The 72089-nt window shown below is 43.8% G+C and overlaps 3 protein-coding genes across 3 annotated transcripts; 2 read left to right on the top strand and 1 right to left on the bottom strand.

Annotated features, from left to right (window-relative positions):
• Positions 1-20816: 20816 nt before the first annotated feature.
• EIF3F (eukaryotic translation initiation factor 3 subunit F) lies at positions 20817-28241 on the bottom strand. The gene is made up of 8 exons (XM_029209224.1): positions 27821-28241; positions 24536-24606; positions 24216-24295; positions 23644-23781; positions 22221-22312; positions 21663-21799; positions 21421-21534; positions 20817-21048 (listed from the first exon to the last, which is right to left on the bottom strand). The coding sequence occupies exons 1-8, from the start codon at positions 28200-28202 to the stop codon at positions 20971-20973; spliced, it is 1092 nt and encodes a 363-aa protein (XP_029065057.1). The 5' UTR covers positions 28203-28241; the 3' UTR covers positions 20817-20970.
• Positions 28242-28375: 134 nt separating this feature from the next.
• NLRP10 (NLR family pyrin domain containing 10) lies at positions 28376-32929 on the top strand. Its single transcript, XM_029209379.1, is given in 12 exon segments — positions 28376-28386; positions 30784-30848; positions 30851-30925; positions 30928-31047; positions 31050-31261; positions 31264-31436; positions 31438-31534; positions 31536-31725; positions 31728-31939; positions 31941-32249; positions 32251-32315; positions 32782-32929. Coding segments are annotated over 12 exon segments (1677 nt in total).
• A 3866-nt stretch (positions 32930-36795) lies between these two features.
• Positions 36796-47966, top strand: LOC114887575 (olfactory receptor 10A3). Its single transcript, XM_029209378.1, is given in 3 exon segments — positions 36796-36918; positions 47068-47325; positions 47328-47966. Coding segments are annotated over 3 exon segments (1020 nt in total).
• Positions 47967-72089: the final 24123 nt, after the last annotated feature.

The raw sequence follows: 72089 nt of genomic DNA, 5'->3' as shown, positions 1-72089 counted from the left end.
CTTGCTGGTCCCTATAGCTCTGAAATTTGCCACGCACTCAGACCTGCCCCAAAGCATCATTAACCAGATTTGCCAAGGGCCGGGTGCTCAGCAGAATGCTGTATGCAGCAAGCAGCCACTGTTACCCCCTTTGGGGTTTACAGACTGACCTGCATGGTCTGCCCCCCAAACAGAACTACTGCTTCTGAGCCACATCTTGATGGTAAGACTCTTGGCCCATAACCTCAGAAGTGGTGGATTGGGACTCCAAAATCAACTTGTTGCAACTCTGTGAAGGCTTATTTCACTGTTTGGGTAGGGGTGATGGCTGAACTTCCCTATCTGGAGAACGTGCGGAGTTTGTGGGGCCTCCCACAAATGCTGCAGAACCAGAAGCCACTGCTTCTGACCCATATGTTATAAGACAAGCCTCCAAAGATGTCTTTTCTCCAAAGGACTGATGGAAGGGCAAGAGGACCTCAGAAGGGACTCCCACAATAAGAGAGGATCCGCTCCAGTGGGAGCGGGCATCAGATGCTCCAGTGGGCATCACCCACTCCAACCCATGTGAACTCAGAGTCAGCAGCCACAGAGACCTCCTGAGACTGACACTGGGCACTGATTACCAGGCCCCTGTAGCCTGCCTTGGGGAAGCCCCTGGAGGTGGTAATGATAAACACAGATTCTACCCCCCAGGGAACCAGGTTGTTGACAAAAGACAAGAGTTCTATAGCTGTAAGAGCCAATAGCAGGTGTACTGGACTCCCAGACCTCCATTTCCCAATCCTGACACCCAAATAAGAAGTACAAATAAGAAGCCCAAAGCCAGGTGTCCTGAACCAGGGCTGAAAGTTGTAGGGAAGCTACATCCCAGACATCCTGGAGGAACCCTTGGGCTAGGCAGATGGAAGAGCCTAACAAAGCAGCAGAGAAAGGGCCCTTGACCCTTACCAATGCCAGGAGCTGTGTGTCAGCATTCTGTGGGAGGGAGCTGTGCAGCAGTCTTAAGCACGGTCACAAAATCTTTGACATTCCTCTCATTGAGAAGTAAAATCTACGTTACCTTGCCTTGATTCTGGGTGCTATGTGACTTCTGAGGTTATGTAATAAAAGGCCTTTCAGTGTTCCCTTGTTCATTGGAGACCTGAGCCACCGTGTAAGAAGTTTGACTTCCACGTGGCTGCCATGTTGTCAGGAAGCCTAAGCTATGAGCAAAAGTCACATGTAGATGCTTCTGTTGACAGTCTCAGCTGACCTAGCCTTCAAGTCACCACAACTAGGCACCAGACACACGAGTGAAGAAGCCTTCAGCAGATTACATCCTCTAGCCCTTCAGGTCATCCCCTGCTTGAGTCTTCCCAGCTGAGGCCCCAGACATCATGGAGGAGAGACAAGTCATCCTTGCCATGCCCTCACCTGACCCACAGAACCTGTGAGCATTATGAAATGGTTGTTGTTTTTATACCACAGATAACCAGGCAGGCAGAATTCATCTCAGAGGAGCTGGTGCTTTTTCCTTGAAAGCTGATTAATGGGCCTTTTGGTTATGAGAGGAAGGGTCTCAACTAGTCTGCACAGAAGAGTTGCAACAAGGCTACTCAATTGCCCTGCATAGTAAAGCATTAGGAATGTAGGTGTTGTTGTATGGTAGTTAAATAATGGGTGGGCGGGATAAGTCTGGACAGAGAGAATACAGGAGAAAGGCTTAGGTAGGAAGAGAGGGTGAGTGGCAGAAGGCTAGAGTCTAAGAGGGAACGTAGCTGATGAGAAATTCCTAGGCAGGGATGACCAAGGCACCTGAAGAACAAAGATGTCTAACGTGCTATTTTAAGTTGGTTCCTGCTCTGTGGTGCTGCGTTGTTATCTCCAAGCCTTGAGTGGAAGTCTGATTATGTGTGCACCGTCGCCTTGTTGAAATGATGCTTGGACAATGCAAAAGACAGCACACCATCCTCACGCGAGACAAAGTGGAGCAGAAGGACAGCAAGCCAAGCAGTTAGCTGGAGATTAAGAATTAAGTTAGGAGCAGTGATGCAAAGGCAAAGGAGACCAGGAGAACACACCCCTTCCTGGAAATCTTTGGGCATATTAGGGAGGGCATACTAGACTTCCCCAAATCAAAGGAGATAGATTGGAAATAGTCTATTTGCATTTTAAAGAAAAGTGTAACCTTCAAATGCTGGAGGGCTTGGGACTCTCTGTGAAGAAGTGCCTGGACAAGTGGTCCTGGAACTAGGGTCCTGGCTACCCTCCAGTAAGGTGGAATCCCTCAGCCATGCAAGGCCAAACTGTCCAGCGCATTTCTGGGAGAGCAAACAAGCAGCAGAGAAATCCAAAAGAGGACCCAGGACCAAGGGTCCACCATGGCAAAATGAGGAGATAACAACACAGCACCACAGAGCAGGGACCTAGGAGTCTATGTCCCCAGAGAACAAACCTGGAAGGAAAAATTCTCTGGTGTAACAGAGATGGAAAGCTATGAAGGGCAGCCACTCCCTATCCTAAAACAAGTTCCATGCTCTCCAAAGTAAAACTCTGGAAGAAAGTCCTGTTGGCTAGAACCAGGTGCACCCTCCACTGCGCCCTGAAGTTTCATCCTCTCCCTTCAGTTTCTGTTCCCATTGCTACCCCCATGTCACCCTAAGAGGCAATGCTCCTCTTTTAACTATCTGGCCCTGGTGGACACAGTCCCCATGTTATCAGATCTAGAACAGGTTAGATCTTTAATGACATCACTAATTTTAGAGGAACAACTACGGGAAAGTAAGCAGAGCCATCACATGAAATGCATAAATGCAGGGTCCCTGTGCCATTCCTCTGGCCATCTGTAGATACCTATATTCCGATTCCAAAAGGTAGACTCTCTTACGAGACTTCTTTCCTAGTCATCCTGACGCCATCATGCCCAAGGTCAAGAGGTGAAGATGTCCATTTCAGAGAGCTGGGCCTCATCTCCAGGTGACTGGCATTTTGAATGATCTTGCTGATATGATGGGCCATCCCCACTCTCACACTCACAGAGTGGTGGCTTCACCTTCACAGGCCCAGCTGAACAACCTCCACATGACAACCTCCCCCACCAACCACCAGCCCCTTCCTCTCCATCCCAAATGGGCACAATGGCAGGAACATCTTCACAAGAGCACCCCGTCAACCCTACTCTGAGTCCTCAGGGCTTTCTGTAAATGAAAGAAAGGGTTGGGGATAGAGATCTAAGAAGTCCACACAAATTGATAGGTAATTTTTCTTAGCATCCCCAACTCCACTGTCTAAGGAAGGAACAGGCCTTTACATCTCCCCAGGTAAGTAATCCCACACTTGAGAGCTCTGGTTCTCATTGAATGCAGGAGAAGCCTGCTGTGGGCTTCTTGGAAGCCTGAGCAAGGGGCCAGGCAGGGCTGGCTGTGAAAAGATAGGGTCAGTGTCAATGTTCAACTCTGAAGCTCCAAAACAAGTAAACAAACCAACAACAGCAACAACAAAAATGCCCTTTAAATTTCTGGTAACGATTCTAAGAGCAACTGCAAGAGGTGAGTATGCAATGAAAAGGTGTGTGGAGTGTCAGGAGTAAACAAACCAACAACAGCAAACAACAAAAATGCTCTTTAAATTTCTGGTAACGATTCTAAGAGCAACTGCAAGAGGTGAGTATGCAATGGAAAGGTGTGTGGAGTGTCAGGAGTTCAGGGTCTGGTATTCAAAAGAAAAGGCTTGGGAAAAATATCTGTCTATATACTTTGTTGTTCTTGTTGTGCTTTTTGGTTTTTGTTTTAGTCTCACTAGAAAAAGCAGTGACAGAAACTATGTATAAACCCCAATTTGGCTCCAGCTTCGTTGGAGGCCAGGACACCAAATGCCATATCAGGCAACCCTGAACTTGTGAATGATCAGCAGTCATGTGACTCCGGGTGTTCCCGTCGCCTCTAACTTGCGTACAACCTCCAGAGTGCGAAGGAGGCCCCTTGTTTGGATTTATTATTAACATCTGAATATTCACTTTCAAACGTAGACAAACATTCTAGGCAGGACTTGGAGGAAAAAATCAGTTCATGTGCTTTATAGGTTAAAATTCTGCCAGGTATATTTATAATCGCCTGACTCAATGTTGCAATATTTATAATTGTGTGTGCTCTTACATTAATGCATCAATGATTGAGAATTTTCAAAAGTTACATCTGAAAATAGATGGGCAGTTAGTTTGAGTATTAAGAGCGAGTTAGCTAGATAACTTTAGAAAGAACATTACATTCTTTCTGAGCCACAAATATTTATAGTGACGTAAATAATCCGAGGCGGAATAATAGAGAGAGCTGGGGACACAGAAACCCAGTGAAATTCGTGGAAAGCCTAGTGCATAGGAAACAGATACCCTGCTCCCAGCATTCATTGCCAGAGGTGGGAACATCAACAATGGCTGATTCAAGACTAATGGTCTTGAAGCCTCCTGGAGTTTCTTTTCCTTAATATGGTGCCAGAAAATGCCATGGAAAGTTCTGGGCTTCCTGTAAGGGAAATGAAGGGCTAACAGGGCTGGTAGACCCAAATGGGCTTAAATGTTTGGGTACGGGGGATGCAGAGTACATGGGACAGACGACCAGAGAGGTTACAATGGGATGGCAAACATGAACGAAGTCGGCAGGCGTGGCAACAAGAACCAGATGAGACAAGTTAGTTCTTACAGAGATGATCATGGATCAGACACCTTCCTTGCCCTAGAAGATAGGATGATACAGAAACCCCTCTCTCTCAGGAGTTTAGGAAAGAAAGGCGATGGAGAATAACAGGGATCCCCAAGACCACCCCCAGGTTTGACGACTTGCTAAGAGAACTCACAGGGTTCATTATACAGTTGTTACTCATTGCTATCATTTATTATAGGGAAAGGATACTATGTCAGTTTCCAAAAGACCACCCTTAGGCTCAATGATTCACTACGACTTGGCAGGGCTCAGGGAAGCTCTTATCCTCCTAGTTATGGTCTATTACAGCTAGAGGATTCAGATTAAAATCAGCCAAGAGAAATCACGTGCAAGCTTTGGGGCAAAGTGCAAGCTTTGGGGCAAAGCAAGAGAAATCACGTGCAAGCTTCCAGGTGACTCCTCCCTGTGGAGTCACATGAGAACACATGTGATTCTCCCAGCAACAATGTTGCCAACGAGGGAATCGCACCCAAGCCGTGGTGTCCAAGGTTTATGATGGAGGGTTAAGTCATATTGATGTGCCATTCCTGTATGACTGACCTCAGCTACCATGACAATTTCCCTGCCTCCCCAGAGCAGAAAGAGTTTACTACATAAATCATTTTCTTAGGATAAACTTATCTGGTCAAACTGGTGCAGCATGGCCCAAAGCCTCTTATCAGCCAGAATATTCTAAGGGGCCAGAGGTTATCTCCCAGAAGCCAGGCTAAGGACCAGTCCTGAAGACAAACCTTTCTTTGGAATGTGTAAGGTTTGAGCAACCCAGGCCTGCTAAGTTAGTCCTTTCCTGCCCAGATGCAAAACAAAATCAGCAGAGAAAAAAGACACATGGGATGAAGCCTGGAGGAAACCAGGCATGAGCTTCCCCAGGGTCCTCTCCCAGTGGAGTCACACAGGACAGGCTAAATGCCCCAGCAAGTTGTGGCATCTGTGAAATGCTGTCTACCGGAGAAGCTCACTGAAGACTCAATGCCCAGGGGCTTTATTGGGGGGCTGGTTGCTTAGGCACCCTTTGCCTAGCACATTCCAAAAGTTGGAATCCCCAAAGAAGGCATAAACCATATTTTTTATAAGCAGATTAGGCACAGTGAGCCATTCTTATCAGGAAATGGGGGGAACCCTCCTGAAATTCAAATTCCCAGATGCTAGCCAAGGGCCAAGCGTGCAAGCAGAAATTCTCAGACCTGCTACGTTTACTCTTTTCTGTGTAGGAGGAGAATCCTGAATTGACTATTCACCGAAGCAAGATAGAGCAACTTCCAGAAAAGCCTGACCCTGAATTGGCAAGATTACATTTTGCCATTGGTAGAAATGAGTATTAAAGGGCTGTTTGTAAGAGGAAAAGAGAAGGAAAGTTGTATTTTTGCTTACCTGAGCTTTATTACTATGGCATTTGTATTCAGTTACAAATTGTATTAAAAAGCTATGATAAAGTAGAGAATGCTCTGAGAATGTAAGTGCAGAAAGGTGGGATTCGGGGAATTGGTCTAGTCTGATGGGATGCAAAAAGGCTTTCCTGAGGAAGTAACATTTGAGCTGGGATCTGAATGATTAACATAAGTTAATTAGGTAACGTTGGGGATGAGAACATTTCGGGCACAGAGCCCAGCGTGAGTAAAGGCCCTGAAGTGGAAAGAAATATTGTAAGTTTAAGAAAAAGAAAGGGGCGTCTCTGGTGGTGCAGTGGTTGGGAGTCCACCTGCCGATGCAGGGGACACAGGCTCGTGCCCCTGTCCGGGAGGATCCCACGAGCCTGTGCTCCGCAACGGGAGAGGCCACAACAGTGAGAGGCCTGCGTACCGCAAAAAAAAAAAAAAAAAAAAAAAGAAAGGGTAACACTGGACCTGGAATCCATGGCCCAAGGTTGGTGGTGGAGGGAAATACAGCTGATGTAGAGGTCTGGAGGCAAGTGATGCAGACCCTTGAAAGCCACGAAGATTCTGGTCTCTATCCTAGCCCAGAAGTCTAGGATGGGAAGTCATTGAAGGATTTTAAGCAAGGTGGCAACTTGCTCTGATTTGCCAGACCTTGGGGTGGGCACTGAGAATGTGACATGGACTCCTCCCTTGACAGAAGCTTTGTCACTGGCCTCTGGCCTCTCCCTTGGGTTCAGACCAGCCAACTAGTTTGCCTTATTGGCCCTGGACATTGAGACGACTTGCCCCCATTACAACTCACATCGACAAAGTAATATCATACCTTTAAAGCAGCCCCTCTCGCAGTTTGCAGAAGGCTTCTCTGGATACTGCCTTCAGAGCTGGGCGACGGGTTAACAGATACTTGGTCCTGTCAAAAACATTCATGAGAGATTTGGTCCACACCAAATGGTCCTTGATATTTTGTCATATTTGGTGCTGTCCAAAATGTCCATGGAGACTTTCGGTCCACGCCAAAAGGTCCTTGATATTTGGTCCTGTCCAAAACCATTTGGCAGGGATCACATATGCTCATGGATGTTTTTGACAGGACCAAATGTTCTGCAAAGGGGCTAAGAGTCCCAGCTTGAGTTAGACCTCAACTTAGCCTGCAAAAGGGCTGAGAGTCCCAGCTTGAGTTAGATGTTGCTTGTAACTCAGCAACATCAATGACATTGGCTGCTCCTGCTAAAAAGATTCCATTGACTGAATTTCAGATTTAAATGTGATTTCCAGTGATATTGGAATGGGCCCAAGGGGCAGTGCAGTGGAGGTGGGAACCTGTGCATTCCCCTGAAGAAACGCTGATATGCAAAGATCCCTTTGTGCATCACTGCCTTGGAGTGCAGGTGGGGTTGTAGGACAGGCGCTCTTGGCTCAGAAGTGGCCAATGGAGGCACCACTAGTAGCTTTGGTCAGCCCAGGGCACTGTGCCTGGTCCCACCACAGTTGAAGGTGCTGGCTTCTGGGCCAAGACCTTAGCAAACTCTACTTACCTGGGCAGAGAACCCCAGAATCCTAGCCCCCTTCAGCACTGGTGGTATCAACCACCTCTACTGTTAAAAGTGTGTATCACTTAATCCTCTCCCTTTGGTAACACATGCTTTAGATTGCAGAACTTCAGAAAGTACCTTCTGGCCTGGGCGTAGGAACCCTGAGCTCAAACCTTGCCTTTGCTTCCAAATCCCCCTGAGGCCTTGTGTAGGTTTCTTCCTCCCCAGATGTGAGTGATACCTGGGTTGCTATGACAATAAGTGCTCTTGGAGTCAAGCCCTCTGCAGCAAATGCTGGTGGTGCTTTGTGCCCCCTCCCCAGACCCACCTGATTTCAGTACAGCTGTGGTGGAGAGTTCCTGTGCATATTACCAGCATCCCACCTAAAGAACCTGCCACAGTGTTTCTGCTTTTCTGGCTCAGGAATTTCTCTGAAGGAAACACAGTGCATGGACAGCCACAGGTGCTGCCTGGAAGTATAAGAGAGTTATCCCAAGGCAAACACCCAGCTAATGGAGAACTGGTGGTTGGCCTTACTACATGGCTCTTCATGGAGTCCTTGCAAGAGTACACCTTGGTTGCTACAGAGGTAACTAGCTCAATAAGGCACTCTCTCTCTTTTTTTTTCTCATTTTCTTGCATCACTCTTTCCACTCTCTCACTCTTGCTTCCTGGCTCAGCCTTCCAAAGATCTGGCCTTTACGTACATAATAGCTTTGTACTGTGTCAAATTAGCTAAGCTGGAACTATGTTTTCCAGAACATCCCTCCCTGTCTGGTTCTGTGTTACAATGGCCCCAAGAAACAGTTTGTGTGAGACTTGGAGGCAGACGAGAAGCAGCAGCCTGTGTGCATATGTGTGCGTGTATGTGCACATGGGCATGCACACACATGCTCTGAAGGTCTGTGCAGGGCCAGGCACTGTGGCAGCTCCACAAGCTGTCGTTGATTGGTATTGATGGCACGGGGCAGCGTCCAAGCTGGTGGCTCCTCCAGCTCTTGCCAAATCTCCCCTTCAGCTTCTTCAAGACTCCACCAGCTCCTGTGATTCCGTCAGCTCTAATGCATATAGTAAACTCCTTACTCCTTATCACTCACAGTTGTTCTGTGTCTCTGATTGACCCCTGACTGAATCAAATGCTATGGGGGAAGTGGTTCCAGGATGGGGTCTCTGAATTGGTTTTGGATTACTCAGAATTGGATCTGATTAGATTTTAAATTATTAACAACCCTATTTCCATAGGCAAAGGGGACAATGGTAAAGCATAGCATGCAAGAGCGAAACAGTTACTCAAATTATAATCTAAAGACATTGGTAATCAAATGCCTATAGAAGGCAAGGCTTTGGATGACCAAGTAGTTGCTGCCATAGAACATTTTAGTGAAAATAAAGAGTATAATGGGGTTGATCATTTGCTTCTATGCGCAGATGGAGAACCTGGGAAAAAATGATAAGGTCAGTGTTTTAAATTCCTAGTTCAAGGTCTTCTTCCTGGTAAGAGACATAAAATCTTCTCTAGTTGCCCTGAAAGAAACTGTTACTTTGGGTTTCCCTGGTGGCGCAGTGGTTGAGAGTCCGCCTGCCGATGCAGGGGACACAGGTTCGTGCCCCGGTCCGGGAAGATCCCACATGCCGCAGAGCGGCTAGGCCCGTGAACCATGACCGCTGAGCCTGCGCGTCCAGAGCCTGTGCTCCGCAACAGGAGGGGCCACAACAGTGAGAGGCCCGCATACCGCAAAAACAAAAACAACAAAAAAAAGAAACTGTTATTTTTTTGTAGCTTCAGGGCCAAGATTCCTGAAAACCAAACCCAAATCCAGAGACTAATCCCCTGGGTGGTTGAGAGTATAATGCAAATTATATTCTCAACCACTCAGAGTCTCGTTAAAGAGATGGGGGTTGGGGAGGACCTGAAAACTGGGATGAGGACACGTGAGCAGATTTTGATGAAGGTGGGGGCCTTGAACCCCTAAATTATGCTGAGGCTCCGTTGCTGGTAGAAAGAGCTCTCCCTCTCCTGATATGAATATGTTTGTGTATATATTAAGCGATATTTTTCCTTCACTTCTCCCATTCCCTTACCATCTAATACGAGACGTGTAAATAGTAATCTAATTTCAGGATTTAAGTTACATGATATCAAAAAGGGCATGTGACTCAGCTAGAAGGGATATCACTCAAAGATAGACAAAGGTCTCTGTCCTCTTTTGGAGAATGGGTTCTCCTCTGCTTGAACGCTGTCTGATACACAGTTGTAGGCCCATGGAGAGCAAATGTGGAAGCAGAACTTGAGGCTGTTGGGCTAGGACTGGGGTGGGGAGAATTTACTGACCTGGGAGCACTCTCCCGTTTTTCGGGATTGAATGCTCAGGCAAGGGCAACGGGAGCTGGTCTGACACATTTGCTGCGATCACTCCCTAAAGCTTGGATATGGTGATGGCCCTGCAGTGAGGTGTGTAGAGGACAACATTGGTGCTTTGCTCCCATCCTTTTGGGTCCCTTTTTCCTATTCCTCTGTGTGTCCTGCCCACCTTTCACTTTCACCGACAGCTTTTATGTACTCTTGCTTCTAAAATCTAACTCCTGCACCTCTTCCTCAGAGGACTGCCTTCATATTATGAAGCTACACAAAGAGCCATAGGTACCTAGGAATTTACTTCCACCCTGGGTGGCCCTTGCCTAACACCTTTTAGGTGCAGGGGTATGAAAGTGCAGCATCCTTGCCTTGGGCACGTGCAACACGGAGGTGTAACTTGTATTCCAGAGCCTCCCTGTGGTCTCTGAGATCACATTCTTGCTTTACTTCCGTGTCCTCCTGCACCCACTCCTTTCCCTGTCTCCTGCAGAGGCATCTCAGCAGCGTGCTGGAGCTGACCAGAACCAGGAGCCAATTGTTAGCATCTCTTCTCAACTCCACGTTCAGAAACGTCCTGTTGGTAGCTTTAAATTGGCCATGGTGGGAGCATTCACCACAGAGTGTTCATGGAAATGGGCAAACGCTACAAATCAAGGCTTTCTTTCCAAAGAGCCAGTTGTTAATCATTTACCATCACACCACTAGGGCACTTCCTTAACAAATCACTTGTACATAAGTATTCACTTCAGAGTCTGGCTCTGGAGAACCCACCCTGAGAAAGGAACTACGTTGGCAGTTACTGAGTGTCGGGGGGCTCAGGGAGGTAGGTATGTTGGAATGGATTTATTACATGAGACCAGAGAACCTACTACCTCTTTTTAGTTCTAAAAGCAAGAAAGGCATCTTCAGCAGGTTCAAGCTGAGGTCCCAGCTGCCCTGACTCTCGAGTTCTATGACCTGAAAGTCCAACATTGCCAGAGGCCTCTGTGTTAGATGGGAACACTGTGTGGATGGAGTCTGTGGGAAGTTCCAAAAGGAGACCTTTCAGGTTTGAGAGCTAAGCCACGCCTTCTGCAGCACAGAGCTACTCATTTGAAAAAGCAGCTCATGGTGTGCCACCAGGCCCAAGTACAGCCTGCAAAGACCTGAAAATGGGACATCAAGACACTGTACGACTAGAAATGCCCACTGCAGTCTGGGCCACCAGTCATAAGTTGGCCCAGTCATGAACTGGGCGATTATGTTCACTAGTTCACCAGTCTTGAAAGGATGATTCATTGTATGATGACAATGGTACTTTTAGGTCAGGCTCAGAGGGCACAAGTAAGCTGCATGGAAAGGTGGCTTAGATTCCACGTCATATACCCCTGTTGCACCAACCTGCTCCCTCAGCTCACGTTCACGCATGTGGGGGGTTCCCGACCACGACAGCTGTAGGAGGAAAAGATCTGAACCTGGCATATGGACGGGTTGGCTTGACACAATGGGACAAACCAAAACTGAATTGCAGCCATACCGCACACCCACTTGGGACAAGTGCTAAAGGTGAGTGGGTGGTGACGGAAACCCTCCTCGTGGGCAGTACACTTGGCCATCAACTTTGCACGTAGGGAGGCGTGGCCTGAGGTGAGAATATACACGGACTTCTGAGCAGTGGAGAATAACTCAACTGGTTGGTCAGAGGCCTGGATGAAGGAAGTCTGGGGGAAAGGCGAGTGGATGGACTCATAGTAGAGGCGTCAGGTTGGGCAGATCTTTGTCTCCAGTCACTGCTCATCAGAAAGCACCTGCTGCTGGAGAGGAGGCCCTCAGCAACCAGGTACACAGAATGATGTGTTTGGTGGATACCAGTTGGTTTCTATCCTCAGCCAAGGAAGTGCTTGGGCCCACGAACAGAGGGGGAAGGTGGCAGAGATGGAAGCTCTGCATAGGCCCAATGACAGGGATTCCTCTCACCAAGGCTGATTTATGGATACCTACTGCTGCTACTGAACGCTCATCGCAGAGGCTGGATCCTCACTATGGTGTCATTCCTTGAGGAGACTACCCCAGCACTTGGCAAGTTGACTGCATCAGACTTCTTCTCCTTACTGGAACTCAAAGCTTTTCTGAATATGGATTTATCTTCCATGCTGTAGCATTTCTCCAGTGACTTATAGAATGTCTCATTATCAACCTGGGATCCTGTAGAGTGAAATCTCAGCTGAAGGGTGTGTATTATGGTAAAGCACTGTGACAATGGTTCTGTAAAACAAGGGGTCTTACCATATACTTCATTACCCGGAAGCAGAGGGTAGAAAGTGGGAATGCCCTTTTAAAGGCTCAGCCAAGGAGCCAGCTTTAGGATGACACCCTGTGGATTAGGACACTGTCCTCCAGGATGCAGTATATGCATTAAACTACCAGCCGATATATAGCGCTATGTCCCCGGTAGTTAGAATACACAGGGCCAAGAAGCCAAGGGGTCATCATCACCCCGGGGACCTCCTTGCAGAAACTGTTTGCCATTTCTGCGACTGGCTCTGTTATATTAGAGGACCTGACCCTGTGGGGGACATCTTCCACTGGTTAACATGGGAAGCTTTCCATTTTGGGCTCCTCGTGCCAGTGGACCATGAGGCAAAAAGAGAGTTATCATATTGGAGAGAGCAATCATCCCTGACTGTCCAGAAGAGATAAGGATACTCTGCATAATGGGGTCAGGGAGGATTCACCTGACACCTGGGTGCTGGAGTGGCTCTTGGTGCTTTCAGGCCTGGTGATGACAGTGACTAGGCAATCACAGCCAACAAAGCCTGATGACGGCAAAGAAGCCAAGGGCTCAGACCCTCAGGACACGCAATCCAGACCAGCGTTGGTTGCTGGGTTTTGGGAAGGAGATGATGAATATTAATAGTGGCTTAGGAGCAACCACAGCGGGGGAACTATATTCCACTGACTCTCCTGTTGAAAGTTTTTTTTTTTTTTTAAACACAGCTTGCAACTGACCACTGCCTTTAAGAGTCAACGACAGAGTGGACTTATTGTGGGTCATGAGCAGATCTGAGTGATACAAAGGGTGTAACTTCACAGACACTTTTTGTTCCCTGTGCCATAGCCCATAACCTCCCCGACTTCAGCACAGCTGTGGTGGACAGCTCCTCGCACAGCGTTCACAGCCCACTGCAAGCTCTCCGTATCAGCTGGCGAAGTGCGCTCAGCCCACCTGTAGATGCAGCCTGTAAGTATGAGGAAGTTAACCTCCTAAGAAATTCTTCAACCAACAGGAGAACTGGTTAAATGTCCCAGCCTTCAAGTCTTTCAGCGGGAGAATTCTCAGGGGTACTTTACACAGCTCCTTAGTAGATTCTCAGTGGAATGGAAACGACCAGCTTAATACCATAGATTGTATGGCAGGCTTTCCTCCCTTCCTTGTCTCCATTCACTTCTGCTTCTTGGAGCATATTATGGGCTGATTGTGTCCCTCCCAAAAGATATGTTGAAATCCTAAGCCGTGGTATCTGGAAACGTGACCTTATTTGGCAATAGGATTCTGAAGATGTAAACAAATTAAGATGAGGTCAGTAGGGCGAGCCCTAATCCAATATGACTGGTGTCCTTACAAGAGGGATGTCTGGAAACAGACCACAAGGAGAATGCCAGATGACAACAGGGGCAGAGACTGAAGTGCTGCAGCTGCAAACCAAGGAACAGCTGGGGCTACCAGAAGCTGGGAAAGGCAAGGAAGGATCCTCCTCCAGAGGCTTCAGAGGGAGCATGACCCACAAACCCCTTGATTTCAGACTTCCAGCCTCCAGAACTGTGAGAGAATAAGTTTCTGTTGTCATGAGACACCAAGTTTGTGGTACTTTTTTATAACAACCCTAGGAATCTAATACAGATTGCCTTCCCCAACAACTACCTTCCCCACGAGTCCTTGTCACATGTTTTACTTTCAGGGGACCCAAACTATGTATGTCCCCTCTCCAGCTGCATTTTGGGGTTTCTCAGCTACCCCTTACCTCGATCCATCTCTTGCATCCCGATCAGCCAAGTAGTCTTACCTGGGACTGTTTGGATGTGATCCTGCCTTGTACCATTCTCTTTCTTCCAAGCTCCAGAGTTTGGTGAGGGTCCCTCACTCACCTGCCCAAAACTCTAGTAACATACAGAGACGCCAGGCTCTTTCATAGGGTGCCCAGGACTATATATGAGCTTTGGTACCACTCCTTCCCTGGCTGGAAGGCCCCAGAAACTTCATTTTGGTGGTCAGGGCCTGGGTTTCTCCTGGAAAGTGGAAGCTCCAGGACTTTTGTATAGAAGGGCTTGTAGATTACAATCTGATTGGAAGGAGAGTGGGCCCTAGAAGATTTACTTAAAACTGTGTTTCCAAACCATGTTTTGAAAAGAAGTATGCTTATTTGGAGTGATACTGGGGTGGGCATAGAGTAAGATACTTGGGTGTCATCACTCTATGGCTCAAAGGTGACCAAGAGAAGAATCTCCAGCAGCTTTGGTCACTTACTGTGTACCCATCTAGCCTCTCCAAAGCAGAAGGTGCTTTTTCTTTACCAGGCCCTTGGAAAACTACTCAGAAAAAGGAATGTGAACTGGCAACCAACAGACTTTAAGGAGCGCAAGGGCGCCCTCTGGTGGCCATGACTCAGAAAGCCTCAGACATAGAGCAGTGCTCTCAGGGAACAAAGTGGCAGAGGGACCAACATAGTGGGACATGGAGACCATTATAAGACTGATGGCCATCATCATGAGACAGAGACATAAACACAGGACTGGCAACCCGAATAAGGTAGAAGATAGACCAGGAAGGATCAGACAGACCATCATGGAACAAACGGACTTAATCACAGCCTAGATCATCACCAAATGCAACTGTTTTCCCTTCTGGGAGACGTCACTGGGGAAAAGGGGGACATCTGAAATTTCGCTAACCCTGTTAGAGCTTGCACTACTCAAAGTGCATGTATTCCTAGACATTACAGTAAGTGTAAAGGCAACTCAGTTCCGGCAGTTGGGCCCTGTTTGAACATTCCTGGAAATGCTGACCATGGCTAGCACGTGGGAGAAATGCTAATTTCATCTACGCTTGGAACCTGATGTCACAGTCATACGCTGTGCCAAGCAAACTTGCAGTAAGAAAGGGCTCCTTGATTCTTCAAAGAGGCCTGAGTGAGACCTGCTGTGGAGTAGAGCCTGGCCATTGCTGGAAATTCTGTGGGTGCTGGAAGGTGAAATGGTCTCTCTGCCTAGAACGAGCTGAGCAGAAACAAGCAAGACGCCAATCCCCTGCTGAAGCCCTTGCCTCAGACTCCCTGCTTCAGCGGGTAGGACGGCTCAGTTTACCTGTTCCATCCTTCTTGACCAGAGCAAGAATCCAGTTAAGACCCCACACCTGCTTCCTTCAAGAGTCCACCAGTGGCTGTGGGCCATGTTCTTCACAGAATCCAGAGCTTCCTGCTCTTGCCAGAGACCTCTCCGTATCGGCCTCCCAGCAGTCTCCTGGCCCACCAGGGACAAAGCTCTAAAGTAATTCTCTCTCTTGGGACTCCAGCAGAGCCCAAGGCCTCTCTTGCGGCCAAGGAGCCCACAGGCTCAAGAGAGCAGATAGGCTGGAGTTAGGAACAGGGAACCGTGTCCAGATTTCCACGTCCCTAGACTCTCCCGTGCTCTCCAAGGCTACTTTGATTGAGTTCATTTTTACTGGGACTCTGGTTTGGGCTGATGGAGGAGAGTTTTATGGTGATTATGGACCCATGGAGGGCAGAGGGGGATCATATTGTCTCTTGTCCCCTCAGTTTCCCACTCCCTCCCTCCACAGTGGAGAGAGGGCAAGAGGAAGCTGTGATTTACTCTCACAAAGGTGTTCTTCACATGCAGAGGTTGGATGGCACTGTGTGGGCTTCCCAGGTGACAATGTGTGACACAAAGTAGGGGACACAGATGATCCCAAAGAAATGGAAAGCCAGACATTCATGTCTGCACACAGCTGTTCACCATGAAATGATGTTAGCACAAGACCGGAAACAACCCACAAGTCCAACACGAAAAAATTGTTTAGAGCTTGTCCACGTAATAGAAATTTATGAAACTATTCAAAATAAGGTTTTTGAAGGCTTAATGGCATGGATAATGAGTATTATACTGTTTATTTAAAAAATTATTTTATAAAATTTAGTTGAAATTTCGAAATACATAATCAACCCCAGGTTCAGAGAACTTGTAAGACACGCCAGACAACTTCTGGGGAGGATCTGAGGAAGCAGGTGACCCCACAGAGAAGGCAGGGCAACAGAAACTCTGTCGTGGCTGTTATCACAACTCAATTTTTACCTCTAGGTTGCTGTATCCTTGGAAACACAACTCCCTATAGACAGGCCATTGTAAAATTGAGTAATATTTTGATCTTCACCCCACTTTCTTCAAAGCTCTTCCTGTTTTGTGTCCAGTCAATTCCCAACGTCTTTCAAGACTGAATTCCCTCTCTAGCTCTCAGGCAGATTTAAGCATGCCCTCTACTGTGCCTCCCCAAGATTTGTTCCTATTTCTTTTACAGCAATTATTCCATTTTGTCACAGTTATTTATTTTTGTGCATCTCCACTCCAAGACTGAAACCCATAGGGGGCAGAGAGCACAGTTCATCTACTTCTGTATCCCCAGCGTCCTACACTAGGTCTGGCGTACACTAAGTACTTGTAGGATAAATGAGTTAAACAAATGACCTGTCTGGCGTGCTCCTTCCCTCCAGCCCCTCTCCAAAGGATCCCGGTGCCCCTGATGAACATACTATGCCCAGAGTGTCTCGTGCTAATTATTCTACAAGCCATCCATTCATTTATTCACATCACATACATTTACTGAGAACCTAATCTGTATATGGGTTGTTCTGGGATCTAACAGCCAAAAGAACAGACAGTCCTTGCTCTTAGAGAGCTTGTGTTCTTACAGAGGATAAACAGACAAGTCCAAAATGGTGAGACAGATGCTAAGTAGGAGGAAGTTGTGGGATCGTGGTACAGGAGCACCTTCCAAGAGGAGGCAGCATCTACACTAACCCTGAAGGAATAGTAGTACTAAGCCAGCTAAGGGGCTGTATTCTAGGCAGAGGGCAGAGCAAAGGCAGCCCAGGCTGTGAGTGTACGGGGCAGAGCTGGAGAGGCAGGCGAGGCCACGATGAGCCTACAGGTTGTGGTAGATGTCTGACTTCATCCTGGCAATAAGACACCCCTGGACTTCACCTGAGGTGTGTGCTGGTCGGATTTACAAGAGCAGTGCGACTGCTGTGAGAATGGATGGAAGAGGGGGAATAGGGAACCTGTTTTCCTCTACTCCACGCTGACTACTCACATCAAACACTTCTGTGACCAGATATGCAGCTGATTTCCTCACACCAAGCAATGCCGACACTAGCTGAGTGTCCTCTGGTCTAACTCAGTTCTGACATCATCTACCTGGAGACAGCGCCAGATCCTAAGGCTAAAGACTCAGTCCCACAAGACTGCTCCCCGCCCCCCGCCCCCCCATTAAGATGCCAGTCACAAGTCCAGGTTGGCACCAGTGCTTCTCATCCACCGGCTATAAACGCGAGGCTCCCACAACGCCCTCCTCGGGTTTAATTAATTTGCCAGAGCAGCTCACAGAACTCAGGAGAAGTCTACTTACCATTTCTGCTTTGTTACAGGGTAACAAAGGGTATGACTGAACAGCAGGTGAAGAGGCACACAGGGTCCCAGGCACAAGAGCAACTGTCCCTGTGGAGTTTGGGGTACGCTGTCTTCCTGGCACGTGTCTTGCTCCTGGACACATTCTCGTTCACCAACCCAGCTCTCCAAACTTTGTCCTTTTGGGCTTTTAATGGAGGCCCCATCACACGGGCGCAATTGATTAAACCTGTGGTCACTGTGATCCAACCTTCAGCCCCTCTCCCCACCCTGGGCTGAAAGTTCCAATCTCCAATCACATTGTCGTTTCACATGGCAACCAGCCCCCATCCTGCGGTTATCTAGGAGCTTTCCAAAAATCACGTCATTAACATAAACTCAGGTATGGTTGAAAGAGGCTGGTTAGGAATAACAAGAGTCTCTTTACACCTTTGTCTGTCTTATCACTTACGAAATTCCAAAGAGTTTAAGAGCTGCATGCCAGGAACCTAGGAACGTGGATGAAAATATGTATTTCTTATTATATCACAGAGGACAAGAGTGATGGCAGAGTTGTGATAAATTGGTTGAGGCATGATGGGGGGAGGGGGAATCAAGGGTTCATCCAAGGTTTCTGGCTTTGACAACTGGGGACATGGTTGCATCATCACCTGAGAAAGTGATTTGTGGGTGAGGAAGAGACAATCAATTCAATGTGAAAAGTGCTGAATTTAAGATGCTTCTGAGACATCCAGGTGAGAGATATGATGTTCATTTAACTAGTCTGGAATCAGGAAACCAGTTCTGAATTTGGGCCGGAACCTGGGGATCTTTAACGCACAGGCAGTAATCGGTCCCAGGCTTCCCTGAGCTCCTCCAGGCAGAGGACCCAGGCCGGAACCCTGGGGTATGGAACGGTTATGGGGGGGGGGATGTCAGAGGAGGAGGAACCAGTTAGTTACCAGATGTCGTGCCCAGACACACCCTGCAGTGTTCTCAGCACAGGCACAACCACATACAAAGAGAACGTGTGAACACACGTATCACAGGAAAGACAAACTTGTGCACATAGAAGCAAAGGCTGGGGGAAAAAGCCAGCATCCTTTTAGGCGCAGAGGAGTGTCTCTGACTTATGAACACCTCCATAGACGGGAGTGGGCAACGATGAAGTGACACTGGTGACACTGAGCCTTTGCACACCCTATTTTCTGTGCATAGAATGCCTTATTTTCCTCTCTCTTCTTTTTCGGTCTCTTTTTCATTCTTCAAGTCCAGCTTAGATTTCACTCCCTAACTGGAAGCTTTCCACGACCTACAACACCTTGTGATTCCCAAGGTTACGGTCTTTGCTGTCTGCCCCTCCCATAGGTTCTAAGCAGGCATGACCTACAACACCTTGTGATTCCCAAGGTGACGGTCTCCTTGCTGTCTGTCCCTCCCATAGGTTCTAAGCAGGCATGACCTACAACACCTTGTGATTCCCAAGGTGACGGTCTCCTTGCTGTCTGTCCCTCCGATAGGTTCTAAGCACCAGGACCTTTTGCTTAGCACACTGGTTAGCATTTGGTTAAATATTAACACAAGCAAACAGGTAACTTGAATTCTTCAGCCTTTCCTCAAAAGATCTGGTGCGGTCCCACAGTTTACCAAATAAGCCACAGTTATTTATTTGCATTTAAAACTTCATTTGGTAAGCTACCCCTGTAACCTTAACTCTGGACACGCCTCTGCGCCCTCAGCTCCCACCACGCTCGAGCAGCCAGGGTTTCCATACACCACTGCCCTTTCAATCACCTTTACCAGAAAGCAGGCAGCATCCTAGACTCGTCCCATCCCTCACCATCCAGGTGTCAACCAGACTCCAAGTCCCCCTGAATCCAAGTCTCCGTCACCATCCCCACTGCCCCTGCCTTAGTCTGGGCGCTCATCACCTCTCACCAATCACGGCGACTCTCTGTCTCCCTGCCTTCTGTTTCTCTCCCTTTCCCTCCTTCCTCTATACCAGGGCTTTCCCCCACGACTTCCAGGATAAAAATCCAACCTCCACAGGCTGACGGCCTTACGGTCTGGCTCCTGCATACGTCTCCTTGGATTCTGAACAGGTTCAGCTTTTTAACATCTATTTCCTCTGTCCCGATCACCCTTTCCTGATTTCCTGGTTTAAAACCAAAAAACACCAGCTCGGATATCACGTCCTAGGTAGACTCTCTCTGACAGAGCTGGTCCATCCTTATATATTCGTTATGTTGCATTTTTGCTTTATTAATTTCATCGGGCCGCTAAACTGTGAAGCAGAGGGTGGCACATGAAAAAAAATCCAGACCTGGATTCATATCCTGTTTCATCACTTACTAATTGTGTCGCCTCAAGCAACGTACTCAACTCCTCTGAACCCTAGCTCCTTTTGCAATATAAAGATAATTAAAACTGCCCCCAAACACAGTAAGAGCTCAAAAAATGTTAGACCCAGCACTGACTTTCTGTTTTTCAACTGCTTATTCACTTTTCTGTTTTCCCTACCAAAATGGAGGGAAACAACCTACAGATCTTAATCCTACCTCCCTGGACCACATGGCAAACAGCTCTGTCCTATGATTCAGGCGCTTTAAAACACTGACCACACCCTTTACTCTTTCAGTTCAGGTTAAGTACCCAAGTCTCTCAATTATTCTCCCTCCGTGGATTCTCATCTTCATTTCCTGTGGAAACCACATGACCCATCAAGAAATGGTTCACAGTACTGTCAGTGGACACCTTTCCCGGTTGAAAATCAAAGGAAAAAATTTGGTAAAGCACAGTTATCCTCACCACAGAGAAGGCTCTTTCCACCAGCGCACACTCATGGGTCTCAGGGCAGAGGTCTGTATCCACTCCTTCCCTTCTCTCCCACCCCTCTCCCTTCACTAGCACACCTCCAGGTACTTCAAACTGCACAAAGCAACTCTTTATACTGCCATCCATTTAAGATGCTATGGAAGAAAAGTGGTAAAAATCATTTTTTGGGGAGACAGTTTGCTCTGAACGTAGGCAAAAGAGCGGGGAGCAAGTGTCCCTGTACCACCTGGTCTCAGGTCAGAAGCAGCTAAAGCAGCTCGGGCTGTGGGTGCGACTACTGAAGACGAGTGAGGCCACACACACAACCAATTTCCACCAGGGTACTCACTTCCTGGTTTCCGTGTGAGCTCCAGAACTGTCTTCTCCCTTCCACCCAGAGGTAAACTCACATAATATGGAATTCATTTACAAAAGGTAGGCTATGTTTATTTACAGTCACAAGCAGTTGTCTGACTCAGTGTGACTCAAACCACAGAGAAACCATTTCTCCTTCACTCCACTCTGAGTCCCAGGGTTGGCTGGGGCCCAGCCTGGTAGGAGGGCTGCTTGCGGACCATTCACAGGTTCACAAGTTTCTCATTGAGGGCAATTTGTGACTGCGTGAGATTGGCCAGGTAGGTCACCATCAGCAGGTCCTGGAATAGAAGGAATCCAGGATGAGTGAGGGGCTGGGTAAAGAGTGAGCAGAGAGGCTGGTCTTGGCCAGCTGTACGATGGACACTGGGTGAGGGCAGTCCTGGGGAAACAAGAGCTGGGAGAGGCTGAGCAAGAGTGGAGGTGGAAGGCAGGAAAGAAATGCCCGAGAACACTTTCTCATCTCCACTGATACACCTGAGCCACAGGAAGCAAGGAAACAGCAGGAGGGGCATCTCTGAGCACCTGTGCTCTCTTCCCCCGAGCCTGGACTCCTCTATCCCCTCCAGGTCACCTTTCCCAACCCCCTCCACAGGTGTACGGCTGAGGTGGGGGAAGGCACAGGCTCCCAGAAGCCCAGGGACGGCACTCACATTGATGTTGCTGTTGAGCATGGTCTCGAAGTCCTCAGGAACTATTTTGGGTACTTGGTTAACCAGACTCATCAAGAAGCGGCCCACGGTATTGTCAGCTGACACCTTTCCAGACTGAGCACCAAAGAGTCAACGAGGAACAGTTAATTCTCACCACCGAGACCGTCACTTCACCAGCACATCCCCAGCCATCTCAGAGTGGAGATCATGCCCTCCTCCTTCCTTTTCCCTCCGCTGCTCACCAGCACGTCCTCCGCATACTGCAACACTGTGCTGAGGGCATCCTGGATGCGGGCCGATGCCCCTCCCACTTGCTGCAAGTCACTGGAGAGGCCGATTACCCGGTTGGGGCTAAAACAGGTCTTCATGATCAGGTCAACTGTGGGAGTGGGTTGGGGGTAGCAGTGACACAGAGAATTCAGTCATCCCAACAGGAAAGAGATCTCTAACCACCTCCCTTTGGACTGAGTCAGCCTCCCCAAACCCCCCTGCCCTGCCCTTATTAGCTTTTCTTTCTCCGGAAAGAGTTCAACTCCTACACCCAGTATGCTAATCACTGGTGCTGGTCTCATATGAATGGCCGTGTAGCCTCTGGTGCTGATGACTTCCCACCTCTAACAATTTCACAAATAATTCCTTGAGTCCCATTTCTATAGAAGAATGACTTCTAGTCATCACAAACCTTACAACAACCATTCCTCTTAACACACTCAAGGCCCTCCATCCTTGTTACAGAACAGAGACACCCTCCCCTGAAAAATGCCCAAGACCTAGAAAGCGGGTATGGGCAAGTCACTCACCTCCAATGCGTTCAGTGTCATAATATGCGTATTTCACTGTCAGAGGGGTGAACATCACCCCCATGGTCCTCCCAGGAACACCCATTAAAGTGCTGGGGAGAGAAAAGCCAAGGTTAACAGATGGACCTGGGAGGGGCTTTCATGTCTAGTTCAGGCTGGGAAAGCAGTCATGCCAAGAGTATGGCTTCCACGGTTCTGAAGGCAGAAAGCTGGGCCACTTGAAGCCCAGAGGGCTAAAGGGAACAAGTCACTTTCTTCCCTTAGCTCATTCCACACACCAAACCCTTGGCCTGAGAGAAGGGACTCAGCTTTGGGACTGGGCCTGGACCCTTTATAGAGAATTACTTCACACACTGAAATCTCAGTGTTGAGGACAGGACACTGGATTTCCCTGTGGAACTAGCTGCCTAGACATCCTTCCTCACAGAAAGAAGTGACAGGACAGGTCTTCTCTGGGACCGAGTCCCTCAACAGTACTGAAAAAAAAAGAGTTGACTCCGGCCCATCAAGGTCAGACTGGGCGCTGTAAGTAATCTTAGCAAAGGTGACTGCCTTTACTGTGTCGACTATACCTTCACTGCATCTTGAGGAGTCTGAAATACCTGGAAAGGCTAAGGAATCAGGCAACAGCTAGAGGTTCGTGGTAACCAACTGGCCCATGAGGACTTGACAGCCACCATCTTTGTCCTACCACATAATAGGTAACTGGTCACCTCAGTGTCAGACACAAAAATGGCACAAAGTTAAAGTAAGAGATGTGCTAACAAAGGGCTTCATTCTAAGCAGAAAATATAATCCTTCCAAGGCCTACAGCCGCCCCTTCTTCGGCATGCCTCTAGAGCCTTTCCCGATATCTCCCATCAACCAGCATTCTAGCTGCTTAATGTGCCAACAGGGTAATGTTACTGTCATCCAAACTGTACTCTATCCCCGGTTAATAGACATGTTCCAAACAAGGACAGCCATTCTTTAATCTGTACCGCCCTGTGTCCTATGCACAGTTTTAGTGATAATGACAAACTGAAGGGCAACTCAGAAAATCAGTGAATGTGGAGAAGAAATCATGGCCAGAACACTGTGTGAGGATCGGCTGTAGGAGGTGTGTAACAGTTAACTTCTAGAAAAGATGACAGGAAAAACGAGCTTGCTCAAATACCTAAAGGGCTGCCCTTTGAAGTTGGTTATGAGCAATGAGCACAAATCTGGGTAGGCAAGGATCAGTGAGTGGAAATTTCAGGGACAGAGTTTGTTTCAGAATAAAATCTCTCCAGTGATAACTCCTGAAAGTGAGGAAGGGGCTTCCTTAGGCAGCGAGCTGCACACTGAAGGATGACACCTGCGGCGGGTGGAGGCGGGGGTGGCACCCAGGCACAGTATGAACGAGGTAGCTTTTCATGCCCTTGTTGCCCAAGACTCTGGTCACCTGACGTAGGCCTTAATGCTCATGCGGCCGTTCTGTAGGCTCGTGTCCACTGTGAGGTGAATGGGGTTGGGGGCTTCCCGGCTGTAGTACTCATGGATCAGCACGGAGTGCTCTGTGATGTCATGGCCCGTAGCATACCTGGAAAATGGAACACAGTTGTGGACTCATGTCTACGTGCGACATCAATACCAAACAGGATGGTGGCATGGGTGTCTCTAGGCACCCAACACCCCTAGTCGGGGTGTAGTTATACCCCCAGGGACAACACATGCCAAAAAAATACACACACTGAAAATTGTATCACATCAAATAAGGGCTGCCTTAGAGCTCTTGAAAATTCTAAGTCACCAGCAAGGCAAAAAAGACTTGCTCAGTAAAAGCTGCAGTCCAAAATAAGTATTCTTGGCCTCACAGGATCAGAACCGCCAGCAAAACACACTGAACTCATAGCTCCTTGAGATAATACACTTTCAATACTCTGTCTCCAAAAGAGGGTGTACGATACCTAGTCAGGTGACAAAAGATGTTGGCACTCAACCACTGAGACTTTCCATCCCCTCGTCCCAACTTACCAGCCCAGGATGAGCTCATTTGGAGAGACTTTCTTGTGCAATTCATACATGTTCTTAGCAAATTCCATGTCAACAGCCACCTGAGAAGGAAGGCAGGAACGGAAGCTAAGAAGCCAAGAGTCCACAGCAAATGGATAAACAGGACAAGAGGCCACTCCCAACAGACAGAAGAGGCCTGGGAAATGTGTACAAATGGAACGAAGCTCTTTAACTGCAGCTCTAGTTATGAGCACAACACACTGTGGCGCAGGAGGGGCCTCACAAAGAGTCCAGCAAATGAGTAGCTACAGACCGCACGGGGGTCTCAAATTCCCACTCACCTCATCTTCTGACTCATTGTGCGGCACTGAAAAGCAGTTGGTGACTTCCACTGAGTGCTTGTCAACGGTTCCTGTGAGAGAGTATTGTCCATGTGTTATAAAACCTTGGGCTCCCAACTGTCCCAAATGCTTTCAAGAGGTCTCCTCAAAGTCAGGGAAACAAAAACCCAAACTGGGCTCAGAAGCTCCAAGTTCAGCCACGAGCACCAATGGAACCAGGATCTTCCAGAGAAGTGAAACTCTGGGGCAATCTCCAACTCTCTTCCTTAACTGTCAGCAAACAGGGTCTGTTCTTACTTCGCAAGGTCTCCTTTTGCCTGTCTGTCACTTCCTGCTACCAGCCCTACTCCAGATCTTCACTCTGTGACCTTCATTTTTCAGCCTCCAGACTTTCTCCTTAATATAATTTCATCTGCAGAGCTCCCTGGAAGATTCTAATCATGTCTACAGAGACCACTCATATAGTAGCCTATCCTGAGAGCTCAATCTTAGGGAGCTTCCCCTGTACCTCCCTTCAGCCATGGTCCCACAGTCATAACCTTAACCCTACCATCAACCAGAAACCTTCTCCCTGTGAACCTTAAACATCATACCACAAACTTTTATTCTTCTAGTTCTGATGATACTTTTACTCCAGCTACATTTGTTTCTTGTCCTCACTAAAACTGCTGGCCCCTTGACCTCTCCATTTTTTTTCTCATCTACTGGCCTGCCCACCCAGGCTTCAAGTGCTTCCCTCTCCACCACAGACCACAAATGTTGCCTATACCCATCAGCGTCTGTTTAATTCCACTTCACTATGGTTTCTGCCCCCTTAGCTGAAACTATGCCCCCAAACCAAATGGATAAATGCTTCTTTTTTTTAATTTAAGTAGTTGATTTACAATGTTACATGTGTACAGAAAAGTGATTCAGTTATGTATGTATACACATACACACACACATATACATTCTTTTTCAGATCCTTTTCCATTTTGTTATTACAAGATATTGAGGACTTCCCTGCTGGCACAGTGGTTAAGAATCTGCCTGCCAATGCAGGGGACATGGGTTCGAGCCCTGGTCCAGGAAGATCCCACATGCCGTGGAGCAACTAAGCCCGTGTGCCACAACTAGTGAGCCTGCGCTCTAAAGCCCAAGAGACACAGCTACTGAAGCCCTCGCGTCTAGAGCCGGTGCTCCGTAACAAGAGAAGCCACTGCAATGAGAAGCCCACACACCGCAACGAAGAGTAGCCCCCGCTCGCCACAACTAGAGAAAGCCCGCGCGCAGCAACGAAGACCCGATGCAGCCATAAATAAACAAACAAATAATAAATTAAAAAAATATATATTGAGTACAGTTCCCTGTGCTATACAGCAAGCCCTTGTTCTTCATTTTATATACAGGAGTGTGGATACATACTCTTTATCCTATTTGACCTCTTGTCAACAGACTTGACCACTTCGAGCATCTGAAATAATTAAGTCTTCTATATCTGCATGCCACCATAACACCCTTGTGCTAGAGCATTTATCACATTATATTCTAATTATTTGCCTATGGGAGTATATCTTCATCTTGAATTTAAGGTTAAGAGTAGATAGAGCTTGTTTGATCAAACTTTGAATTCTAAGTACCTGATTGTTTTATGGTACATAAAAGGCACCACTGATTTCATTTTAACCAAATGGAATGTCTCGTGAATTGATTTCTAACTGAAAATGTCTAAGTTCCTAGCAAGCAGAATCTATGCTTCATTCTTCAGTAAGCAATGCCTCTGTAACACCTAGCCTTGTACCATGACTCCATTCTGAAAGAGGATCTGAAAAATCTAGACTACAGTTGTTCTAACTAGGGTCACTAATATTTGGGGGCACTGAGCACAAACCTAGGGTGGAAAATTGTTTATTTCGTTAAACAGCTCTAGTGAGTTTGGAAAATTTGACAGTGCAGCTGAAAGAGCAAGCTAGTATTTATCGAGTACCAAGTCAGTGACGCAAGAACCATTTACTACAGAAGCTCAAAGCAGGGCAGTCACAGAATGATGGCATACTTTGGAAGGTTAAGAACAGGGGTGAGGGTGGGGATATGGGATGAAGGACTGACAGTGAAAACTCTTCCTGGGAACCTGGAAGATGAGTGAAACTTAAAGGATAAAATAAGGGAGAAGAGGCAAAGAGAATACAAAGGCTTGATCTGAGCCAACTATGGCAATGCTTGAAAGATAATGGATCAACTGAAGTTTCTGTAAAATGCTACACCCTCAAAGATAAAGAGGGAGACAATGTGTGTCTGTGTCAGGAGGGTGCCTGATGTGGTGGAAGATGGCAACCAACAGCTGTTTTGTACCTAGTCTGTGCCAGCACAGTTAGACGCCTTCTGTGATAACTTAGTGCTCACAGACTAAATCTAAAGGAGGCCCTGAAGGAAAGACTTAGCTAATATGTGCTGGAGCCTGCCGACAACTGTCATCCTCTTCGCAACACACCAATTGTCTCCTACGATGGAAACTATTACACGTTCAAGGGTAAGAAAAAGAAACATGTGACTAAATTGGATTCACAGAAGTGTCCAAATTCTGTGACCAAGATGCAGTGCAAATTAAACGGATGGGACCAGCAGTCCCCAGAGGAAGGGATATATTGTCAGAAATCCCTCTTTACGGCTTCTCAGTTTTACTGTAACATGAAATATCCATTTCCCAAATTTGGAACATGGGCAGGGAAAAGGTTATTTCTCCATGTGCACGTTAATACAAATAATAGATGATACAACTGTCTGTGTCCAAATGGAGAATCGGAGACTGCACTGGGGGAACGGGGTCCATATCTCACTGGGGACTAATATTAGGGAGACTGAGAAACAGAGGCTCAGGCTTAGACGTTTAGGAAAGCAGAACACTACTGAAACCCTAAATGGGTTCCTGCCAAACCGGTCTACTTGGTGAGAGGGATATCTTTTTACAGGTGTCCCCACTCCAATGCCAAGTGGTTAGGAAAAACTTCTCTTAACACCTGGAAAATAAAGACATTTACCAGTAGATAAGGGGGGAAAACGTGGTCACTGGGCTTAGGGAGTCAAAGGTTTTTGACGTCCTAGTCAGAGTTTGAATTCATTTTTCGTAGACTGGAACTAGTTATACTTGACGTGAAATGCTACTGGGAAGACTAAAGATAAAATGTAAATCACTTGGCACACACTATTTATTCAATAAATAACTACAATGGGGGTGGGAAGTGAGGGGAACAAGATAAACGGGAGGTGGGAAGTAGAAGAGAACGTCAATTTTCTCTGATCACTCACCCAGCAGGGTCCCGATGACTCGGGCAGCGCCCTCGTTGCGTCGCTCGTAGCTGTCCACGATGGAGGCCAAAATGACCGGGTGCAGCCGGACCACGCGACCGCCAGGGAAGGGGCCTGGGAGAGCCGGACCAGGCAGCGACTGTGCCGGGGCCTGCGCTGGGGCTGGCGCTGAGGCCGGGGTCTGGCCCGGAGCCGCGGTCGTAGCCGCTGCTGCCGCCGGGTCTGAGGATGAGGCTGGAGCCGCCGTTGCAGCTGGAACCGGCGCTGGAGCCGGCGCCGAGACTGAGGCTGGGGCTGGAGCCGGGGCCGGGTCTGAGGCCGCAGCCGGGGTTTCGGTTGGGGTGGCGGGAGGCGTGCTCGGCGGTACCGCCGGTGTGGCCATCTTGTCGAGAAGGAAGGAGCCAGGCGCGGAAGGGAGTGAGTTGACAAAGATTAGGAGCACTATACGCTGAACCTGCACCACGTGAACTAGATCTTTGTGCTTATTGGTTTCTGATGATGCTACTCACGGCTACAATTTTCTGCACTGAGTTTGTGCTCTTTGATTTCGGTCCGATGCGCACTCAGTGAGAAACGAGCTAAGTAGTTCCGAGTAAACTTGGAACCTCACTGAGAGGAGAGAAACAGCTGCCACCAGATGGAGCCAGAGAGCGGCGCAAGGGTCTCAATTGGTACTTCAATGGGATAATCGACATCAAGGTACCTTTTAAAGGACTTTGTTCTTGACAGCATCCTAAGGTGTCAACGCAGTGAGTCATTCATTCAACAATTTGCATATGTGCCAGATGCTCTTTTGGAGCTTTGGGATATATCAGTGAACAAAACAAAGATCACTGTCCTTGAAAGTATACATTCTACTGGAGAGAGACAAATAAGTACATTATAGAATGTATTAGGTGATAAGTGCTATGAAAAAGGAAAAATTAGCTGAAAATAAGGAGGAAATCAGGAGTCGTGAGGAGTTAGAGCAGGTCAAAATGGGAATGTGAGATTTGAGTGGATTTAAAGGAGACGAGGGGTATGACCATTATTGGGGGGAAGAGCCTCCAGGTAGAGGGAACAGAGTGCAAAGGCCTTAAGGCAGGAGCAGGCCTGGTGTGTTTGAGGCTATTTCATGGCTGGAGTGTTAGGATCAAGGCGGGGAGTAGCAGGACATGGACCTCTCCATAGGGCTTGGGGAGCAGATCATTAAGGACTTCCCAGGCCATGTAAGGACTTTGAGTATTAGTCTGAGTCAGATGGAGTTTTGAGCCGGGAGGGTCATGCTCTGTCTTAGTTTTAAAAGAATCACACTGGCTGCTTTGAGAAGAATAGAAAGGGGGAGTAGTTACTGGGCAGAGTGAGGTGAGAGAGAAAGAGCAGAGAGACACGTTAGATTACCAGGTAATCTAAATGAGAAATGAGGGTGGCTGGGACCAGGACAGCAGCAGTGGAAGCGATGAGAAGTAGGGAAATGATGGACATATTTTGAGGGTAGAGGCAATAGGACTTTCTGAGAAATTTTATGTGAGGTGTGAGAGGAGTCAAGGATGACTCCAATTTTTTGTGTTGAGCGACTAGTATGAAGAGGCTGTTGTCAATTGAGATGGTGAAACCTACAAGTGGAGCAGGTTTTGGGGAAAAGATCCCAAGCTCACTTTGGGATGTGTCACCCTTGAGATGTCGATTAGACATGCAAGCAGAAGTGTGGAGTGATCTGGTGGAGATACTTGTCTGTACTATGGGAGAGGATTAAATGAGGTGATGCTCTGTAAAGTTCTTAGCATATGCCAGAAGTACATTAGTTATTAGTATTACAAGGTTGCTATGCTCATTACTACGTGTGGAAGGAGCTCCGACCCTAACTTCCGGTGTAACTTTGGGCAATCTATAGGTTTGTTTGTTTGTTTTCCCTGAGCCTCAGTTTCCTTCTTGGTGTGGTGAGGATGATAACATCTGTCCGTCAGGAACTTGTCCATTCCCTTGGCTGGGTCAAGTGCTAGCATCCAGCCAGCAAGGTGGATGGGTGAAGTTGGATTACGTAGCCCTGACTCTCATGCCCAAGAGCTGCTTTCTTCTTGGATCTACCTTTTCTAGTTAGAATTCACATGATCCTGCTCCCCTGTCAGTACTCTGGGTGGGCACGCATTCTTTCTTTTCATTCCTCCAAACTCAGGTAAACAGCGTATCCAGAAAGGATTGAAAAGCGAGCCTTGAATTTGATGACTTGGATCTTTAGCAACCCTGGTAGAGCAGTGCCAGTGGGACTGCGGGGAGGGGGTGGGCATGGAAACCAGAATTTGGGAGTGAGAGAATGATCAGGTTGACTCATGGTAGTGAGTACTGGCTACTCTCTCAAGGAAACTGCCTGGGAAGGAAAGGAGACATTTAAGGCAGTAGCAAGGGGAACAGTAGGATTGAGATGGGGACAATTTAGGCTGACTCAGAGTCAGGAGCTGGTTCATCTTTAGCACCTGGCTTGATCTTTACCAGGAAAAGGTTCCTGTGACTTCGCCGTTCTCCAGTTTCCCTTTCCTTTCTCCTCTCTCTCTGTCCTCACCATCTCACATGGGGACACTTCACATGAACACTCAGACATTCACACACGCGGTGACTTTTGCATGTATACGTATTCTTACAAACACACATGCCATTGCACACTGACACGCCTTCCCCACACAAAAATACACAAGCGTCCATAGCACACTCCCGTGAGCACATGGGGAAATAAGCATTCACTCACACCCCACGGACACCACCACCCCCACAGAACATACCCTCACACACTTGTACAGATGGGCACGTGCACATCACACATGCATACACACCCTCATACACACGAGCAGCGGTCCCTCCCCATGCCCCTAGAAGTATAACTTTCAGAGAGATACAAGTTCTGGGGCACAGAAGATGAAACCAAAGGGCAGAGGCCGAGGTCTGTCTCTTTTTATTCCCATCTCACCCCTAACACCTCACTTGAATAGTGCAGATTATGGAGAAATGTACCGAGACGATGTGCACGGCCTAGAGGAGCGGCAAGAAGGGGGCATCAGGGCGGCTACAACCAGCTGCTCCTGGTGGCCACGCCCAGCTCAGGGAGCCCAGCGTCATCTGCCTGTCTGCCCCAGCCCACTGTGACTCTGTTACAGTGGAGGTTCTATTAGATCCAGGGGGAAAGTCCTCCCAGGTCCCACCCATAGTGGTGCTACAGGGGTCGGCTGGCATGGGAAAGACAACACTGGCCAGAAAATAGTGCTGGACTGGACCACTGGCACCCTGTATCCGGGCCAGTTGGATGATGTCTTTTATGTGAGCTGCAGAGAAGTGGTCCTGCTGCCGGAGGGCAGACTGGACCAGCTCCTCTTCTGGCGTTGTGGGGAAAATCAAGGGCCCATCATAGAGACTCTGAGGCAGCTGGAGTGGCTCCTGTTCATCCTGGATGACTGTGATGAGCTGCAGAGGGGCCCTTTGCAGAGAGGTTGAAGAGGCCGAGGTCCAGTCCCACGGAGGATGTGCTGCACCTTCTGTTGGGGAGGAATGCTAATGCTCCCAGGCCCGCCCTTCTCGTCACCACCTGGGTGCTGGCTTTGTGAAATCTGGAGTCCTTGTTGAGAGAACCACCCCATGTCCACATCCTCAGAGAACCCTGAGAGAAGGAGGTATTTCAACTCCTACTTCACAGATAAGGAGCAAGCCAGAAATGCCCTTGACATTGTACAAAGAAATGATGTTCTCTAACAAAGCATGTCAGGTTCCAGGCATTTGCTGCGTGGTCTGCTCCTGGCTGAAGGGGCAGATAGAGCGAGGCAGAGAGGTCTTGGAGATGCCCGGTAATTGTACTGACATCTTCATGGCCTACGTCTCCACCTTCCTGCCCCACAGTGCCCCTGGGGTCTGCTCTGAGCTTACCCGGGACAAGGTCCTGAGGGACTGTGCCCCTTGGCAGCTGAGGGCATTGTGTTTGAAGAAGGTGACGTCAGGAAGCACAGTTTAGATGGGCTCAGCCTTGCTGCTTTCGTGAGCAGCAACAGCTACCAAGAGGGACTTGACATCAAGAAGCACAGCTTTTACCGCATTGGCTTATAGGAATTTTTTCATGCCATGTCCTACCTGGTGGAAGAGGACCGGAGCCAGCTGGCGGGGGGGGGAGTGCTGCAGAGAAGTGAATAGGCTGCTAGATGAAAAGAAGCAGACAGGGGGTGAGGCGATGGCCCTCAGAATGCAGTTTTTATTGGACATATCGAAAAAAGAGGGCTCCTCGAACTGGGAGCTAAAGTTCTGCCTCAAAATTTCTCCCTCGATAAAGCAGGATCTGAAATGCCTCAAAGAACGAATGGATTCTATAAAGCATTTCAGGACTTGGGATTTGGAATTCTCCCTGTATGAATCTAAAGTAAAGGGTTTGATAAAGGGTGTTCAGATGAGTGATGTATCGTTTAAGATGGAACATTTTCAGTGAAAAGAAATTCCATAGAAGGAACTCATTTTCTGTCAAAACCAGCTTGAGTAATGGACAGTGATGAAATACAATTTATACTTTAAGGCAGGACGAGAAAATTTAAACATAAAATTCTCTCTGCCCGTTTGGACCTCCTCCCTCCCTCCCTGACGTGTGGTGTGAATCTGCATTACATGTTAACCAGAGCTCCTCAACTGCCTGCTCAAAAGATCATTTCTTTCCCTTTCTTCTGATGCTAGCAATGTAACTTCTTAAAAGATTCGCTTTCTTTCCCAACTCTGTATGTGGGTCATGGTGGCTTACCACTCGCTTTGTACATGCTTACCTGAACTACTTATCTTTGGTGAACTTTATGTAGAATATCAGTATGTCATTTTGATGTACGATCCTTTGTCTCAAAAATCTATGACTGTGCCTTCGACTTCTAACATGTGGAACAGTTCTCAGAGCTTCTGAGAGCCTGTCTCGTGGGTTATAAGCTTCAGTTTGGCTTAACTTGATTGTCAGTTTTCATTGACAACAGAAAGGAGAAAAAATGTCCAATTGTGGGCAAAAGTAATAGAGCAGGGATCCAAAAGTCAACGTCTAATGGAAAAGGCAGAGGGACAGAGGAACTAGAGACAAGGAGATTAGGAGCAACAGGACGTGGGGCAGAGAAGTGGGGACAGTAGAGATGAAGGGTCAGGAGAATGGTGGGGTGGAGGGACAGGAGGATGGGGGAAGACAGAGAGTAGGAAGGAATGGAGAGATGTGAGATTAGACTAATGCATACTGGAAGGGGTATAAGGACAGAGGAGCAAAAAGAAAGAGATTAGATAATAGGGGATCAGAAGACTTGGAACATAGGACATGGGGAAAGGCCGTGTGGAATGAGCCCTTAGGAACAACCACTTTTGCCATCAATGGCTCAAATTCACTTATTTAGCACCCATCCCCCCACTCCAGGCTGTTTCAATAGTGCAGAGTCTTATTTCAGTAGCTCCTCTTATATGTTAATGTCAGTGACCAAGCATGTGATTCTGACATTTGACTCTTTCCTGTGAAATAAACTCCCTGATATAATAAAATGTGAACTGTGCTCATTCCACAATATTGGAAAATGTGAAGCATATCAGTGCTAACATCTAAAACAAGTATTGGGCTTCCCTCGTGGCGCAGTGGTTAGGAATCCGCCTGCCAGTGCAGGGGACACGGGTTTGATCCCTGGTCCGGGAAGATCCCACATGCCGTGGAGCAACGAGGCCCGTGCGCCACAACTACTGAGCCTGTGCTCTAGAGCTCGTGAGCCACAACTACTGAAGCCCGCGCGCCTAGAGCCAGTGCTCCGAAACAAGAGAGGCCACCGCAATGAGAGGCCCATACACCACAAAGAAGAGTAGCCCCTGCTCGCTGCAACTAGAGAAAGCCCACGTGCAGCAATGAAGACCCAACGCAGCCAAAAATAAATAAATAAATAAATAAATAAAAGAAGTATTGTACTGTGGTATAATGGAATGTCCATTTGACTCTGTATTTGTGACTTATTGCTGCTTAAACAGTAGCTTCCCATCTTTCTAGAAACTCCTCAATTTTCCATGTTGGGAATGAACCATGGCTTGTCACAGACCTCTAGTCTTGGAAGCTCTACTGTGATTCGATTTAGCTCCATGCTAATAACATGTCATGACTGTCCCCAGAGGTGCCGTTAACTGACTTTTCTTTCTGGAAATGTCAGTCAGTTCTAAGTGCTAACTCATAATCCCTTTTTTCTGCTTTGGTTCCCTCTGTAGAGAAAAGAAGAAAAAAGGAATTCTAGATGTAGGTGTGGTCAGTTCCCAGCCCTCATTTTACAGATGAGGAAATTGAAGGTCAGTCAGGAGCCCCATCAGTTTCTGGGGTTCCTCAGGGAGCTCTCTTAGCTCCCACACCTCAGCCCACTGTGTAGAGGTCCTCAAGGACTGTGCAGGCACCGCAAACCTACCCCCACCCAGCAGTTGCTGCAGAAGGCTGATGCTGCCTCAGACCCTCAGTGCCCCTTCCTGTAACAGGAAGGTTACAGACACCCCTCTTTTTGTTTTTCACACAGTTTTATTGTTGTCATGACTTCTCACAAGTTGATTCCACGTGTACCAATTCCAGAAATCTGCTGGACGTGCCCAGATACCTGAATCCAAGGTAACTCAGCCTTGACTGATCAACTTGGGACCCCATGACACTAATTATTATGAACTCTTCTTCACACAGGAAGTTTGGTGTCTCCACATTTGATAATTATATACGTAGCCTGTTGAGCACGTAGATTGTGTGTATATACAGAATCTGTGTAAGAAACTGCATGTCTGCCCATGTACTAAATTAAAGAGCAATTTGTACTGGGTTACTGAAGAGGCTGGTGGAACCTACTGAGCTAGGCTGTGTTGTCCCCTAGAGAGCCTGAATGCTCCCAGCTGACCAACCCCTGAGTATCATAGAGATTTTTTTGCGAACAGCAAAACAGGTGCCCAGCCACATTGCTGGATTTTCATGGGGCCAAGGAGGTCTGTTTAAAAAAACGTGGATGTAATATCCAGTTGATGTTTAGACATGTTATTTCACTTAGGATTCACATTCAAATCAAACACGATTAAGCAAAAATTAAATGACCAACTATATTCTCTTTTTTTTTCTTTTTTTTTAAGCTGATTTCTAGTTAGGTCTGTCTGGCTCTTTCTAACAATGTCATCTGGGCTTCCACTCTCTCCCCTCTGTTGCTCTTTCTATAGTTGCCTTTTGCTCTTATTTCGGAGAGTGACCCTTATGTGTCAGAGAAGATGGCCATAAGAGGAGTCAACATAAACCACCCTTACAGCCAATAATCCCATAGGGAGGGAATAGTCTTTATCTCCCACAGGGAAATTGGGGAAGGATTCTGACCTGACCCTGAGCAGGTGTCAAGCCTTGAACAATCTCTTTGGTCTGGAAGATGAACTTCTCTGGCTTGGGTGAATCTCATGGCCTAGGCCACATTCCAAGGGCTGAGTAAGAAAGGACCAGCACCTCCTGAAACACAGGGAATGGAAGAGTGGATCTCCAAAGGAAAGGGTTCTGAGTAGACAAAATAATATATCATACTGTATACAGATAACGTGTGTCTGATGGACTGCGGTACCCTGAGAGGGCTGGGTAAGAGGGAGAACCAATGCGATCCCCATGTGTAGAAGTCTTGAAGAATGGGCCCAACCAGGCTACGGGACCTGGTGGCTGGAAGGAGTAGTGATTCCAGGTGCAGAGAGAAGCTGGGCTCATCTGGTCCTTTTATTTATTTATGTTTCCTTTTCTATTCAGTAGCAGTGATTTCTGTCTTTCAGCTCACTGATCTTCTGTATCATTTAGTTTGCTATTGATTCTTTCTAGTGCATTTTTCATTTCAGTTATTGTATTCTTCATCTCTATTTGGTTGTTCTCTGTATTTTCTAACTCTTTGTTAAAAACTTCTAATTTCTTATTCTGTGCATCTGTTCTCCCTTTGAGTTCTTTAATCATCTTTATGATCATTACTCTGAACTCTTTCTCTGGGCGATTGCCTGTCTCCACTTCATTTAGTTCTTCTTCTGGGGTTTTACCTTGTTCCTTAGTCTGAAACATATTGCTCTGCTGCTTCATTCTAAGTTGCTATTTGTATTTTTATGTATGCGGTAGGTTAGTTATGTTTCTCGACCTTGGAGAAGTGGCCCTCTGCAGGAGGCGTCCTGTGCATCCCAGCAGTGCACTCCCCTCTCATTCCCCAAGCTATACGCTCTAGGGATGCCCCCTAAGAGGGCCGTGTGGGTCCTTCTGTTGTGGCGGGTTGACTGTGTGGGTGGTCTGGTGGGCTTGGTTGGCCCCTAGTCTGGTTGGCTGCCAGGCCCTCCCTCGTGCAGATGCCGCTGGCTGCTGTTTAGCGGGGCCTGGTCACGAGGTGGCTGGTCGCGGAACCCTAGGAGGCCCCGGGGCTAGGGCTGGCTCACTGGTGGGCAGAGTCAGGGTCCCGAAGATTCTGGGGCTGCTGCCCACCCACTGGCAGGTGAAGCCAGGGCCTGGGGTTAGTGCGGGACTACTGGCAGGCAGAGCTGGTTCCTGGAGTCTGGCTGCAGGATCCAGGCATCCCAGGGCCCATTTCAGATCATTGGTGGGTGTGGGAAGCTGTTCCTGACACTGTTGGGTATGGGGTCGGGGGTGTCCTGAAGGTTGCATGGGCCTGCTGGTGGGCAAAGGCCAGGGCCCAGCTGGTCCCAGGGTAGGGTGTGGGTAGGGTCTGGCCTGCGTTGGGGAATCATAGTTTTCTGCTTCTGGTGTCTGCCCCCTGGTGGCTGAGGCTTGTGCAGGCTTCCTGGTGGGGCTGGCGAGTGGAGCGGGATCTTGGCCGTCTGGTGGACAGGGCAGCTGTGGGCTCTTTAGTCTTTAGGCAGCCCGTCTGCAGGTGACTGGGGCTGTGTCCCCGCCCCATTGGTTGTATGGCCTGGGGCGTCCCAGCAGCACCTGCAGGCTGTTGGGCGGGGCCACGTCTTGGTGCTAAACGCGAGAGGGAGGAGCCCACACAATGGCGCCCGCCGGCAGCGCCTTCCTCACGGTAGAACGAGCTCCCAAATACGGCTGCTGCCGGTGTCTATGTTCCCAGGGTGAGCAGCACCCGCCTCTCCAGAAGTCTCTCCAAGACCAGCAGGTAGGTCTGGCCCAGGCTCTTATCAATTACTGCTCTTGCCCTGGGTCCCTGTGCACGTGAGATTTTTGCGTGCGCCCTCTGAGAGTGGAGTCTCTATTTCCCCGGTCCTGAGGGGCTCCTGCAATTAAGCCCAGCTGGCCTTCAAAGCCAAATGCTCTGGGGGCTCATCTTCCCGGTGCCAGACCCCCGGGCTGGGGAGCCCGACGTGGGGCTCAGAACTCTCGCTCCTGTGGGAGAACCTCTGCCCTATAATTATTCCCCAGTTTGTGTATCGCCCACCTGAGGGGTATAGGGTTTGATTTGTTTGAGTTTCCCCCTCCTACCGCTGGTCTTGGTTTCACTGTGGTTCCTTCTTTATGTCTTAGCTGTAGAAGATCCCTTCTGGTAGGTTCCAGTCTTTTTCACTGATGGTTGCTCTGCAGATAATTGTGATTTGGATGTGCTCCCGAGAGGAGGTGAGCTCTGAGTCTCTCTACTCCACCGTCTTGGCTGCTCTCCTCATCTGGTCCTTACTTAGCTTCCCTTTGGGGGGCGGGAGGTGTGAACCATGGGAAAGAAAAGGCAGTGGTCAAAAGGAAAGAACTGGGCTTCCCTGGTGGCGCAGTGGTTGAGAGTCCGCCTGCCGATGCAGGGGACACGGTTTCGTGCCCCGGTCCGGGAAGATCCCACATGCCGCGGAGCGGCTGGACCCGTGAGCCATGGCCGCTGAGCCTGCGCGTCCGGAGCCTGTGCTCCGCAACGGGAGAGGCCACAACAGTGAGAGGCCCGCGTACCCGCAAAAAAAAAAAAAAAAAAAAAAAAGGAAAGAACTCCGTCCCTAGGTAACAGCTGTGGGAACCTCTTCTGAAAGAGTGGGGTTTGAGAGTGGCAGGTGGAAGAGGGTATCAGACAAAATACAAGACGCCCAGTTAAATTTGAATTTCAGATGGACAATGAATAATTTTTTTTACATGGGACATCCTTACATTAAAAGATTATTTGTCGTGTATCTGAAACTCAAATTCAGACTGGGCATCCGATATTTTTACTTGCTCAATCTGGCTGCCCTATGTGGAGCAGGGTGGTGGTAGAACAGGCAGCAGCCATGAGTCATGTGGAGTAAGATATCAGCTGCCATAGCTCCAACTACTGCTGAAATCCCCCGCCTCTCCTTGCCTTCCCTGGGACTGTTAAAAGGAAAGAGGCCCCTTGTACAACTCATAAACTGGTGAGGATCCTGTAGCAGGTTAAAATGTGAACGCTTCTGGGTAGTCTTGGGAATATTTGGGGAAGGGTTACCAGGAAAAGACTGAACTTATGTTAGTAAATCCATGGCAGCCTTGAGATTGGGTTGGTATGCTACACTTGACGATAGCCTGCACTGTCCAGTGACATCTGGGACATGGTTACCAGGTAGGGAGTGATTGGCAGAGAATACATGAAGTCGGATATGTGTGAGGTGGCTGGGCACTTACAAGGATCACCCAACTCTGCCTGTTTCTTGCTTTTAGTATGTCTTTTTCACATCAGCATGTGGACAGATATGGATAAAACTGGAATTAAGTTCACTAGACCCAGGGTACAGAGGCAGAAAATTGGTTATAAATTTTGATCCCTCCCCAGATGTACAAAGGCACTGCCACCCATGGGCCTTCCGTCCTTAAATATAATATGGGGATAACCTCTTTATCCTTTTCTGTTGTTTAATCCAGAGGCTAAAGATTTTTGTCCACCTCTCTGAAATGGGGTTTGCATTGTTGCTGTCATTTCTGAGGAGCCATTTTAGGGTCACTTTTGAAGCTCCGAACCTCATTCCTAGGACTACTTCTGACTCTCTTTGCCTAAGGTTTGGACTATTCCCCTATTGCTCCTCATATATTATTCTGCATAAAGCAACTGGGAGGTTTTCCTCCTGCTAAAATTTCTTATGAAGTATAATAAGAGGTCTGGGGAAAACTGTGCTCCTCCTTTTATATAAAAGGTGGTTCAGGATTCCTGGAGGGTCAGAGATGCTAACCTTGATCATTCCTTCCTTCCTGAAATTTTCTGTGACTACAGGGACACTATTCTTGTCTAGTTCTTCTCATGTGTCTGATCAACTCCTTCGCGGTCTTCTGAGACTTAAATGTTAATGTTCCCTGTGATTCTCTTTTGGCCCCTTTCTCTCCTTACATCCTAACTTTAGGGGATGCTCCCTGTTGCTAGTGGTGTAACTGGACCTGTATGGCAGTGACTCCTCAAATCTGGAGTTCAGGAAATTCCCTGGCGGTCCAGTGGTTAGGACTTGGCACTTTCACTGCCGTGGGCCCAGGTTCAATCCCTGGTCACAGAACTAAGATCCCGAAAACCACACGGTGTGGCCAAAAAAAAAAAAAAAGAAATTCTGCAGTGATAGGAAATACATTAAGACAAGTAGATTGAAGTTACCTTGTGGAAAGCCTGGATGTCGTTACCAAAATGTTTAATATTTTCTAGTACGAATATGGTAACACTGAAAATTTAAGTGGGAAAAAGTCATTCAGATGATTTTATAGTTGGTGCTTTTTAACTTGAAGTTAAAACTTCTGGACTAGCTATGTAACTTTGAGCAAATACGTAACTTCTCTGGCTCTATTACTTTTCTGCTAAAATAAAGATAATGTTATTACTCTCACAGGGTATGTGTTAGAACCAGAGGACTCAGTGTTCAGTCTACACTGACTTGAATAGTCAATAAGATCGTTGCTTCAGTCCCAGCAGAATATAGGGATGAATGAACCTGCAGGCTTGGCTTTATCCAGAACTCTGATTATATAACCATGACCTGCGTTCCCTTTCTGTATTTCTCATCTCTGCTTCCTTAGGGTAGATTCCATTCTCAAGGAAACTCTCCCCTCCTAGAGGCAATAGGCTGTCAACAACACTTAGGGATACATTTTCTCTAATCTGTGTCTTGTGGGAAACATACCAGTTATCCAGCGGAACAAAGGTTTTCATTCACAAAAACCCATTCAAGGACCCCTCCCATATTGTTCACTGTAGTGGGATCACCTGTGAAGCCACGAACAAGACACTGTGATGGTGACTAGAATGGGAAATGCTGCTAATATGCACTTCTCATGGCCCCTACTCCATAACTGGGAATAGCGTCAGTCCCGGCTATGCACACCTGAAATGGTTTAATGAAAAGATTCCCCAAGAGAAATAAAGGTATTGTTGGCAGGGGAAGGAGGCCAATGAATGATGGTGAGTCAATACTCAAATGTCCCTATACATATGAGAAAGCACATTGTCTACTTTAAATTATTGTATAAATACAAGGAGGTAAGGTGAAAGCTGAGACCCATTCAAATTTCATGAGTTGTTTTTGCAAGACACTGGAAAGAAGTATAGATAGGGTAGAATGGATGGGAAAACAAGAAACCTTACAAACAGTTTCATCGATAGTCCTGAAGGACATGGATGTGGTGGGTGAAGAAGAGAGGATTTCAAATCTTGGTGAAAGGGAGGATGGGGAACAAATGGAAACAGAGTAAGGGAAGTCCATAAATGAATCACTTCAAGGACTTTTCACACTTTAGGAGTTAGTTCCCAAGTCCAGGAGTGAGGGAGAAAGGGATACAAAGGAAGTCAAGGGGCGAATAGTCACTCATCCTACTAATGAGAAGACCTTCTTGGAATTGACCATTCCTTCATTGAACAATCTGAACGTCTGACTATAAAAGGCATTGCTAGGAACGCTGTGTGGATTTTCCAGTCACCTTCTATCATGGTAAGAAACCTGGAAGTGGGGAAAAGGAAGTGTGACACAAAGATATTATTTTCTTCCTGAGTCTCTTACGAACTAAGAAGAAAAACAACAGAGTAAGTACCATCAGTAGCCACTTTTTAAAGGTAAAGATGGGGTAGTATTTCTGCCAGTGTTCCAAAAAGGGAAGAGAAAATTCTAACTTACCTGAGAAGGAACATTGTCAGTGACAATCATGACAAAAGTGGATGCAGAAAACCCTCAGTACAATGCCGGAGGGGTCTAGAGGCACATCAGCCATGATAGAACAAGAGTCTGATAAGTATTCATGATGATGCTTCTGCCAGGGTTCAAGATTGGAGCAGTAACCCTCAACAAATTTGGTATAGAAAGAACATACCTCAACATAATAAAGTCCATATGCAACAAACACAGATGACATCATACTCAATGGTGAAAGATGGAAAGCTTTTCTTCTAATGTCAGAAACAACACAGTGGTGCCCATTTTCACCACTCTTACTCAACATGGTACTGGAAGTCCTAGCTAGAGCAATCAGGCAAGATAAAGAAACAAAAGACAACCAAATCAAAAGGAATGAGTAAAATTGTCCTTATTTGCAGATAATATGATCTTATATATAGGAAATATTAATGACTCAACCAAGAAACTGTTGGAACTAACCAACAAATTCAATAACGTTGCAGGATGTAAAATCAACATACAGAAATCAGTTTCTGATTCTATACACTAACAATGAAATATCTGAAAAAGATATAAAGAAAACAATCCCATTCACAGTAACATCAAAAATACTAAAATATTAGGAATAAATTTAACCAAGGAAGTAAAAGATCTGTATAATGAAAACTGTAAGATTCTGATGAAAGAAACCGAAGACACAAATAAATGGAAAGATACCTCATGTTCATGAATTGGAAGAATTAATTTTTTTAACTGTCTGTACTATCCAAAGTCACCTTTAGATTCAATGCAGTCCCTATCAAAATTCCAATGACATTTTTCGCAGAAATAGAAAAACAATCCTGAATTTTATATGGAACCACAAAAGACCCCAAATAGCCAAAGCAATCCTAAGAAAGAACAAAGCTGGAGGCATCACACTTCCTAATTTCAAACTATAATACAAAGCTATAGTAATTAAAACAGTATGTTACTGGCATTCAAAATTGATACATAGACCAATAGAACAGAACAGATATCCTAGAAATAAACCCCCACATATACAGTCAACTAGTACTTGATAAGGGAGCCAAGAAGACCCAATGCAGAAAGGATAATCTCTTCAATAAATGGTGTTCAAAAATGTGGATAACCATATGCTGAAAAATGAAATTGGACCCCTATTTTATACCACTCACAAAAATTAACTCAAGATGGATTAAAGACTTAAACATAAGACCTGAAACCATAAATCTCTTATTAGAAAACTTAGGGAAGAAATTCCTTGATTTTGATCTTGGCAATTATTTTATTTATTTATTTTTTTAACATCTTTATTGGAGTACAATTGCTTTACAATGGTGTGTTAGTTTCTGCTTTATAACAGAGTGAATCAGCTATACATATACATATATCCCCATATCTCTTCCCTCTTGCATCTCCCTCCCTATCCCACCCTTCTAGGTGGTCACAAAGCACCGAGCTGATCTCCCTGTGCTATGCGGCTGCTTCCCACTAGCTATCGGTTTTACGTTTGGTAGTGTATATATGTCCGTGCCACTCTCTCACTTTGTCTCAGCTTACCCTTCCCCCTCCCCATGTCCTCAAGTCCATTCTCTAGTAGGTCTGTGTCTTTATTCCCATCCTGCCCCTCGGTTCTTCATGACCTTTTTTTTTTTTTTTTTTAGATTCCATACATATGTGTTAGCATATGGTATTTGTTTTCCTCTTTCTGACTTACTTCACTCTGTATGACAGACTCTAGGTCCATCCACCTCACTGCAAATAACTCAGTTTTGTTCCTTTTTATGGCTGAGTAATATTCCATTGTATATATGTGCCACATCTTCTTTATCCATTCATCTGTTGATGGACACTTAGGTTGCTTCCATGTCCTGGCTATCGTAAATAGAGCTGCAATGAACATTGTGGTACATGACTCTTTTTGAATTATGGTTTTCTCAGGGTATATTTGGCAATTATTTTTTGTATATGACACCAAAAGTACAAGCAACAAAAGCAAAAATGAACAAGTGGGCCTAATCAAACTAAAAAAACTCTACACAGCAAAAGAAATCATCAACAAAATGAAAAGGCAACCTACAGAATGGGATAATATATTTGCAAACTATATATCTGAAAAGGGGTTAATATTCAAAATATGTAAAGAATGCACACAACTCTATAACAGCAACAACAACAACAGAAATCCAGTTTAAAAATGGGCAGAGGGACTTCCCTGGTGGCACAGTGGTTAAGAATCTGCCTGCCAATTCAGGGGACACGGGTTCGATCCTTGCTCTGGGAAGATCCCACATACTGCGGAGCAACTAAGCCCATGCGCCACAACTACTGAGCCTGTGCTCTAGAGCCCACGAGCCACAACTACTGAGCCCATGTGCCACAACTACTGAAGCCCGCATGCCTAGAGCCTGTGCTCTGCAACAAGAGAAGCCACCGCAATAAGAAGCCCATGCACTGCAATGAAGGCTAGCCCCCGCTCTCTGCAACTAGAGAAAGCCCATGCAGCAATGAAGACCCAATGCAGCCAAAATTAAATAAATAAAAAATAAAAATGGGCAGAGAAACTGAATAGACAGTCTGAAACCACTGGACCTCCAGGGAATTCCCTGAAGAATTTCTTAATGGGGGAGGTCATGGTGGAATTAAGCCTCCTGAGTGAAGAGGTGTTTATTCTCTGTAGAAACTGAGAACGTTGCTCCAAGTTTGTGCAACTGAGCTTTCTTATGTCCGTATGGGAAAATCTATAAAAATTGTTAGTAAGTCCTTCAGAGAAAGATTCTCCCAAGGCAAACAATTCAATGTCATCTAATGTTATAAAATCAGTGCATTGAATCACTGAGTTGTATTTATGGGAGGGTTTCTTAACTAAAGAAGTGAAACATCTGTTTAAATGGGATGAAAATCAGAGGCAATCATTAGGTAAGGAACTGGAGATTCTGCTTACGTACCTGTCAGTGAATTTACCACTTATAGTTCTTCTTGCTGATAATTGGAGATGCCTATCAGTGCTCACGTAAGATGCCAAGTACTCGGCCTTTCACATTCACATCAAAGTTTGAGTAATAATTAGAGCTATAAGTAGTTTGCTTGCACTACTCATTAATTCATAAAAGTTTGTAGCTGGGGTGGAAAGTGGTTATAAATAAGGCCAGTCATGGAGAAAGATGAAACCCAGAGGAGGAAGTGATTTGCCCAAGGTCATACAAAAAGTTAACATTAGAGCCAGAAGAACATGTCAGTGAATGTCAGGCCAGCATTTGTAGTTCGTGTTAAAGGGAAAAGGTGGAGACTTTGGGTATGTTTTTTTTTTCCTTCTCCTTCTTTTTTTGTTTTTCTTTGCGGTACGCGGACCTCTCACTGTCGAGGCCTCTCCCGTTGCGGAGCACAGGCTCCGGACGCGCAGGCTCAGCGGCCATGGCTCACGGGCCCAGCCGCTCCGCGGCATGTGGGATCTTCCCGGACCGGGGCACGAACCCGTGCATCGGCAGGCGGACTCTCAACCACTGTGCCACCAGGGAAGCCCTTTTTCTTCTTTTTTTAATCTCTCATGAAGACAGCAACTTAGCTTTGTTTTCTAACTTTATCAGCCCCAGAAGTGTGTGTGTGTGTGTGTGTGTGTGTGTGTGTGTGTGTGTGTGTGTGTATTTTTTGGGCACTCCGTGTAGCCTGTGGGATTTTAGTTCCCCAACCAAGGATTGAACCCGGGCCCTTGGCAGTGAGAGCGTGGAGTCCTAACAACTGGACAGCCAGGGAATTCCTCAAGTTTGTATGTTTGTAATAGGATACTCTAAATTTTCTTATTTTCAAAACTAATTTGGTTTTATACACCTGGAGCTTAATACATACTTTTGTCTACTAGAAATGGTCCTTAAAAAGGGTTGGGTTTTTTTCCTGTAGAGTTCACTTTACTAATTTTGGGAGATTTTTTGATATCCAAAATATAACTATTAAAGTTAATATAGACATTTGATTTTAATATATTGCTATGGCAAAATTCAGTAAATCGACTTACCTTTTTATTCTCTGCTATTGTCCTAATGATCTGAGCTCAAGACAACATTACATTGTCTTCAGCTTGCTTGTCCTTTTGTCCTGCTGGCTTCCTCATGTAACTACAGTGAAATTCTGCTAATTTTCAAAGCACCCTCCAAAGGCCAAGTCTAGTACTAAGATGTCATCGAATACTTTTGATTTCAGCAAGCCAGCCTTCCCCCTTCCACTTAATGGCCCTTTTACCATGACATCCTGTGCTTATGGTTGTTCACTCTCGCACTCCATTCAGAAGTAATATTTCCCTCTTTAAATTTCTAGAATACTTACTCTGACTCGTTTCCCTTAAATGGCAGCCTGAGAAGTGGGTGTTTTATTTTACTGATAAAAGGAGACTGTGAAGGTTCGGGGAGGGGGGATGATCTTATTTTGGTTGAGGTATGAAGGATAGGTTGGAGGAGAAGTTACAAAACCTGGAGAAGCCAGTTAGGAAACCATTTAACAATGGGGGGAGTTTGAAGGGGGAGGAAAAGAGGCAGTGAGCTGGAGCAGTGTCAGTGGTGATGAACTTGCTGAGCCCAGAGGGACTCCAGATTTTAAAGATCCAAGCGTCCAACAGTGAGTAGGATGCTGGGGACAGGGGAGAATTGGTTTGGGTGACTGGAGGAGAGATCAAGGGAGAAGTGAGGTGCTCTGCCCAGAGAGGGGCTCAGGAAGAGCAGCTGGACTGGTAGGAAGATGGTCAGCTCTGCTTGGGGCTGGCTGGCCCCTAGGACCCAGGCAGCACGTGTTCCTTCTACGTGCTGCCCACCCACCACTATTCCTTCAGCCTGGCTGTCATCTGAATGGAGGGGAAGCCTTGCAGCCTGCAGTTTTCCCTGAATAAATCAGAGAAACACACATCAGAGCCAGAAGAGATGTCCTGGGTTATTTTCCTGCCCCCAACCACACCGGGGAACCTGAGTGCAGGGAGAAGCAGAGACTCACCTTGGAGGTAGTAGCAAAGTCAGGACTAAAGCTCAATCTGCCAGTGTAGTGGTATTTCCAATCCCACAGGGGGCCTCAAACTTCTACAGAAGCCATGGATTAATTCTGGGGCTCTCTATTTGTTTGAATTTGATTTATTTTTCCTTCAGACACTGTATTCCTTAAGGGCAGATTCTGGGTTTTCCCAATTTTAATATTTATTATTCCATCTCTTCAATAAATATTGGTGTAGCATCTATTATATAAATTAGTATCTACTCTAGGCTCTGAGAATACAATGCACACCTGAACAAAGTTTCTGTCCTCCTGGAGCTTACATTCCAGAAGGGGGGGTTAAATAATAAGCATAAAACTCAAATAAATATGTGTTATTTCAGTTGGTGATGAGTTATGGCAAAAAATAAAACAGGGAGATGTGGGACTCAAAGAATGCTGGTGTAGGGGGGAAGAGAGAGAGAGTTAAACCACAGGATCAGAAAGATAGAAATGGCATTTTTATAGCCTTGGTAGCTACTTTATGGTCACAAGGATAGTCCATGGAGAACTGACCTCTGAACTTTCCCATTCAGGCAAATTTCAGTATAATTAGGCAAATCCACTCTGACCAGAAACCAGTGTGCTTAAAGCAATTTACTTATGTTCATCTGAGATAAGTGCATTTAAATTCAACCCCTTTTTAGTGTTTCTGTATTTGTTGGGGTGTATTATTCATATATTTCATTCTAAACAAAGTATTATAAATGCATTTTGAACCTTAACATTTATAGTAAATATTCACCACGTATTTGTTTTAGTTTTGAATTATTAGTTGTAATTTTTTCTGGATATTTTTTGCTATTTGTTTATTTGAAACACTTTATTTGAGAATTCATATATAAACATACAATTGAAAAGAACAGAGATGCATACATCAATGTAATAGACAATAGATTCTAAGTAATATAATGTCTGTTTGTGTTTTAAGGAAAGGATTAATTTTCCACCTGGCAAAAAAGTTGCCAGAGAACACCTGCTGTTATTTTGTACTTTTGAAACAAGATTTCTGAGCCAAAATTCTTCACTTCTTTATTTGTGTTTGAAAGATTCACTATTCCAGTAACTGGCCATTCTCAAAATTTTTAGGTTGATTTGTCAAAATGAGCTCATCATTATATCTTCTGTCAAGAATATCAGACTTGAACTCTCAGCTATTGGATTACTTTATAATTTACATACATGGTCCATAAAAACAATATACACTCCACTACTGAAATGAAAAGGCAAAAAGCTCTATGGTTGAATTCATCCTCTTGGGCTTTTCTAATTTTCCTGAACTCCAAGGGCAGCTCTTTGGGGTTTTCTTGGTTGATTACCTGGTGACTCTGATGGGAAATGCCATCATTATAGTCATCATCTCCCTGGAACAGAGCTTACACGTTCCCATGTATTTGTTTCTCCTGAACTTGTCTGTGGTGCATGTGAGTTTCAGTGCAGTCATTATGCCTGAAATGCTGGTGGCCCTCTCCAATGAAAAAACAGTATGATCACCTTTGCAGGCTGTTTTGCACAGACGTATTTCATTCTTCTTTTTGGTGGGACCGAATGTTTTCTCCTGGGGGCAATGGCTTATGACCAATTTGCTGCAATCTGCCGTCCTCTGAGCTACCCAATGATTATGAACAAAAGGGTTTTCATGAAATTAGTTATATTCTCATGGGTCTCAGGGATCATGGTGGCTACTGTGCAGACCTCATGGGTTTTTAGTTTTCCCTTCTGTGGCCCCAATGAAATTAATCATCTCTTCTGCGAGACTCCCCCAAGGCTAGAGCTTGCATGTGCAGACATCCTTTTATTTGAAATCTATGCATTCACTGGCGCCGTTTTGATTGTTATGCTTCCTTTCTTGTTGATACTCCTGTCTTACATTCGAATCCTCTTTGCCATCCTGAAGATGTCATCAACCACTGGGAGGCAAAAGGCCTTTTCCACCTGTGCCTCCCATCTCATGTCTGTTACCCTCTTCTGTGGCACAGCCAGTATGACTTACTTACAACCCAAATCTGGCTACTCCCCAGAAACCAAGAAGCTGATGTCCTTGTCTTACTCACTTCTTAACGCCTCTGCATTAAGAGCTTTGATGAAATTATGGCTAAGAAAAGTAGATTTATATACATTCTGACTGTGCTGAGAAGCCATGTGATATTTGGTCAATGCTGGACTGAACTTTATTTAAATTTAATAAATGGTAGAAACAATTTGCATTTCTTGGTACGAATATGTTTGATTTTTTGAGTTCTACAAATCTGATAATATATTAGGGCATCTTTATATATTAATGTTTTTATTCTTTTTTCATAGATGTATAATATTCCTTAATATTAGGTATAACACAGTTTCTTCAAAAAATTGTTTATTGGTGGCCGTATGGGTATGTGTTAACTTTTTGTCTCTTTAGAGAAAGCTAAATAAAGAAACTAGTTTTATACATTCAGAAACATTGTTGCTTTAATTTCTGCAGAATAGGTTCCACAGCAGGGTTTTGATGGATCAAATAAACTGTGAGTGTGCCAACTTTCATCAATAATACCAAAATACTTTAAAAAATGATGTTAACAATTTCAGATTGATTTTGAAAACCCACTCTGCCCCACTGACTGGTTTGAGCTCCAGGAAGCCAACAAATAGAAAGATGAGCTTTTTATTTTTTGAGTGAAAATATGTCCATGTGTGAGTTGAAAAGAACAGCTATTTATTGAGAGGACCACACTGGTTCTATTCAAGGACCTAAAGACATTATAATCCACAGCTGGATTTCATCTGGTTATTTTAGAATATATTCGTCCATTGTGTTACTGTTTTTGAGGGTCATTTATCATACTGCTTTTTCACTTATAAACCATTGTTTTGGAAATCTGGTCAAATTTCTGTTATAGGGCAAAAATGCCCTCAACATTTGTCAAACAATATATGAATTTTTTTCTTGTAGAACATAAATATGATAAATTGTGCCTATTTTCTATTATCCATGAATCGTATCAATCTGTGTGTATCTTTCCCAGAAAGAATAGACACTGTGACAAATATAATACTTCATTCTTGCTTCTTATTTTAATATTGCTAGTAGGCAATAGAAAGTGTCCGACTCATGGAACCTACATCAAAGGAGCACCACCATTCATTTATGCTTTGGGTGAGATAAAAAAGAGGTTGGAGCATTTTCTCTTTATGAAACATTCCTTTTGATGGAAAAAAACTTTTTTCTTTATATTCATACCTACGCCTGCCAAAAATGGGAGTGGAGTGCAAATCTGATTCAACTTTCAAACAAAACAAAACAAAGAAATTACATTAGCAGATTGCTGAAATCTTGTGGAAAATATCTGAATGCTGTATAATAATGTTCTCAGACATCAAAGGAGCATCAGCAAAAAACTGATTGAATCTCATCCCTTGATATCCTGAAATTTCTTTCTCATAGCTCTTAAAAGGACCAATTAAGTAAGGCTTATCTAAAACAAACAAGCAATCAAATGAAACTAAATACAGTTTCCTTTTAATCATTCTTTAGTTCATTTGTTCATTTATTGATTATATAAACCAATTTTTCTTTTTAAAATGCCTGTATTTTAGTCTTTTTCCCAGTTTTATTGAGATATAGTTGACAAATAAAATTGTATGTATTTATAGTGTACAAAATGATGATTTGACACACATATACGTTGTGAAATGATTACCACAATCAAGTTAATTAACACATCCATTACCTCACATAGTTACCTTTTTGGGGGGTTTGAGAACACCTGAGATCTACTCTCTTAGCAAATTTCAAGTATACAATACATTATTGTTGACTGCAGTTACCATGTGGTACATTATTCACTTTGTAACTGAAAGTTTGTACCCTTTCACCAAAATCTCCCCATCTCCCCACAACGTCCCCCCTACCCCGCCCCAGCCAGCCCCTGGCAACCACCATTCTACTCTCTATTTCTATGAGCTGAACTTTTAAATAACATGAATTCTCTAACCAAGATGGCCTTCACAGTCCCCCCTCAGCTTGAGTAAACTTTAGACAGGCTTTTTTCCTGACCATAGACTCTGACCTTCCTTTTCTCAGAGCGCTTTAGAAAACTTGTAAGCACACATTCTTTCTCTGCCTCCTTTGAAACTACCCCTGTCATGAAGATACGAGAAAGTTTATTTTTCCTTCGGGTAGCCATTTAGCAAGCACAAGTAGCTTATGGTTTTCCTCCTTCCAGCTTTTAAAATCTCTCCAGCTCTTTGTTTCAGCAGAGGTTGAGGCAGTCTCTCTCCCCTGTTGCAGTAATCTTGAATAAAGTCTCTTTTGCCTGTTTAACTTTGTCCAGTACAATTCTTACTTTGACAGCTCTTTAAATATTAATTTCATATAGAATGAAAACTGAAAGAACTGAAACTACCAACCCACCAGGCAGGTAACAGTATACCTGTACACAGTTTTACCATTTCATTGTCTTCATTAGCATAACTTTACTATTCCCGGAGACTCTTGACTGACAGGGCCCCAGGCAAATAACTTGATTGTTCAGTTCAGTAATTTCCCAAAGACCTACTGAGTCTTCAATAGGGAGCATGAACAGTTGATTCCCCAAGACTGTTCCAACCCCTCTTCTCAAAACTGAGACACCACAGTAGGTGATGATTCCCCAAGACTGTTCCAACCCCTCTTCTCAAAACTGAGACCACAGTAGGTGAACAGTCTGGAAGGCCCAGTCACTCAAGCCCTGAGGCCATGAGCTGGTACAGCTTCAGTTCCACAGCATTCTGTTGATCAAGCAGGGACAGAGCTCTTTTATTTATTTATTATTAATTTATTTTTTATTGATTGATTGATTGATTTGCTGTGTCGCACCGCTTGTGATCCTGACCAGAGATTGAACCCGGGGCCGGCTGCAGCAGTGAAAGCACCAGGACCTCCAGGAAACTCCCAACTGAGCTCTTTTTAAATCATTTTAAATCCTTCTGAGGTTTTAACACAGGGTTTTACCACCACTCCCCAGATTTGATCTTTGCCCTAAAGCCATTTCTTTCTTTGAAAATTGTTTTTTGGTTGAGACTGGAAGTGAGAAACAGTTTTATTTTTGAATCTAGCCAGTCCTGGCTCCTTTCTGTTTTCTTTAAATTCTGCTGAAAAAGTTAGTAGTCTGTCCTTTAGTTCATTTTTCTCTCCTAGTATTTTAATATATGTAGCTGAAAGAAACAAGTTAGCACTTGTGATATTCTGCCTGGAAATCTCCTTAGATTTGCTACTTTATTGGTATATTTTCTATTTTCTACATTGTTCCAAATTACAGTTTTGCTAACTATTCTGCCAGTACATCATTTGGGTGCCCTTTTATCCAACGTCCAATATCATTTTCCTCACTGTCTTCTTGTAACTGAGCAGAACCCCACGGGGGCCTTCTCGGGACAGGCCTTCTCCCATATCCTCTGCTTTAGCTCCTCTCTGAAGTACCTAGATAATAGTATTTGATGCACATTTCCTGAGTTGTTCTGCAGATGTGTAAAACTCCCCTCTCCAACAAATGGAAGATGTTAACTACTTGATGACCATGAGCACATAGCCCCTGGCCTCCTGGAGCCTAAGGACTGATAATGTTAACCTCTGTGACACCACTCTGTTACCTCACCATCAGCCAGAGAATTGTGCACAAGCTGATCACATACCCCACGACTCTCCTCTCTCGCCTGCCTTTTTAAAAGTGCTTTGCTGAAACCCTTTGGGGGCTTTTGGGGCTTTTTAGGGCATGAGCCACCTCATCTCCTTGCATGGTCTTGCAGTAAACCTTTCTCTGCTTCAAACTCTGACATTTCAGTTTCTTTGGCCTCACTGTGCGTCAGGCACACGAACTTGTGTTAACTTTGTTAAAAAACAAAACTTCAGTTAAGTAAATTTGAAGAACTAACTGTTTTTATCCATCCGTTCATGAATGGGGCAGCGTCCCATCTAGCAACTAGAAGGGCACTCCGAGGGGTTGTACAAAAAGGATAGTTTTTATAGGAAAAAGAGTGAGGCAAGGGAGCTATTAGCAAAAGAAAAGAAAGGATTATTTTTAGGCCAGGACATCTTTTTTTTTGGAGGAAGGGAATAGCAATGCACATTGCCTCTTTTTCCTCTGCAGGAGGTTGCGATGGAGAAGGCCCATATGACAGATAACCTCTGTGGACTTAAAGAAAAATGCACAGCATGAGAGCTGTGGATTTAAGTTTTATTCAGGGTCTTACTGAGGACTATAGCCCGGAGCCACTCAGTAGCTCTGAGTCAACTGCTCCAAAGAGGTAGGAGAGAAGCCAGTATATGTATGACTGTTTGACTAGGAAAAACATACAGTCAAACATACGTCTGGGTAAAAGATTACTGCTAATCACAAAGAACGAATATCTCAAGTTAGTGATTTTAGTGCTTTTCTGTGTATGGGAAGATGCAAGAATCTGGGGTCATTGAAATTCCTCCTGAGGTACAGGTCTTAACTATCTAGGGGCCCATTTATCCAAAGCACGGGATATCTCATCCTGTTCTTTCCATCCAGAATTCCGCTCAGGGTGCATGGTCGGTTGCAAAGTTGCAGCAAACAACCCTTTATATAACTGGATGAGGAGTGACACTCTTTGTTCTTTTTGTGTTTACATCTCATAGGTTCTGACCGGAAAATCCAAGCTGGCTGATTAAGATTGCATTTCTGGCAAAAGTCAAAAGCTGCAATTAAGTTAGGTATTAAATCTAGGTTTGTTTTTGTGGGCTTTAGCTAAACTGATGCCATTTTAGGCCTGTGGCTTTTCTCTTTAATTGTTAAGTCCTACCTGAACAAGCTCCCTAAAACCCTTCAAACCCATCAACAATATCCTCAAGACACCTTTTGATTCTGCCCTTTGCTCCCATCCTGGAGCCAATGTCAACTTCTAGTGTTTCATTATAGTTGCATTGATGGTGTGATATTTGAATTAAGACTGGAAGGATGAGTGCTATCTTATTTGTATAGGGCCAATTTTGAGTGTGGGAAGCTTATACAAAGATCCTGGTGGGAGGGAGAATGACCAGTTTGAGAAAGGGAAAGAAAGCCATTAATATTTATTCACCAACAGTTGTTGAATGACTTCTATGTACCAGGCACTGTGCCAGGTGCTGGGAACACAAAGATAACAAGATAGTGTAATGAGAGAGACAACTATTGTAGGGAAGCAGGGTTTGTCACCCCAAAATATGTCTCTTTGGCATATTAATTATTTTAAGCTGGTTATTTTCTAAGAAACCGCAGATAGGGGAAAAGCTGAAAACCCAGAAGGAATTACCCTTTTGTAAGAAACATTTGTAAGGGAAATCTCCATCTGTTAGGGTGCTTTCCTGGCTGTACCTGAAAGAAGAGGATGACCGAATCTCTAGAAACTCTTATAATAGACCGGGCAAGGATTTGAATCTGCATAACAACGCAACCCTACCCTTGTTTACTGTGCTTTTCCTGGTAAGCTCCCATAACTGACTCTCCCCACGCTCAACATCCTTTTTTGTCTTTAGCTGAGGATGGTATTTAAGAGGAGGGCTTTGGCCATTTTGATGAGTTGCTCAGTTCTCCTTGGGTCTCTCCCATGTATATATGTTATTAAATTTTTGTCTGATTTTCTCCTGTTAATCATGTCAATTTAATTCTTAGACCAGCCAGAAGAGTTTAGAAGGGTAGAGGAAAATGTCTTTCTCCCACCTCTATTAAACAAACTTGCACTTTAAAATGTCTTTCTGGCTGCTAAGTAGATAATTGATGGGAAGTTTTCAAGAGTGGAAATAGGCAAGGAAGAGGCAATTGCTATAGCACAGGTGAGAGTGATGTGGCTTGGGCTAGGACAGTGGCAGTGGGAATGGAGCAGTGTGAAGGATTCTACCCATATTTCAGAAATCAAATTGCAGGACTTGGTAATGGATTGTATGTGGGGGGAGGAGGGGTAGAACAGAAAGAGGTGTCAAGGATGAACTCATATTTCTGATTGGAGCAGAGTGGATGAGGGTTCTGTTTTTTTGAGATGTGGAACACTGGAAGAGAAGACTTTTTGGGGTGAAATCCAGTTTTGGATGAGTAAAGTTTGAGATGCCTGTGTGAAATCAAAGTCAAGTAGATAGCTTATAGGGATATATAGGTCAGGCTCAGAATGGAGGTCTGAATTAGGGAAACAGCTACAGGGCACCAGATAGAGAGGAATTCATGATTCAGGGAGGGTCTTAAAATGGAGAGACTGCAGAATCAAGTTCCATGGAAAGAATCCAAAAGAGAAGGAGATATACTGAACGAATGTGGCTCAGGCTTTGTGTTGATGCGTTTCTATTTGAGGAAGAGATAGACACAAATGGATAAAGTAATAACATGGGTAACAGAGAAAGCGTGAAGTTACAGGGATTCCAGGGACCAAGGAATTCATATTAGGAGGTTGGGGGACAGGGTACCTGGGACAGAGGAGGTGGATCTAGGAAGCAGCCTCCAGGCACTAAATGAATGAAAGCTCCAGGAGAAATTGGGTTAATTATGCCAAAAGATGGACTCACTTCTCACTGTCATCTAGTGACTCAAGCATGTAATTGCTATAATCTCACCCCTGAAGGTCCAGGGAGCTAAGCTTGTTCATGGTTCATCAGATCATCCCTAATGAACTCACGGAATGTAATAGAATCAATCACATCACAGTGGATTTGGGCAGATAGTAAATGCAGTGACAAGTTTCATGTCTTTAGTAGGTGTAGGTGTATCTATCTTTTTGTTAGGCTTAGAAGCAGAAGGGCTGAGGTTCATCCTTCCTCCTTCCCCTCTTTTCCCACCTCCTTTCCCAATCTTGCGCTCTTCTTTCGCCACCACCACCATGACCACCACCACCACCAGCATCGTATCATCACCATCATCAATACCCGACACGTTACACACTCATGGATTGTGCCTGTTACCTCATTTGAGTATCTGTTCATAAATTAAAAATCACTTATTGGGTAGCCAGCATGTGCCAGCTGCTGTGCTAGATGTTAGGCACGAAGATCAGGTACAGTAACTCATTTCTAGGGGCTTACAATCAAATACTGAAGCAGATTAACTTTTACCACATTGTGTGGTGTTACAACTGTGGTTAACACTTGTACTGGGTAAGTCAGGGAAGGCTTCCTGGAGGAGGTGATTATGATCATAGTTTGTAGGACTAGTGTTAGTTATGTGGCAAAATCCAAAAAAAGGACTCTACATTTAGAGAAAACCTAGTGTCTAAAAAGCATGCTGTATTTTAAGTAGAATTCTATCTCAAGTAGAATTGTGTGATGGCTCTGTAGAATACTTGAGGAGTGGCAGGAAGTGAAACCTGACTGTGAATGACTTTATGAGCCAATGGAAGGAGTTTGAATTCAATTTTGAAAGTTATTGGGGAGTCACTGAAGGATGTTACATAGGGGAGAAACAAAATCAAATTTGCCTTTTAAAAATAACTAGTATTTATTGGACACTTATTATATACCCAGCTAAGTTCCCTGCATGGATGAGCCCATTTTATTCTTCATAATACCATTTAATAGAAGAGCTGAGAGATACTAAATAATCTGTTCAAGTATTCAAAATTATTTGGTGGCTGGATGGGATTAGAACACAGGTTTCTTGGACTTCAGAGTTGACGCTTTCTGCCCCTGTGCTTGCTTTACTGAGTCTCATGTGACAGGACTTAGAAATACGCTCAGATTGGGTTTACGTGCCCCAGGCATTTCTCCAGTGGCCATGCACTGAGCTGTTGTCTCCACCGTACATCCCAGGCCGGAGGACGGCCACATCTGATAGGACTGTCTGCTTGGAATAGGTCATGAGCAGAGATTGTGGGCAGGATCGTTCAGATCAACACTGGCTGTTCTTGCAGGAGAGACACACCACCCGAGATCATCATGTATCATTGTGCAGCTCTTCTGGGATCAAAACGATCCCATCAACATGAGTCATGTGGGTGTAAGATACAGTTTCTTTGGGGAGCTAAAAAAGACAATTCTTAGAGAGTTCATGTTCCCCCTTTATCTGACTTCTCAACTAGGTCTTAAGAGGAGAAAACCAGGCATTCATTGCCCATGAAAATTCTTTCAACCTTTGTTATTACTGTTTCCAAGTATTATGTGCTTTTTTTCCCCTAACATTGTAGACTTTGTTAACACTATGGATTTATGATATTTGGCAATTTACAGAATATCAAGTCATGTTTCAAAATAAAATTATAGCAAATCTGTTTTTGGTGTTAGGGTTTCTATATGGGCTATTTCTCTGCTTTTCTCATTATCATCCAGAAATGGGGCAGACCATCTTAGGGGTCATTATAAGGATGTCCCGGCATCAGGCTGGAACTCCTTGTAGGTTAGGATGGCCTAAATATCAAGAATATCAAGAATCGTGCAATAACTATCAAGAATAGGGCACAGGCACTTCCATCTTAGTAACTGCAACTTTTCTCTTGGTCTCTTGTTTTGCTTTATGTTTCAGATATAAAGCTATTCAATGACCATGTTTTACTCTGATTTTGTTTAGAGTAGTGGTTCTCAAAGTTGCTTTGTGGACTTTAGGGAGACCCTGAGATCTTTTTAGGTGTCCTGTGAGGTCAAAAATTATTTTCATAGTAGCATTAAGATATTATCTGCGGGCTTCCCTGGTGGCGCAGTGGTTGAGAGTCCACCTGCCGATGCAGGGGACACGGGTTCGTGCCCCTGTCCGGGAAGATCCCACGTGCCGCGGAGTGGCTGGGCCCATGAGCCATGGCCGCTGAGCCTGCGCGTCCGGAGCCTGTGCTCCGCAACGGGAGAGGCCACAACAGTGAGAGGCCCGCGTACCGCAAAAAAAAAAGATATTATTTGCCTTTATCTCTTTCTCTCAGCAATGTAGAGTTTTCCAGAAGCTACATGATGCATTATCTCATATGTAATATATACGTTATATTTTATAAGACTGAGTGCAGAATTCAGTTGCAGAATTGTATGAGAATTCAGCTATATCCTATTAAACCAGACATTAATTTGAAAAAATGTAAAAGTGCCACTCTTCTAAATATTTTTTGAAAATATAATTATTTTCTATCAAAATATGTTATTTCTCTTAACATGTAGTGGGCCATTATTGTCATTTTAAAACAAATTAATAAATATTTTAAAATGTCACTTTTAATTTCTAATATAGTAAATATCAATTACTATAATCTGTATGTATAAACAAAAGCTCTCTGAGGTTCTCTATAAACTGTCAGAGTGCAGAGGGGTCCTGAGACTGAAAAAGTTTGAGAATAGTGGTTTAGAGAATTCTGTAGACAGTTTCTCAGTGATTTTAAGAGGAGGATATATGTGCTGACTTACTGGGCACCAACCCCCTCTTGCTAAAAGAAAACAAGAGATAGCAGAAATACATGTGTTTACAGGTCCCTGGGCTCTTGATGTCAAACATGCCTCTCTGTACAGTTCATCTGTTTCCTCGGTAACTCAACTGTAGCCACCACCTGTGGCATATTAATAGCCTCCCCCGGCTGGCTGGATTTCACAGGGCAATGACTGCCTGGGAATAATTAGGGAACTTGGTAAGGAAGTTTCCTCAGGCAGGAAATTGGTTCCTCAGGAACTTGTTAAGCATTAACTCCATAGCCAAGATCGTGAAAACATTTATTGAAATTAGTAAGAGTGTTCAGGTCCTCTGGGGAGCACTTATCAAGGGTGAACAGTGTCAGGAGTCAGAGACTATGAGTTAGTTCTTAAAGGTTTAGGTGTCAATTTTAAGCAGTGATGAGGGAGCAATTAGGTTAAAATGACTCCTGAGTTTCTAATGAAGCCACACTTTTAAGCCCCTCCCTGGGGTTAAACGTTGGTCTAGAGCAGGGTTGTGAGCTGTAATTAGTCTCCTTTAAATCCAATGTTCCCCATTACTGATCCCCTTTTGCCATCACAGACTTTAGTAAGAGTAACACAGGCTATCAAACTTGGAGAAGTTGGCCCACCTTCAGACAATCTCAGTCAATCATGAGTTTCTGACAACTTGATCAGTCTCAACTCTTAAAAAGCGATAGGGTTGGGGCTTCCCTGGTGGCGCAGTGGTTGAGAGTCCGCCTGCCGATGCAGGGGACACGGTTTCGTGCCCCGGTCCAGGAAGATCCCACGTGCCGCGGAGCGGCTGGGCCCATGAGCCATGGCCGCTGAGCCTGCGCGTCCGGAGCCTGTGCTCCGCAACGGGAGAGGCCACAACAGTGAGAGGCCCGCGTACCGCAAAAAAAAAAAAAAAAAAAGGATTTTCCCTAGCTAACACTTTGAGGCTTTAAGACTGGTCTAATGTAAGCACATGGATGTAAGGTAAAAACAAAACAGAACAAATCTATAAGCAGAACACAGCTATGTTTTCCTTGAAAAAAAATGCTGAGAACTCAACAGAAGTGAAAGGAATGAACAAAGGGTAGAGCATAGAGGCCTCCAGCCCAATGACACATCCTGTCACCCCCAGGACGATTCCCTGCTTGGGTCTGCAGCCTGTGGATCCAGTTCTGTACCAGCTAAACCCAGTGCCTTACAGAGAGTGGCAGCTCAGACAGATAGAATGGTGGTGCTGACCTCTCCTCTTCCTGACATTCAGATGCTTTTCAGATGACCTGAAATGGAAAGCAGTTTCAGTAGCACCTAAAAGATCATCAAATTACATTCAGAAGAGTATGAGCACATAGGGAGAACATGTCAGTAGAAAAATTTCACAACAATAGAAGAAGAAAAATATAATAAATTATACTTTGAGTGCATACTATGAGCTGGGCACTGTGCGAGTGCTTTGCACTCTCTCAGTTAATATTTTTAACAGTCCTGTAGCTTGGGTTTGGCTCTGACCTTCATTTTACTCGAGGACACCTAGCTGTGGAGGGTGAACACACATTAATGGTCCAAGGCTAAGCAGCAAAAGTGGAAATAGGGCATCTTTCCCTTTAACTCCAAGTGCCGAGTTCTTTGACCCTCGCCTACACTCATCATGTGCCATTTACTTATTCATTCAACTAATGTTTACGGAGGGGTCGCTCCATGCCAGACCTTAAAAGAGGGAGACAAAACAGACATTGTTCCTGCCCGCATGGGGCTTATGGTGAATAGCAAAAGACCTAAATCAAATAATACACAAATCAGCATGTCATTAGAAGTCAAGATATGTGTTTGAAGGAATATATAATGCAAATGAATTATATGTATATAATGTACATACATTTTATATATGTGCACATGAACTTGACCTAGGCTGGAGAAGTCAAGAAAGGCAGCTTCAAGAAAGGGATATTTACATTAAAATCTGAAGTTTGAGTAGGAATTAACCAGGGAGTTTGTGGAGGGTAGGCGGTGGAGAGAGTGTCATGGACAGAAACAACAGGGACTCTGTGGCAGCAAGAAGCAAACCCCAGACAAAGAACACAAAGAAGTTCAGTGTGTGGTATATGACTGGAGAGGGAGCAGGGATCAGGCATGTAGAATCTTAATGCCGTGTTAAGGAAGCTATTGAAAAGACTCTCTTGCTGTATTTTATTTTGAGGTTTTGTTTGTTTTGCAAATTTTCTGGCTGTTTTTCTTGTGTGAGAGATATTTCACATGCAGAGTATAAAGAAGAATGTTAAGAATATTCATGTAACCACTACCAAATTAAAGCATTATAACTGAATCATGGTTTTAAATAACATGAATTCAATTACACTTGAAGTCTCTTGTATACCCCATTGAAAAATTTTAAGCCGAGGGCAGACATGACCAGATTTGCGTTTTGAAAACATCTTTGCAAAGTTGGGGGCATAGAGAATGAATAAGAACGAAATGATATGGATGCAGAGATTCCCTTTAGCTGATTACTGAGGCTGTCCACATGAGGGGTGTGGTGGGCTGGGCCAGGGTGGTGGCAGAGGGACAGGGAGAATAGACAGATGGGGAGTTATTAGGATGCAAATGGCATGACTGTGAGTGATGGCTTGGTAAAGAGAAGTAAGGGAGTAGAAGGAGGGCTGAAGATAACTTCTGAAATATCTTTCATGAAATGAATTAACATTTCTTGGGGGAAAATGATCTGTCCTTAATGATTATCTCCAGAATTAAGAAAGAAGTGCAATCAAATTAGAATGGAAACAGAGTAAGGTGATGTCGAAGGCAGTACAGTTAGATTATGTATATTTAAAATTTTTCTGGATAATGCTAAAATGTATTTCAAAATGGTTGTAGCAATTTACATTCCAGTGTAAATTGATGAGTTAAGGTTTTTAAAAAAATTTTTTATATTGGAGTACAGTTGATTAACAGTGTTCTGTTAGTTTCAGGTGTACAGCAAAGCGATTCAGTTATACATATACACCTATCTATTCTTTTTCAAATTCTTTTCCCATTTAGGTTATTACAGAATATTGAGCAGAGTTCCCTGGGCTATACAGCAGGTCCTGTTGGTTATCTATTTTAAATATGGCAGTGTGTACATGTCAATCGATGAGTTAAGTTTTTTGTTTTGTTTTGTTTTGTTTTTTGCTGTACGCGGGCCTCTCGCTGTTGTGGCCTCTCCCGTTGCGGAGCACAGGCTCCGGACGCGCAGGCTCAGCGGCCATGGCTCACGGGCCCAGCCGCTCCGTGGCATGTGGGATCTTCCCGGACAGGGGCACGAACCCGCATCCCCTGCATTGGCAGGGGGACTATCAACCACTGCGCCACCAGGGAAGCCCGATGAGTTAAGTTTTTCAATGAGTTAAATTCTTAAAAATTTTAGCTTCTATTTTAGATTGATGTGTGTAAATAATCAATATCTCCATGTACCATGTCCTTCTCCTTCAATGAGATCTGGATTTGGGCTTCTATTACATTCACCACACTTATCATTCAGTGGGACTTTTGAACTTGAAGATTTTGTTCCTTCAGCTGTGTGAAATTTTCTTAAGGTTATCTTGGACTATTGCCTCTCTTCCACTTTCTTTCTTTGCCTTTCTTTGCTCCTTTTGGAACTCCTCTTAAATAGGGGCTGAGTTTCTGGATGTATCTTTCATATATCAACTTTTCTCTTACGTTTTCCAAACCTTTTTTTCTTTTTTCTCTGTATTGCTTTTACTTTTTTACTTCAATTATTTATTTATTTATTGGCTGCAGCATGCAGGATCTTAATTCCCCAACCAGGGAGCGAACCGTGCCCCTTGCATGGAAGCGCAGAGTCCTAACCACTGGACCGCTAGGGAATTCCCTCTCTGTATTGCTTTTAGGGGAGAATGACTCAATTTACTTTTGTAGTCCCCCCCCAATCCCTTCTTCAACCATGATTATTCTCTTATTCAGCCCATTCTATTTCTTATCTGTAAGTTCAACTATTTTTTTTCAGTGATCATAATCTAAAGTATTTCATGTTTAATGGAAGGATCATCTTGTAAAATGTGTGGTCATATTAATTGAAGTAATTTTAAAATCGTTTTGTAATATGTTTTGTAGGTATTCTCTTTTCTATTTATGAAATTGGGCTCCTCTTTTTCAAAGTATAGGTTTTGCTTAATGTTTGGTGGTTCTTGATTGTCATCTCACCTTTGGATTGAAAATCGCTGTTTATTTATCTGGATATAGTTTCTGATGAGCTTCCTTACTGTTTGGAGGAGCAGAACATGCTGCCACATGGAGTATGTCAATGGTTTTAAATTTTTTGGGATTTTTTGGTGTAATACATCCATCTTGGTTTTTCTAAGCTATGTGGAAAACTATCATGAGTCTCTATTCCCAGTGTCCACATTCTCTGCTTTAGTCTTGAGATTGTAGCCTACTGCTCAGCATAAGCAGGGGAAAAGGGACTGGCCAACTTTTGGAAATTCCTTGTTAATCATTCTGATAATCATTAATCACTCACTGATTCCAAACTACTTAGACTTCCACTGAACCACTCCTGACTCTTCTGCTTATGGTTTTTACCTGGGGGTGTTCCCCATTTTTTTTCCTCCATCATCTTAATTAGATAATAATATCCACAAAAACTGATAATTCTGATCATCTGTCTCCTCCTTTTAACATTTCCTTCCTCACTGTCTCCCCTGGCCCTTGCCTTTGCATACTGCATTGACTGGGACTTCAAGAACACAGCTCCCAACCAGTCTACCATAAATGGGTTACAGATGTGTTGGGAAGGCCAGAGTTTGAGTCCTAGTGCCTCCTGGCACAAGTAAAATTTTTTACACCATTATGTCATAAACATGATCATTTTTCAAATATGCTATGATGTGAAAAAGATTGGAAACTACTGCTCTAGAACAACATGAAAAAATAAACCCCTTAAAAATTTTTACAAAATGGTACATATGGTATCATAATGAACCTAGTGAATTATTTTTATCTCCATTTATATATCTTTTCCTCATTCTAATTTTGTTTGTGGTTTCTGCTCTTTCTACATCTTTCTTTTCTTTTTCTTTTTTTAAAAATAGATATTTCTCTATATGAGGTTTCTTTTTTTTAATATTTATTTTATTTACTTTGGCTGTGCTGGGTCTTAGCTGTGGCACACAGGATCTTCGTTGCAGCATGCAGACTTCTTAGTTGCAGCATGCGGACTCTTAGTTGCAGTGTGCGGACTTCTTAGTTGTGGCATGCATCTGGGATCTAGTTCCCTGACCAGGCATCGAACCTGGGCCTCCTGAATTGGGAGCGTGGAGCCTTATCCACTGCGCCACCAGGGAAGTCTCTCTTTTTTTTCTTTTCTTTTCTTTAAAATTCTCCATTGGGCAGAGTTGCCCAGGAGGTGCCAATTATGTATTGGTCATTTCAAAGTAGATTTTTTTCCCTTTAAGTGTACTGTTTTTCTGTAATTCACCTAATTCATGCCTTTATATGCTTTAGTTTATTCTATTCTTTTGCTATATTTTTGTTAGTATTTTCTAGCCCTTTTGGTTGAATCTTTTATTTTGTAAGTCATTCTCATTTTAAAATAATTAGTGTTAAGGCTACAAATTTTCTCAGCTTACCACATTGAGTAATTAGTTACATGCAATGTTTTCATTTGATGTCAATGACTCATTTCTAATTATGTCATAAGATAGAGGTTATTTTTAAAAACTCAGGTCATTTATGAGTTGTATTTATTTCTAAGAGCTTAAGACCTTTGTTTTTCTTTGTTTTCTGTTATCGATTTTTAGTTTTATTTATTTTGGTGAAATGCTGTACTCTGTATGATTTCTGTTTTTTGAAGTTTATTGAGATCTTTGTAGCCTAATATATGATCAACTTATGTAAGTGTGTTATAGGCATTTGAAGAGCATATGTGTTCCCACTGGGGTCTAAAGTTAAGCACACACATTCATACACATGCATTCATGTATACATCCAGTGTTTCCTGCTTCATCATAATGGCCATGCATCAGCCTGCTTGATCAGTTGTTCACTGCCCCCTGCTGGCCCAGCAGGAGCTCTGATGCTTTTGTCCTGCTGTTGACCTCCAGACAGCCTCTCTGATCATCTTGGCTGACTGCAGCGCCTCCCTGGGGATTGCTGCTGTTGCTGAGAGGCCTTGCTTGCTGCTGGAACCTGGATAGTCTGGGCAGTTCAAGACAAAAATGGAGTCATGTGGAGAGATTCTAGAAATGTTAGCTAGAATTGCTAAAACTTAGTATTTGATAGGTCATGGGGTATTAGGAGGAAGGAAGAATCAAGAATAATATATGATTTATGACCATTATGGAACCAGCCAACTTACAGAAAAACTATTTCTAACAAATTTTTTTAGTCAATTTTCTTGGACTTCACAGGCACCATCAGCAAGTAATAATAATTTGATGTTTCTTTTCAATATTTAGTCTCATAAGTCTGATGATAGCTAAAATTGCAGAGACTTTTCTAGGTCTCAAGGAGTTAGAGGAGCCCTGCTGAGATCTGGGTTAAAATGGCAAGTCCCCTCTGACTCTGGGTGCTTCCACTGTGCTGGCCTTGTGGAGTTTAGTGTCATCCAGATACAGCCTGAGCTCAATGACTTACTTCCTTGGAGTTCATCTAAAGATGATTAGGGAGATAGATCACCTCTAACAAAGATCATTCTGATTGGCGAGAATTTCCCACCAAACCAACTCAGAGGAGATTGCAGCCCCTCCATGTTGGAGGTCATCAAGAGGACTTGACAACCAGCTGACCCTGGTCCAGAGAGCTGGACGTTGGCAATTGGAAGCTCTTCATCTCCTTCCCATCCTTGGAATGTACATTCCCCCCACTGTTCCCACAGTAGGAGCCAGTTTCAAAGACGTAGCCTTGAAAGAGCAATGTGTTGTTGAGACCATCTGGACGGTATATGTGACTGGACCCAACTAAGGCCTCCCTCTATATAAACTTTAAAGACTGTGGCAGCCCAAGACAAGCCTCTTATGTAAGTTCCGTTGCTTGTTAAAACTGTCACCTACCAATCTGAAGTGCTCTGCCTCTTTGTTTGGCCTCTCCTTTCCATCATGTATGAGGGCTAGTTAGCGAACAAACACTTGCCAACTTTCAATACCCTTGGGTTCATCCACTCTTTTAGTCTTGCAGGAAATAGAAGGCACATTCATGGGGATTTTTTTTTTTTAAACATCCTTATTGGAGTATAATTGCTTTACAATGGTGTGTTATTCCTGGGGATTTTGAAGAGAATTGAAAGAAGGGACTATTTACCAAGGTAAAGGAAGGTTAAGGGAACCCACAAAGGATGTTGAGATTCAGAGCCTAGTAAAAGCATTAAATAAAAATAAAGCTATTAACACCTCTAGACAGGAAATGGTAAAAAAGGAATGAGAGTTACCAGAGAGCAGTGAAGGCTGGAGCTGTAGAGCTGTGGCAGAGAGTTCTCTGACAGGAGTGCAAGTTGTAGTGGTACCAGGCACTTCCAGAACCATAGTGTCAGGGCAGGGAGGAAGTCAGACACACCTATGCTGGCCTGTCTTTCCCCAGCCCTCTCATCGGCTGGATCCAACCAGAAACTAGAGGCCGGAGCCTGAATGATGCAGTGTGTGTGTGTGACTGTGTGTGTGTGTGTCCACAGCCCACTTAGACACAGAGCAGAGCAGAGAAGAGCAAGAATAGATTGCTGTGATGTCATAAAGAGAATACCCGGGCTTCCCTGGTGGCGCAGTGGTTGAGAGTCCGCCTGCCGATGCAGGGGACACGGGTTCGTGCCCTGGTCCGGGAAGATCCCACATGCCGCGGAGCGGCTGGGCCCGTGAGCCATGGCCGCTGAGCCTGCGCGTCCGGAGCCTGTGCTCCGCAGTGGGAGAGGCCACAACAGTGAGAGGCCCGCGTACCGGAAAAAAAAAAAAAGAGAATACCCAGCGCATATACTGGTGTTTGTTTCAATTAGTTGGGGCCAGGGTACAGGATATGTTTTATATAATATACTGTATTAAAAATTGTAGTACCTGAGCAGAAGAATCAACCCAGGACTGCTGTTCTCTGATGGGGGGGATTGTGGATTTGAAAGACACTAACTAATAGAGATACAATTATAGTTAAATTTTTATTTTACGTAAACTTTATATATTTATATATTAAGAACATTAACCCTTCATTTCCTAACAAATCTGTATTTTAACTTGCATTTTATTTTTAATTTGGCTATTTTCCTTAGCATATAGAACATTTTAAGTTATATTGTTATATCTGTCATTTTTACCTTCATGATTCTACCTTTTCGCCTAGTAATCTGGTACTTTTCTAAAAAAATCTACTGTGTTATTGAAATATCCATAAATTTATATGTATCCGTGTATATCAGTTTATAAATATTTATGTCAGATATATATTCATATATAGATCAATTTCTTTTCCATTTATATGCTTATTATTTCCCTTGGCCAGTATACCCCCCATTTAAATTATTACATTGTTATTTTTATGATATATTTTTAATCTAATAAGGAAAAGTTACTTTCATTACTCCTTTTTTCTCTTTAAAATTTTTATCTTGCAAAATTAACAGAGAAATATTTGTACATTATTTTAAAAATCTAGAAAATACAGTGAATCAACATAAGCATGGAGAATATCCATACTCCCACCAGCTTAGAGAAATATTGGTACTATCTTAGAGAAATATTGATAATTGGGCGTATGATCTCCCAATCCCCCTTTTTTGTTTATAGTCTTTCTGAATTTTAGGCATACATATTTTTATTTACATAACTTTAATTCAGAAACTTGTCTGAATCCTCTCTTTAAAATTTAATAAAAGACCACGGACATCTTTCTATGCAAATACAGATAGTATTCCATTGTGTAGATGGTCCTGAATTTATTTACACATGTTCTTAATGTTGGGCAATTAAGTAGTTTCTAATTTCTTTCTCACTATTTTACAGAAAATTGCAGTGGCTATCCTTGTTCTTTGTACTAGTTAGGGTTCTCCGTAGAAAGAGAACCGACAGGATTGATTGATTGATTGATTGATTGATTGATTGACTTATTAGAATTGGCTTATATGTTGGCTCATATATTTTCATGGAGACTGAGAAGTCCCAAGATCTGCAGTCAACAGCCTAGAGACCCAGGAGGGAGATGGTGTAAGTTACAGTGAGAACCAGAAGGTTTAAGAACCAGGAGAGCTGATAGTGTATGTTCCAGTCTGAAAACTAGCAGGTTTGAGACCCAAGAACTGATGGCTCAGTTTGAGTCTGAAGGAAGGACAAGATCGCTATACAACTTCAGAATAGGAAGAGTTTTCTCATTTGTGGGAGGGTCAGCCCTTTTGGTCTCTCCAGGCCTTCAACTGATTGGGTGAGGCCCACCCACATTAAGGAAGACAATCTGCTTTACTCACTCTACCAATTCAAATCTTAATCTCCAGAAACACTCTCACAGACACACTCAGAATAATGTTTGACCAAATATCTGGGCACCCTATGGCCCAGTCAAGTTGACACATAAAATTAACCATCACATGCTTGTATGACCTTTTTCCTTAGAATAAATTCTTAGAAGTGCTATTTTTATGTCAAAGAAATTATATTTTTAGCTTTGATAGACATTGCCAGATTATTCTCCAGGAAGGTTTTACTCCTACTGTTATGAAAATGCTGTTTCGTCCACAGTCTCACCAGCATTAGTGGTTTTTATTTTAAAATTTTGGCTAAAATGGGTGAGGGGTGAGAATGAATATTTCACTATTATTTTGCTTGTATTGTTTTGGTCTGGAATAAAGTTGAACCTCTAATCCTATATGTATTTTCTTTTTTTATGTCATGTCTGTGTTTATATATAAAATAATAAACATGCAATTAAAATATGTAGATGTATGATATATTTTATATTTTTATATATTTATATTTTTATTTGTATATAAAATATATAATACATTGGATACTTATTATTTTATTGGCTTGTGAGTACTTTTTATACAATATGAATAGCAAATTGAATTGTATAGACCAGATTTTTTCACGACTGTTGCCTTATAATTTCTTTATATTATGTCTTATATATATGTAAAACACATAAGTGATTCAAACACGTCATCATTTTCCTTTATGAATTCTAGTCTATGTGTCATCTTAGGAAAAATCATTCCTACCTAAATACATTGAAATATTGAATAAAGCTTTCTTCATTTGCTATGCCCTTAGAACAATTTCCAGAGACTTTAAGTCATTTTTTAAGAAATTATTTTCACCACTTTTGCTGGGGAATGTGCCTTTGGAGCTCCACATGCTGTCATGCAGGAAGTAGAACCCACCCTCTCATTATTGTAGTTTTATTTGCATTTCCTTGATGGCTAATGATACTAAGCACATTTTCATATGCGAATTGTCCATTTGCATACTTTGTCAGATAAATGTCTGTTCAGGTCCTTTGCTTATTTTAAAATTGAGTTATTCATCTTTATTTTTCAGTTGTAAGGTTTTTTTTTAATATTTTCTGGATACAAGATCTTTATAAGATACATGATTTGCATGTATTTTCTCCTATTCTTTGGTTGCCTTTTCATTTTACTGATAGTGTCCTTTAATCCTTTAATGCACAAAGGTTTTTAGTTTTGATGATGTCAAATTTATTTATTTATTTTTGGTTGCTTGTGCTTTAGGTGTCACATCTAAGAAACTGTTGCCTAATCCAAGGTTGCCAAGACTTACACTTACGTTTTCTCCTGTTTTCATAGTTTTAGCTCTTGCGTTTAGGTATTTGACTCATTTCAAGTTAATGTTTGTACATGGTGTGAGGTAGAAGTCCTAGTTCATTCTTTTATATGTGAAGATCCAGTTACCTAAGCATCATTTATTGTAATTTTACTAAAATTATTTAAATCTCTAAATTAAATCAATAAGAATTATATATTGTAATATTACATTTTCTCATTGTGGAATATGATATGTCATCTCCATTTGTTCATAGAGAAGAGACAGTAGATAGGGTCTCTTTTTGATAAGTCAAGAAAATAGTGATGTAATAAATAGAGTTTTGGGGTGGCCAATAAAAGTACTAAAAGGGATTTATTGCTTTTTAACTTCCTACTCTGTGGTACTTTTGCAACTCTTGAAACCATGTGCTTGGTTTAGTCTTTGAATTAAAATATGAGGCAATACATAAAAGTCTATATGCTCTGTGACTTAGCAATTCTACTTTTAGGAATCTTATTCCAGAACATTCATTATCCAACTATTTACTACAGCAATATTTGTAACTGAAAACATGAAAAATTATTATCAATAGGCAAATGATTAAATAAATTGTGGTACTTCCATGTTCTATCCTGTGTCCTGTGTAGTTGGAATCATTTAATCCTCCCCACCTTCCTGCCTTGGCCCAAGAAATAAGAATATTCATCCTTTAAGAAGTATGGGAAAATGGTTTCCACATTTCCCTCCATCTCCTAATGACATTTTGGAGGTATGAGAGGAGGGATGATTTATCTGATTGGTGAGACCAGAAAAGACTGGATTAATCCTTTATTTTTTCTTTCTTAGATCTATGCATGTTCTCCTGTATCTCTGCACTAAGTCTTCTAGGGGAAGGTCTTTCGTGGTGGGAAAGAACTGAAGAGGTCTAGTTGGCTGGGTATATTTAGTTGGGCTTCTCTAATTCAGACTTATAAATAGTTCAGATTCAAATTTGAGTGAAAAAAGCATATGTATGTTTATGTATACATATTTATAGATTATATTAGATATCATATTTAAGAAGGATTATATTTGCATATGAAGTACATATTTATATAAAGCAGGAGAGATTTGGAAGTATGAGTATCAAATTGTGAACTCGTTTTTTTTTTTTTTGAAGTATAGTTGATTTACAATGTTGTGTTAATTTCTGGTGTAAAGTGATTCTGTTTTATACATAAATATCTTCTTTTTCAGTTTCTTTTCCCATATAACTTATTATAAAATATTAAGCATAAGTTCCCTGTGCTATATAGTAGGTCCTTGTTGTTTATCTACTTTATATATAGTAGTGTGTATATGTTACTCCCAAATTCCTAATTTATCCCTCCACCCCTCACCTTTCCTCTTTGGTAACCATAAGTTCGTTTTCTATGTTGTGATTCTGTTTCTGTTTTGTAAATAAGTTCATTTGTATCATTTTTTTAGATTCCACATATAAGTGACATCATATATTTGTCTTCCTCTGTATGACTTACTTTACTTAGTATGATATAACTAGGTCCATCCACGTTGCTGCAAATGGCATCATTTCATTCTTTTTTATGGCTGAGTAGTATTCCATTGTTTATAAATACCACATCTTTTTTTTTTAAACATCTTTATTGGAGTATAATTACTTTACAATGGTGTGTTAGTTTCTGCTTTATAACAAAGTGAATCAGTTATACATATACATATGTCCCCATATCTCCTCCCTCTTGCGTCTCCCTCCCTCCCACCCTCCCTATCCCACCCCTCTAGGTGGTCACAAAGCACCGAGCTGATCTCCCTGTGCTATGTGGCTGCTTCCCACTACCTACCTACTTTACATTTGGTAGTGTATATATGTCCATGCCGCTCTCTCACTTCATCTCAGCTTACCCTTCCCCCTCCCCATGTCCTCAAGTCCATTCTCTACATCTGTGTCTTTATCCCTGTCCTGCCCCTAGGTTCTTCATGAACTTTTTTTTTTTTAAGATTCCATATATATGTTTTAGCATATGGTATTTGTTTTTCTCTTTCTGACTTAATTCACTCTGTATGACAGACTCTAGGCCCATCCACCTCACTACAGATAACTCAAATTCATTTCTTTTTATGGCTGAGTAATATTCCATTGTATATATGTGCCACATCTTCTTTATCCATTCATCCAATGATGGACATTTAGGTTGCTTCTGTGTCTTGGCTATTGTAACTCTTGTAAGTAATGGTAGGAACGAGTAAGAGGAAGTTTTACTTTTTATCTCAATGTATTGTTAGAATATTTTAATTTTTACAACAGTGTATTAATTAATTTTGAGAAAAATTAAAAAATTGAAGAAAAAAGCCCTGGAGGAAAATACATGAAGGTTTTTTTTTAACATATTCATTGGAGTATAATTGCTTTACATTGTTGTGTTAGTTTCTGCTGTATAACAAAGTGAATCAGCTATACCTATACATATATCCCCATATCCCCTCCCTCTTGTGTCTCCCTCCCATCTTCCCTATCCCACCCCTCTAGGTGGTCACAAAGCACAGAGCTGATCTCTCTGTGCTATGCGGCTGCTTCCCACTAGCTATCTATTTTACATTTGGTAGTGTATATATGTCAATGCCACACTCTCACTTCTTCCCAGCTTACCATTCCCCCTCCCTGGTCCTCAAGTCCATTCTCTACGTCTGCGTCTTTATTCCTGTCCTGCCCCTAGGTTCATCAGAACCATTTTTTTTTTTAAGATTCCATATATATGTGTTAGCATACGATATTTGTTTTTCTCTTTCTGACTTACTTCACTCCGTGTGACAGACTCTAGATCTATCCACCTCACTACAAATAACTCAATTTCATTTCTTTTTATGGTGGAGTAATATTCCATTGTATATATGTGCCACATCTTTATCCATTCATCTGTCGATGGACACTTAGGTTGCTTCCATGTCCTGGCTATTGTGAATAGTGCTGCAATGAACATTGTGGTACATGACTCTTTTTGGATTATGGTTTTCTCAGGGTATATGCCCCATAGTGGGATTGCTGGGTCATATGGTAGTTCTATTTTTAGTTTTTTAAGGAACCTCCATACTGTTCTCCACAGTGGCTGTATCAATTCACATTCCCACCAACAGTGCAAAAGAGTTCCCTTTTCTCTACACCCTCTCCAGCATTTATTGTTTGTAGATTTTTTGATGGTGGCCATTCTGACTGGTGTGAGGTGATACCTCATTGTAGTTTTGATTTGCATTTCTCTAATAATTAGTGATGTTGAGCATCTTTTCATATGCCTCTTGGCCATCTGTATGTCTTCTTTGGTGAAATGTGTATTTAGGTCTTCCACCCAATTTTTAATTGGGTTGTTTGTTTTTTGATATTGAGCTGCATGAACTGTTTGTATATTTTGGAGATTAATCCTTTGTCTGTTGCTCCGTTGGCAAATATTTTCTCTAATTCTGAGGGTTGTCTTTTCATCTTGTTTATGGTTTCCTTTGCTGTGCAAAAGCTTTGAAGTTTCATTAGGTCCCATTTGTTTATTTTTGTTTTTATTTTCATTACTCTAGGAGGTGGGTCAGAAAAGCTCTTGCCATGGTTTATGTCAAAGAGTGTTTTTCCTATGTTTTCCTCTAAGAGTTTTATAGTGTCCAGTCTTAATTTAGGTCTTTAATCCACTCTGAGTTTATTTTGTGTATGGTGTTAGGGAGTGCTCTAATTTCATTCTTTTACATGTAACTGTCCAGTTCTCCCAGTACCACTTATTGAAGAGGCTGTTTTTTCTCCATTGTATGTTCTTGCCTCCTTTGTCATAAATTAGGTGACCATATGTGTATGGGTTTATCTCTGGGCTTTCTGTCCTGTTCCATTGATCTATATTTCTGTTTTTGTGCCAGTACCATACTGTCTTGATTACTGTAGCTTTGTAGTATAGTTTGAAGTCAGGGAGCCTGATTCCTCCAGCTCCAGTTTTCTTTCTCAAGATTGCTTTGGCTACTTAGGGTCTTTTGTGTTTCCACACAAATTGTAAAATTTTTTGTTCTAATTCTGTGAAGAATGCCATTGGTAATTTGATGGGATTGCATTGAATCTGTAGATTGCTTTGGGTAGTACAGTCATCTTCACAATGTTGATTCTTCCAATCCAAGAACATGGTATATCTCTCCATCTGTTTATGTCATCTTTGATTTCTTTCATCAGTGTTTTATAGTTTTCTGA

The sequence above is a fragment of the Monodon monoceros genome, unplaced genomic scaffold, assembly GCF_005190385.1.
Source record: "Monodon monoceros isolate NGI ecotype Baffin Bay Population unplaced genomic scaffold, NGI_Narwhal_1 Super_Scaffold_7, whole genome shotgun sequence".
Classification (NCBI taxonomy): domain Eukaryota; kingdom Metazoa; phylum Chordata; class Mammalia; order Artiodactyla; family Monodontidae; genus Monodon; species Monodon monoceros.
The sequence above is the reverse complement of the archived record's forward strand: the minus strand, read 5'-3'. Positions and strand labels throughout refer to the sequence as shown.

Coding starts and splice junctions, on each gene's coding strand:
- EIF3F (XM_029209224.1), bottom strand. CDS start 28,202: ATGGCCACACCGGCGGTACCGCCGAGCACGCCTCCCGCCACCCCAACC. Junction 21,800..22,220: donor TGACACTGAACGCATTGGAG/GTGAGTGACTTG, acceptor CCACTCCCACAG/TTGACCTGATCATGAAGACC. Junction 21,535..21,662: donor AGTATGCGGAGGACGTGCTG/GTGAGCAGCGGA, acceptor TTTGGTGCTCAG/TCTGGAAAGGTGTCAGCTGA.